At 41.3% G+C, this 72089-nt stretch overlaps 3 protein-coding genes across 27 annotated transcripts in view; 1 reads left to right on the forward strand and 2 right to left on the reverse strand.

Annotated features, from left to right (window-relative positions):
- The first annotated feature begins 30643 nt into the window (after positions 1 to 30643).
- Positions 30644 to 34320, forward strand: LOC127641329 (ladderlectin-like). Its single transcript, XM_052124287.1, has 6 exons — positions 30644 to 30797; positions 30941 to 31008; positions 31837 to 31922; positions 32053 to 32175; positions 32316 to 32430; positions 34162 to 34320. The coding sequence occupies exons 2-6, from the start codon at positions 30948 to 30950 to the stop codon at positions 34227 to 34229; spliced, it is 453 nt and encodes a 150-aa protein (XP_051980247.1). The 5' UTR covers positions 30644 to 30797; positions 30941 to 30947; the 3' UTR covers positions 34230 to 34320.
- A 7988-nt stretch (positions 34321 to 42308) lies between these two features.
- On the reverse strand, positions 42309 to 53820 carry LOC127641335 (U6 snRNA-associated Sm-like protein LSm3). The gene is made up of 4 exons (XM_052124297.1): positions 53752 to 53820; positions 50361 to 50471; positions 50036 to 50131; positions 42309 to 42745 (listed from the first exon to the last, which is right to left on the reverse strand). The coding sequence occupies exons 1-4, from the start codon at positions 53770 to 53772 to the stop codon at positions 42665 to 42667; spliced, it is 309 nt and encodes a 102-aa protein (XP_051980257.1). The 5' UTR covers positions 53773 to 53820; the 3' UTR covers positions 42309 to 42664.
- Positions 53821 to 66709: 12889 nt separating this feature from the next.
- The window catches only part of LOC127641325 (uncharacterized), a 118354-nt gene continuing 112974 nt past the window's right edge, over positions 66710 to 72089 (reverse strand). For 6 of the 25 annotated variants that reach the window (XM_052124260.1, XM_052124262.1, XM_052124270.1 and 3 more), the window contains one exon: positions 68768 to 70489. In XM_052124260.1, the coding sequence (XP_051980220.1) occupies positions 70379 to 70489 (111 nt within the window). In that variant the 3' untranslated portion in view covers positions 68768 to 70378. The other 19 variants (XM_052124276.1, XM_052124277.1, XM_052124278.1 and 16 more) reach the window with 13 other exon arrangements.

A 72089-nucleotide genomic window follows, 5' to 3' on the forward strand; every position in this document is an offset into this window, starting at 1 on the left:
CAAAAATATTGTTTGGTAATGGTAGACATGTGGTCGAAATGGGTCGAGGCCTTCCCAACCTCGAAACAAGACACGGCAGCAGTAGCCAAAGCTCTGCTAACCGAGATTGTTCCGAGAATTCCAAGAAAAATCAGTTCTGACAACGGAACACACTTTATCAATGAGACAATCAAACAGGTGGGTCAGTTCTTAGGAATTGATATGAGAACACATTGTGCATACCACGCTGCCAGCGGGGGCGCTATTGAGCATGAAAACCAGACAGTAAAGAACAAATTGGCAAAATGCTGTGAGGAAACTGGACTTTCGTGGGTAAAAGCACTCCCCACCGTGTTGATGTATATGAGAATGAGAAAAAGAGTCAAAACAAATTTGAGCCCATTTGAAATTCTCTTTGGTAGACCACCATTTATGGGTATACAAGGGGAAAAAAGGAGGCTTCCATCGACAGATGTGTGTGAAAATGAAATGTTGAATTATTGCAAAGAAATGTCGTGTCTGTTATCCAACATTTCGGTGCATGTCAAAGCTGCACAGGGGAAGGTTGCTGAGACATTCCTGCATAAGATCAGGCCTGGTGATTACGTGGTGATCCGTGACATCAGGAGAAAGAACTGGAGGGCGAAACGGTGGCTAGGACCGTTCCAAGTCTTGTTGATCACGCATACGGCGGTGAAGGTCGGAGAACGAGCCACGTGGGTGCATGCCAATCACTGCAGGAGAGTTCCACCCATATCGGAAGAGCAACAGGAGGAGGAGCCCCAAGGACGACGACAAGCTCAACAATAAGCCTGAAAAGCCAGTGCAGGTGCAAAGTCACTCAGGGGGAGTGGTGAGACCAGTGTGCAGACAGCAGCGACAAGCGGAGTGAAAATACGAGCTGCAGAGAGGAAGCTGGGAAAAGAAGACAGTTCCGATTGCACGATCAGTGTCAGGCTATACACTGTATATCAACAAAGACTGACAAGACTCTGAGCGTTTCAAAAAGGTATTCTCTGGCACAACACAGTTGCAGTATTGTACAAGATGGATCATTCAAAGCCATGGCATCTATCCAGACTGTCAGAAATGTGTGAACTTTGTAAGACTACATCCATTTTAACCTTGATATCAGTGACTATTTGTTTGATAAATGGATCAAGTGTGACTTTTAAGTGCAACCCATTCCAAAAGAACTGTCTCGGGTGCAATGGACATACTGAAGAACACGCACATTTCTATTTCTGCGAAAGCCCATGTAAGTGGACCGACGTAAAAGCATACGCTTATCACCACAAGACGGAATACGATGAAAGATTTCAGGTGCAAGCTGAAGATGAAATGAGTAACAACAGATACGGGATGAGAGTAAAATTGCATGTATTATGAAGTGCATTTCCAGCTCAGTACAGAGACTGATCAGGGCGGGGACAGTTAGAAGAATAATGTCAGTTCCAAGCAGTGAAACTGACCAGGTACCCAGCAACTGATGAAGAGCAGTGTGATGATTATGACAGCGATGACATATACACAGAGATGTGATAAACTCTCTCCTTGCCTTTCTGAAGAACATGAAAGGGATTTTCTAAACTTTGTTTGATTGTTTACATTTTGATAATATTGATTTACTGTTTTTATTTACTGTTTCTTTTTATTTATTTATTTTTATTTTTATTAAAAAATTTTTAGGTTGTTGAATCAACCGTGGGGTGATGAATTGATATGTTTTTTCCTACGAATGTGATCTATAAAAATGTATTTGCTTGCTAAGTAATTAAGGGCCTATCCTTACGAAAACAGACTAAGTTTTTCCTTCTAAATTTTTCAATAAAGTCCAAGTAAAATGATCAGCTATACGAAAATCAGACATGAAGGGTATAACTGTGATGTAAAGACTTGAATTAATTCTATTCTTAAGATTTAACAGTACAATGGGTTTGACTAAAATTAGGAAAACAAGGCCGAATTTTTATATATATAGTTTATCAAGTGAAATGATAAAGAGGAGGAAACTGTTACGGAAAAATTCAGTATTATTATATTTATTTGTTCCCAAACTGTTAATTTCATTTAATCATGTGTTTCTGTGAGGGCGTCCAGCAGCTGAAGCAGGACAGGAAAGAACAAACGTAATAAAACCAGATGGGCCAGGAAGATAGACTCCTAGAGCCCGAGAAGTGACCTTTTCAGGAGAATACAGGGGGTCGTTTAGTAATAAAATGAAGTACCATGCCCCCTCCTGAGAGAAGCAGGAGGTAATTTAGGTCGTAAATGAAGGCCTTTTTGGCTTCTCAGGGACAAAGAAACAGTTTGACCTACCCTGGGGGGGTAGAAACCATCCCAAACCAGTTTAAAGATATGGGATATCTAGAAACTGGGTGGGAGGGGTTACAATGTCGGAGAATTGTATAAAATATCCATGTTTTGTTGAGTCTAACAGGCATTCTGTTTCGAAACTGGGTAGTTGCGGTTTGTGAAAAGAATCCTCAGAAGAATAAACCTTTTCTCTTTATTACAATTAGCCTTCTGAAAGCTTTCTTACACTTTTGATGCTGTTTTTATTAACCTCTGAAAATTGCTATTACAAACCCATATGACGCTGGCCGTGATGATGGGTGTGGAATAAGATAGGCCTATTTTAAAATTCTTTTGTAGATGTAGCTTGCTGTGTCATCGTGGAATGAGGCAGCGGTGGTTATGCGATTGTATTTCCTATTTCTGAATTCAAACATATATTTTACCCCATATAGGGTAAAGAACCATTTCATTGGAGGGTAGAGGGGAAGGTTGTTTGCTGGACCATATGATGAAGTGCTGTACGCATGGCAAGGAAGGATTTGAAGCTTGGGTCTCGGTGTCATTTCTTTCTTCCCTCCGCTGAGCCGCATCGAGACTGGGATTGTAGATCGAGAACATTTGTTAAATACATTCAGTTATGAAATATCTAGCAATGGGATTACTTACGAAGAGAGCGTCTGGAGCGTAGGAAACTATATTGAAGAAAGTATCATTCTGGCCATTCCCCTGTGAACCATGGTCCTAGACGGCAACCCCTGAATCCTATGGAGGGAGCCATGTCCGAGAAATAGGGGGATGTCGTCCGGAAATTCTCGCCAGTCATCATCGATTGGTGGGTAGGAGAGGCTGTCTATGGAATGAGCTAGTGTGAGCAGGCGGAAAAAACGGCGGAGTGGCCTTGAGGAATGATATGCATGGCAAAATTTAGGTGGCCTGATGGGGCTGGAGATTGCGTTAGGAGACCCAAACTGACCAGGGGATGACGTAAAAATAGACCTGATCCTGTCCTGTTTCTTTAGGGGGGAAGCTTCCATGGTTAGAGAATGTGTGTGATGTCTAGAATTCTAGAGACGTGGCTCGTTGTTTTAGATTTTTTTTTCCTCGCTCGCTCTCTCTCTCTCTCTCTCTCTCTCCTCCCTCTTATTCCTCGAGCTGGAGCAAAATACGGTGAGAAGAATAATGTCTCAGCTTCATGAGAGTTAAGTTGTTGGCTGTAAAAGGAACATGAGTCTTCATGTACTCCCAGCATAGAGTTCTGAAGATGCAGTGGACAGTTTATTTTTTGAAGGGGGTGTGCCCCAAAACATACGAGAATGTGTGCATGTTTGCACAAATCATCTTGCACGAGACTGCTTTGTGAATGTGTGTTGATATGAATCGGGATCTTTAAGAATATGGTTCTCGAGCATGGATCAGTTCCGTCTGTTCATGTCCCACCTTTACGACCTGAAGATGCAGAATCGCACTTTATATTTTGTGAATATTTGAAAATCTCCTTCCGAATGTGCTTGATAGCTGATTCGACGGCTGATGTGCCAAGTTACCATTGTCTCTGACATATTTCGGAGACCAGATACACGTACGCATAAACATGTATGGCTGAATTCCGGCATTTACGCTGTCGATCATATTGGTTCTGATTAGTTGTTGCTGTAGTGGTCTGACCACGATGACTGAATGATTTGTGAAGACATGCCAACGAATTTCTGCTCTTTTATGATGCCTGAATGAAATAAAATGGAAGTATGCCATGAGATGGGAATTACTCGTTGTATGACCTGATCATAGCGAAATGCCTTACGCTGGTGTTAGATAATCTGGTGAATAGGGGAAGCGGTGCGGAGCCTACCGCTAGGTGTCAGAGGCACGCCGCAACAGTGGTGCTAGCGATGAGGACATGGAAGTACGTCTGGAGTAAGAAAATGCTGCGTTTTATGGATCGCGTAAATGCGCCCTTGGAGGCGCTCTGGGAACCTCATCGAATGTTGTACTGAATGAAGTAAATTCTTTCACAAGGCTTGGTGAAGGCTATATTAACCCGTTGATACGTATTTGTTTGCACTCGGGAGTGAGGTCACTCTGCTTACGTTTAATATATTTGCATTCTGATATATGCATGCATGGATATGCGATTAATGATAACAGATTATACGTCTTTTAGAAGGTCTAAGTGTTCGACGTTGATATCCGATCTCTGTTGCATGATAGCAGTCCTCCAGAAACAGCAATTTGTTTATTTGTTTATTATAAAACGGGACTTCATACCTTATTATGAATTAGCGATCGCCAGATGAATCCAGTTCAGCCTTCTTGGGTCAATTGTCCATGACAGAGTTCATTCTATAACGTCCAGTAGCACTTTTGTACGCAAATATAAATCTTGATAAGTTCTCCATGTTTACATGAGATCTCGCCTGGAAGAATTACACTTTGTCGTTCTTCGACGGACTATGCAATCTGAGCAGCGTTCCTGTTGTAAAACTGTATATTATCTTATATATGAAGTCTTCTAAACAGAATGAGCCTATTTTTATTTTTTTTTGAGATTGTAGTTTTTTGCTTTAAAATAACAGCATATATTAATTCTGAAACTTGAGAAGTGAAGCCCAAAGTGTCTTCTTTCAAAAGATACTACAACTATGTCCATACTCCAGGGGAGCCAGTAGATACAGCCATTTAAGTTGGGTATGTAATTTGCATGGTTTGTGCTCGGGAAGGGGGGGCACACATTGACGGGTGAAACTGTGATGTCATGCTCCCTCGGAATACTCACATCGTGGGCTCGGTCTTCCTAGTGAGTAGGGCATAGGAAAGATGAATTGGATTGGAACTCGCTACGTGATTTGGGCAAAGACGGCCGCAAAATGGGGGAATCTTACTGAATGAAGTAATGAGAGCCCGTATGATAAGCGTTGACTGTACATGATGAAATGCCTGAATAATTATCTTAATTCCCCGATGGGGAACGCTCGGGCATGCAGACTGTGAATGACAAGTGAATGAACCTTGACCGAGTTGCCCTCATGAGATTGCGCGATTGCCTGCCATACTATGAGAGTGAATGCGCTGTTGACATGAAATACTGGCTTTTGATATTGATGCGAATGCGTTATGATGAACATGCAGCGTTGCAACTTTGTGATGAACAGGTAGCATGGCAACGGAAGGTCTAGACCCATGACTAGATCTGAATGCATTTGATGGATATGAAAATGACTTAGCTTATTTCTGATGGAAGCCGGCTGCTGCCTGAGCCGATGATTTTGCAGGAATCGCGGGGTGCTTCCGCACCTGGGTCATGCAATGCGATTGAGAGAGATCTCCTGAGTGAATTAGATATGTTTGCTGGTTGTTTACTCCCCATGGGTTTGATGTTGGCAGAAGCTGAGATAAAGTGACGACATCATTGGAAAGGGAAGGCGGGCTTCCGGAGAAGTGCTGTGCACTGGTTATATGTGGCCTGGAGAAGTTGAAGCGTGTCTAGTTGCCTGTGTTTTAGCGCACTGAGACAGCAATGTGATAGATTGTGAGCAGATTTATAAAGCAATGGCTTACATGCGATTGGCTAGGAATTACACCGCTAATGAAGTGATGGTGTACAGCTGCTAGTCTTCCCGCTAGAACTACGCTGCACTTTGTTGCACTTCCATAGGTGTGGCACCGGGATGCCGTGTGACCCAGAAAAAGAGGATATTGCTCTTTTATTGAGAATGTGGGTACCGCAGCCCAAAGGGGGTGCAACAAAGAAAAAAAACTGAACTGTAGATTGTCCTCCTGACCCTCCACCAGGGGATGGAGTGGTCTGCTTACCAGCTCCGGAGCAAACATCTCCATCTCTGGGTCGTCTGTCTCAGGAACGTTTGGGAGCCTTCTGGGTCCTGGAGGATGGTCGTGAGACGGGGGCATGAGCTTCCTGCGGGGCGCTTTTCTGGGAGCCACAGGAGAACACTCTCACTGGACAGATGGAGCACGGCCCATGCATTATGTGAGAAATGGCCTCCGTCTGCTTCTTCACCGCTGAGAACTGCTGGGCAAAGTCCTCGACGGTGTCGCCGAAGAGACCGAACTGGGAGACGGGGGCGTTGAGGAAGCGTGCTTTGTCCACATCCCGCATCTCGACCAGGTTCAGCCAGAGATGTCGTCCTGAACCACGAGGGTGGCCATCTCCTGCCCGAGAGTCCGCACTGTGACCTTTGTGGCCCTGAGGGCGAGGTGGGACGCTGAGCACAGTTCCTGCAACACGTTGGGGTCAGGACTACTCAAATCCTGTGGGAAGAAGGAGCGATGCAAGGGGGTGGCTGGAGTGGTGTTCCTTTTTAGGAAGGAAATCCGTGACTGCAACGTTGCCATGGCAAGTTTCCCGCAGTGAGAACACAAACCATCCACAAATGCTGCCTTTGTGTGATCGCGGCCCAGACACACAAGACACTGTGTGACTGCCAGGAGCAGAGAGAACTCGACCGCATCCAGGAACTACACAGGGGGGGAAGGGCATCTTTATAAAGACGCATCCTAAAAAGTACTTTTAACGCAGTTGTGTATTGCTCTTTTAGAGAAATAAATTATTTTAAGAAAATATTCTATTTTAGAAAAGCGCTGTCGAAGCGCTCAGGGCCAAAGCTGCACTGCCGTGCAGGGAAGGAGAAAGCCGCTGATCCAACAGCATATGCTCTTTTAGAGATGAATTGAACAGTCTTGTGAATACAGCTCGCTGATCACACAACCGGTCAGCTCCGAAGAAAAATTCTGAATGGACAGACGCATTTCCCTCCATTTATACCCGTATGTCCGGGGGCGGGACATGCAAATTCTGTCTGCCAATATCTCATGATGAGAATGGCTCTCAAGAGAGACCACTAGTGTTGCTTCTTCGACATAATGTCGAAGTAAGGGAAAGACGTGGAATAAGTGGTATCGCCCATCCCTAACCTAGACCTCGTATCAGGTACCAGGTACTATTCACAGTGGAAAACCCCAAAAAAGTGAGTTGAGTCGAGTTGTACCGTGCAGTGGAAAAGCCCCATAAGTTTGGACACACACTCTTTCACACTTTGGGATGTGGTAGAATGGGAAATTCTGTGACCAGGCATGTGCAGCTGAAAAATCTGTAGAAATTGTGTGATGCAATCATGTCAACATGGACTAGAATCTCAAAGGAATGTTTCCAGCATCTTGTGAAATACATGCCATGAAGAATTAAGGCTGTTTTTAGAGCAAAGGGAAGCCCTAACCGGTATTATATTGTGTTTCAAAGAAAGTGCTCAGTGCGTGTGCACTTGTTTTACTACACTGTGTAATCTTACTATTAACTCATGCTACATTAATTTGACGAATTAAAGATGTACAGTATATAATTTTAGACTTGATGAGAACATTTATTTACCACATTTCTTTCTCATGATGTGATTTTGGAGACGGTTTCATGCAGCTATCAACAACTGCATCCAACTGCAGAGCCATAAGTATAAACTGTATATCTGATACCATGTGTCAACATAAGATTTAAGACCTGTTTTTTTGACTGCACCTGTTTTTAGGACCCTCCATGCCAGTTTAACCCCTTAAACTCTGGTGCATTTTTGGGCTGCACAAATAATGTTTCTTTCTCTATCACATACCATCACAGTATACATATCTTAAATGTAGGTGTGGTGGTGGTGTAGTGGTCTAAGCACATAACTGGTAATCTGGTAATCAGAAGGATGCTGGTTCAAGCCCCACAGCCACCACCGTTGTGTCCTGGAGCAAGGCACTTAACTCCAGGTTGCTCCAGGGGGATTGTCCCTGTAATAAGTCCCTGTAATAAGGGCTCTGTAAGTCGCTTTGGATAAAAGCGTCTGCCAAATGCATAAATGTAAATGTAAATGTAGGTGGCGCTCTAACACATTTTAACCCTCACACATATGCTCATACATAGACATTCAGTCTAATCAGTTCAAGCACCACTCTTGATATTTCATTGAATACGGCACACTGCACAAGATTTTGTTTGTAGCCTGTTTAGGATTGCTTATTCTTATTCTCAAACGTTCATCGTATATTCATCATTCATTGTTATATCCATTGTCATTTTACCGCATTTCAGGTTTTTCTGCTTTTCTACTGTTTCATCTGCGTGTATTTTACCTGTTACTGCTGGCACCTAGCTAGAGTCTGTGTTTGTTGCCCGCTAGTTTTTTAGCATCGCTTATATATCTGTTTTCAGGCTTTAATCCTTAACATCAGCCATTGTTAAGCGCGCATCAGGATTTCCCTCGTATTATTCTTGTTACGTCCTAGGGCGTATCTTTCTTTTATTTCCTTGTTACATCTGTGGATGTAGAAGTTGCATGTATATTGACTATACATTGTTTGTATGTTTTCTGTTGTCTCCCTTGTTTACCCTGTCATCCCAACCAGGTTAATTTACATCGGCTGTGAGTGATTAAGTTCGAGTGCTGAGCAGCTCTGATTGGGGCACTACCAGAAGAAAATGGGAATAAAGCTGAGGTGGAAAGTCTGCTAGGAGAGACTCTTTCCTCCTGCCCCAGTATAGAAAGCCTTTGTGTTTTAAGGCTGTTGTTAATTGGAAACTACAAGTTGTTCTTTATGTTAAACTTACCCCAATTTAAACATTGTACTATAAGTTCCTTTGTTGGGTGTGCGATCTTCTCCACCCGTTGGTATCTACAGAAGCGGTAGAGAGGTGGGTGCCATTTTCTTTGTTGTTAAACCTGTTTTCTTTTGTTTATGGCTAGGTAGGGAGTGAGGCAAGATTTATGTTGCTATTTTCTATTTCTTTGTATGTAAGGGTAAGTAGTTTGTGCCTCCCTTTCCGCTAGACTAATTATGTTTGTTATTTTGGACTGGTCCCGTCTTGAAGACTTTATACTTCCCTTTTGTTTTGTATTTAATAGAGGACAATAAACTTGTAAACTGTTTTCGTAACCTGTTGTGGTTATTGTTGGCTGGGACAGGAGTGAAGACCTCCAAACACGTTTCTTTTTTCTCCTATCTTTATGTTCCTTATAACTTGTTAGTTTTCTTCACAACCCCTAGACGGGGAGGAAACGTAACAATTGGGGGCTCGTCCATTCGTCTATTGAGACGTAACAATTGGGGGCTCGTCCGTTCGTCTATTGAGACGTAACAATTGGGGGCTCGTCCGTTCGTCTATTGAGATTTAACAATTGGGGGCTCGTCCATTCGTCTATTGGGACATGACAATTGGAATCTCATCTTTTTGTTCACATTCATTAAGTCTTTTTAAATTTTTTGTATTGGCTGTTTTTGAACTTTGAGTTGGGGAAGAGATCCCATATTAGTGAATATGGAATTTGACCTGATTATGTTCACTTTATCGCCCACTTTAGAAGATTTTGACCGATGTAGAAAGAAGGATTTGATTATAATTGCAGATTTCTTTAATATATCAGTTCCCAAAGAAGCCAAGAAACAGGTGTTAAAAGATAATTTATACCGTAAGTTAGTAGAGGCGAGTATCTTGCCTGAACGCTCTGGGGAGGGTGCAGGTAATGCAGAGTCTGGTGGTGATACCTCATCCGATAAAATCAATTCGGTAAGTAGTAGTACAAAGGTCCCTCGCGAAGATCTTAAAGATGCAATTCAATTGAAAGAATTGGATCTTGCTTTAAAACAACAAGAACACGAAACTTAGATTCTGCGCTTGAGAGCTTTGGAGATTGAGGCAGGTCGGGATATTAAACTGCGAGAATTAGAGTTTGAGGCTCAAGCCTTGCGCAATAAACCAGTTCCATTACTTCGATTAAGATCTTTCTCTGATAGTGGTGCATCGCAAGCTAAATTTGATGTCGTAAATATGTCAAATTAATACCTCCGTTTCGCGAGGGTATTTAAATGAGCAAAAATGATCTAAGCTTTTTGATGCAGCGGTTTTAGCTGATGAATTTCGTGCTCACCCACAGAACTGTGTTTCCGTCTGTTCGTTCTGTTCAAACTCCATCAGTGGGTGAGAAAGTAAGGAAAGAATCGCTGCGGGTTAGTGTTTCTAGACCTGGCCATAACTCTTAAGTTCATCCTGAAAAATGCTGCAAGCAAAAGAGTATGCTTTTACTGCTTTGACCCTGACCATTTGATCTCAGATTGCAAAGCATAGAAGCAAAAAAATGCCACTAGCAAATCTAAAATGTTTCATTTGCACAAACTCTCTCTGTTCCCGATGTGGATCATCCTTGTTTACCAGCTACCTTTAAGCCATTTGTTATGGAAGGCACAATAGCCCTTTCCAATAATACTGAGTTTAGACCGATAATGATGTTGAGAGATACGGGGGCAGCGCAGTCATTTATTTTGGAGAGCGTGCTACATTTTTCGGCTAAGTCATATACGGGCAGTGATGTGCTAATTCGTGGTGTGGAATTAGGCTGTATTTCAGTACATTTACGTCATGTGTATATAACCTCTGAACTCATTACAGGTGCTGTGAAAATGGGTCTACGTTCACAGCTGCCGGTTGAAGGTGTGAGCATGATATTAGGTAATGACCTAGTTGGTGGAAAGGTTTTTCCTCATCCCATTGTGTCTGCTAAACCTAACGCTTATGACCAAGCTGATGTGTCTAGACAGTTTTCTTCTGTTTTTCCATCTTGTGCCGTAATTCGTGCTCAAGCAAAGAACAAAAAAGCACTGACCTAACTGCGCACCTCTGTGGGTCTTCAGCTCGGGAAGAACACCAATATGCGAACAGGTGCCACTTTAAGGCATAAAGATGCCTGGTAGAAGGGGCTCTGGCTTGGTTTATTGTATCTACGACGGTCGATGGTAGACCGGCTAGCTCTTCCACGTCCCATCCAAGGGCCAGACGCGGAGGTTCCAGAGGTCTGGGTGCGGATGCCAGAGCATGCCCCATCCCTGAGAAAGAAGGTCCTTCCTCAGGGGAATTCGCCACAGAGGGGCTGTCGCGAGAAGCGTGAGATCCTAGAACCAAGTCCGAGTGGGCCAATAGGAGGCCACTAAGGTGACTTGCTCCTCGTCCTCCCTGACCTCCACAGCACCTGTGCAAGAAGGCTCACTGGGGGGAATGCGTACTTGTGCAGCCCCGTGGGCCAGCTGTGTGACAATGCGTCTGCCCCGAGGGGAGCCTCTGTTCGGGCATACCAGAGTGGGTAATGGGAGGTTTCTTAGGAGGCACACAGGTCTACCTGGGCCTTGCCGAACCGTTCCCAAATCAGCTGGACCGACTGGGGGTGAAGCCTCCACTCTCCACTGGTCAAGCGTTGTCGTGACAGCCCGTCCGCTATCACATTGAGGTTGCCGGGGATGTGAGTGACTTGACTTGAGTTGCTGTTGGCTCCAAAGGAGGAGACGACGGGCGAGTCGTGACATGAGGTGAGAGCGTACTCCGCCTTGGCGATTTATGTACGCCACCACTGCGGTGCTGTCTAACCTGACCAACACATGTTTGTCCCAAACTAGGGGGAGAAACTTCCTCATGGCAAAGAAAACAGTGCAGCGGGGCCCCTTTCCAACGGCCCGCGGCTGCGTGCCCGTTGCACACGGTGCCCCAACCCGATCTGGAGGTGTCGGTCGTGACCAGCACGCATCGGGACACCTGCTGCAAGGGTACTCCTGCCTGCAGAAAGCAGAGGTCTGTTCAGGGTTTGAGGGTCTGGCAGCAGGTGGTGGTGTTCATAACACTGTGCATGCCGCAGCGCCATGCTCGTCTTGGGACTCGAGTCTGAAGCCAGTGCTGAAGTGGTCTCATATGCATCAACCCAATGCTTTTGGGTCAACTCCATGCCGAGAATAGAGATGCTCTAAACCGGGGTGAGCTTGCTCTTTTCCCAGCTGACCTGAAGTCCCAAACGGCTCAGCACCTGGTCTCTGTGCGTGCATAGTAACTCTCGCGAGGGGGCCAGGATGAGCCAGCCGTCGAGGTAGTTGAGTATGTGGATGCCGGCTTCTCGGAGCGGGGCAAGGGTTGCCTCTGCGACTTTCGTGAAGACACGAGGGGACAGAGACAGGCCGAAGGGGAGGACTTTGTACTCATACGCCTGGCCTTCGAACGCGAACCGTCGCTGCAGAAACGAGACGTGAAAGTACGCGTCCTTCAGGTCTACCGCTGCGAATCAATCTAGATTCTAGACTCAAGTCAGAATCTGTTTCTGCGTGAGCATTTTGAACGGGAGTTTGAGCAGAACCCGGTTGAAAACTTGCAGGTCCAAGATCGGTCGTAAGCCGCTGCCTTTCTTGGGTACAATGAAGTAAGGGCTGTAGAGACCCTTCTTCATTTAGGTTGGAGGAACAGGCTCTATCGCATCTTTCAATAAAAGAGTGGCTATTTCCGTGCACAGGGAATTGGCATGTTCGCCGTTTACTGCAGAAAATCTGACTCCCGCGAAGGGGGGCGGGGCCTGACAAACTGAATTGTGTAACCGAGTTGAATGGTCCGGTGCAGCCAGCTGAAAGCCACTTCTCTAAACTCCGTGCTAGGGGCACCAAGGGGACGAGTATTTTGGATGTAACCGGCAGGGTTTCGCAGCGGGGCGGAGCAGGTAGTGTGGCGTCGGGAGGCAGGGTGCGTCCCGAGGCTTTGGTGCTGAGAACAAACTCAAAGCACTTACCTTGCTCCGCGCGCCCGGCAGGGGCGGGTTCGTGACTGAGGAGGAGATCCAGTGCAGGCGTCCTCTAGACTTGTCAGAACCGGCCGGCCGGCAGGGAACAGTCGTAGGCAGTGTCCGTATCCAGTGTGCCGGGACTGTTGAAATCTGGCGGCAGAGTGCCGTGAGAATGGCATTTGCGGGCCAGGTGACCCAGAGACAAAAGGAAATAGCTCTATTATTGAGAATTTGTGTACCGCAGCCCCCATTAGTGGGTGCGGACAATTAAATGAATTCAACAAAAAGATTCCCCTACCGGGGAACAGAGTGGTCTTACCAGCTCCGGAGCTAATGTCTCGGTCTCTTGGTCGGACATCTCAGGAGCGCCTGGGAGCCTTCAGGGTCCTCAAAGGGGTCCGTGAGACGAGGGGCGTCCAACTTCTGCGGGGAGCTCGACGCTGGGGCTGAGAGCTGGGCCCACTCTTTTTGTTGAGGCGGAGCTCATTGCCGCCCGTTTCCAACTTTCCCACCTCCGTGAATGAACATTGTTACAAGGACATTTCAAGTAGAAATGTCAATTCAGGGCATGTATGAAACATATTGCAGCAAAAATGGCAAGAAAATCCATTCTGACTGGTTGATGTGCTTTAGGCAACTCTTCTGAGACGGGTGCAGGTTTTTATCTGTACATCAGGTAACAAAGATTTGTTTAAAAATTACCAGGCTCCCACAATGAGCCGCTTGGAAAAACTAGTCTAAAACATTTAGATTAGATTTGCCAAAGCTTGCAAAGTGGCATGGAATCTTTGAAAGATTTTAAAGATGTTGGGATAGGAGTTGTGATATCAAGTTCACATTAAAAAAATACCAAGCATAAAAAAAAATGTATGGATATTTTTTGTTTTGCCAGCCAGCTGGTTTGAGTATTTCTGTAACTGCTGATCTCCTGGGATTTTCACACACAACAGTCTCTAGAATTTACTCCGAATGGTGCCAAAAACAAAAAAGATCCAGTGAGCGGCAGTTCTGTGGATGGAAACGCCTTGTTGATGAGAGAGGTCAACAGAGAATGGCCAGACTGGTTCGAAATGAAAAATCTACGGTAATTTAGAAAAATGCTCTGTACAATTGGGGAAAGAAGAATATCTTCAATGCTATTCTGAGATGCGGGTTGGTGCTGTTTTGCCAGCATGAGGGGGACCTAAACGATATTAGGCAGATGGTTTTAATGTTGTGGCTGATTGGTGTACATTACTAACAAATCATTAGTCAACAAATCACCAATGCCTACCTCACAGTGTCTTTGTCAGGCAAAAAGTGTTTGTGAATGTTCATTAGTGCCAGGGCTGGCCCGGGATTTTACATAGCAACTGGCCCAAAAGTTGTTGAGATATACTTTTCTGCATATCGCTGTGCCATTTTATGAAACGGACCGTTCGGCCCGTTTCGCGGCTGACCCACCGGCCAGCTCGGTTCTCCCAATGGCCAGTCTGCCCCAAAGTGCATCTGCCCACCGGGAAAATACCCGGTATGCCAGATTACCAGTCCAGCCCTGATTAGTGCCAAGCCTGTGAGACATGTCTACGTCTTGCAGTTCCTAAAGTATGTAGGGTTTCTGTGCACAAATTAAGTTCAGAAATTGTTCTCTGCTTGCTTTTATTATTATTTTTTAAAACACTAGTTGGGTTTCCATCCAACTATTTTATAAAAAAAATTAAATTGTGAATAATAAATTCTGAATGGAAATGCTTGATATGCGAATAAACTCTAAAATTCACTATAAATGTAATGCACTAGACAGAGGTGGATTTTCTAGAGTTTCACACTAGTTAAACTATGCATTAAGGTGATGAAAATAGTTTATTTGCTAAACGACTACATGTTTTGACCATTGGTGCGCATGTTATGAGTGTGGGAGAGCTTGATGTGACTGGCCTAACAACAGGTCCAACCTAGTCACACAATTCTTTGAACAAAGCCCTTGACATTGGGAAACGTTTAACCCAAAGTGGGTCCTCACAATATACCAGAACAGTTTTGAGTGCGGGTGCTCCCAGATATGCGCAGGCTGGTGGAGCGTGGGCATAGCAGCTCATTTCAGCCCTCTTTATATCAGATATGACACTTATTACGTGGCGTCTCCTGTCAGAATTTTATAAAACACAGTATAATTGTTCCAATCCTGCAAATAAAGTAATTCAGCTGCTCCATCGTGACAAGGCGGGCTCCCTCAAGATAACATGATGGTTAGATCAATATACTGGATGGAAACGGGCAAGGATTTATATTTTCCTTATTCGAATTTTGTCTAATTTTTACAAAATGCAAACTGTTCCAATGAAAACCCTTGAAGTGAGAGGCTGTAACAAAACATCTTTATTTAATAAAACAGACAATAACAGTTCATACGCACAAATACATCCGTGATATATCCTCGTCCAATAAAGGCAGCCATGTCTATCAACATTAGGATGCGCTTGTCATTTAAAGTCACATAAACAGCAACTTCAACAGTTTTTTTAAGCACACAAAACATTTGTTTAATAAAATAAACAGCCAAATTGTCACAAAACATTACAATAACAAGTTGAAACTCATATACAAACATGTCAACATATCTATAAACAAGATGTCTGTTTACATTAGGTGACACTATGCGTTTGTCACACAAACACGCACACACAAAAACACAAACAACAAACACACACACTTAAACACTCACACACACTAATTAATGTCCCTTATATCTTCCCATAACAGGGTGGATTAAATGAATACATAAAAAATACTAATACGCAAAGTCACTAATATTTTTGTGTATCTTTCAGAAAAACTGTCAAACCATTGATGGAAATCTGGCATCTGTGCAGAGCAAACTGGACAATGATTTTCTACTGAGTCTAGTGCCTGTATCCTCACGTGCTTGGATTGGCGGTCATGATGGTGAAGTAGTAAGTCATTCTAATTTTAAAATGAAGATGAAACAGAAGTCACATTGTGAAGGGACATAAATGCATGCACATAACAATAATGCAATGACTGGATGGAGAAAAGCAGTTTTCCTGTTTTCACTCATTAGGATGGTCAATGGATGTGGACTGATGGGTCTGTATTTGACTTCACCTACTGGTGCCCTAAAGAACCGAACAATTCCAACAATGTTCCTGAGAACTGCTTGGAGATCAACTGGACCAGTAAGAAAGCAATCTGGTTTCTTGAATCTTTCAATATTTATTTATAGTCCTGGTGTGGTAGTTTCACATTCAATTGTAATATAAATAAAAACGTTTTGTACTGTGACATATAAATTGGCATGCCCTATTTTAAAAAGTGTATTTAATGTCCATTCAGGTCAACGCCGTTGGAACGATGAGCAGTGTTCAACTTTAATGGGCTTTCTTTGTGCTCAAAGACTTTAAGATCATTTGTTACTTCATACATTTCAATATTATGACTCTATCTGCAAAAATAAGAATAATAAGAATAATTCTGTAACTTTACTGTATATCTTTTAGTATATTAATACTTTTTCCAAAAAATAAAAAATCTCTGAAAGACTCTTAAATCATTAAAAGCATTGAAAAACAAATCTTGTGCCGTGTGGAGTTTAACTCAAAGTTACATAAAACATGTAAATATACTGTATATATATATGTATTTCTTCAACTTCAGGCAATTTCATGTCCCAAGTGTTGATTTTTATATGAAGGTCTTGTTAAAACTGAATCATAAACTTTTTACCAGGCCGTCATCCTTAATAACTAAAATAAACATAAACATAAACCATTTCAATATATATATATTATACATATTATTATTATTTTATTATTTTATTTTTTTCAAAAGTTATGACTTTTGGTCAATTCCACCACACCAAACAAATTTTGCCCTAAATTTATTTTCAAAAGTTAGTGTATTTGTTTCAGTTTACAAAAGTGCCAGTGAAGAGCATGCTTGAGATGTAAAATGAGAAAATAAAGAAAATATCACTAGTGAATATTTTTATTGGCTGTCATTTACAATCAAGCTGCAATTTTATCAAAATATCCTCTTGAGACTCAGTCATTCATTGCTGTCTTTTGTAGAGGAAATGTTGTTTTTTATATATATATTTCTCTAAGATCCTCCTTGCCATCATTGTACATCTTAGGGTATCTTAAAGCAGACACAACGGGCTTTACAGAGACACCAAATGTTTTGTGATTTGGCCACAAGGACTTCCTCTCCTTGGTCTTTAAAAATGTTTGACTTCACAATTTAGCACATTTAATGTATGGTGACATGTGTCTTGTTTTTTGTTTGTTTGTTTGTTTGTTTGTTTGTTTGTTTTTTTCGGACCAGAAAACCAAAATTGGCTAAAAATCTCCAGAATTTGGCTTTGTCTGCATATTAATGTACTCTCTACATTTCACTGAGTTCACTGGTTTATATAGTCCTGGAGGGCATTAACGGGATAGTTTCCCCAAAAATACAATTCTCTCATCATTTACTCACCCTCATGCCGTCCAGATGTGTTTGACTTTCTTTCATCTGTTCAACATAAACAACGATTTTTAGATGAATATTTCAGCTCTGTAAGTCTTAACAATGCAAGTGAATGGATCCCAAAATTTCAATGCTCCAAAAGCACATAAAGGCAGCATAACAGTAATCCATATGACTTCTTAAATCCATGTCTTCAGAAGTGATATGATAGATGGTAGCGGGAAACAGATAAATATTGAAGTCCTTTTTTACAATAAATCTCAACTTTCACTTTCACATTCTTCTTCTTTTGTTTTTGGAGATTCACATTCTTCATGCATATCATCACCTACTGTAAAGGAAGGAGAATTTATCATAAAAAAGGACTTCAATATTGATCTGTTTCTCACCCACACCTATCATATCTCTTCTGAAGACATGGATTTAACCACTGGAGTCGTATGGACCACCTAACAATGTGTAGGCTTCTGACCCATAACTTTTCAATCTACTGAGGTGATGCCACAGTACTGTTGAGTAAATTGTGATTATTATTTTATAAATTGTTTTACATGTATAGAGATTCTCTCTAAAACCAAAGCAACCAAAGCAAAAAACAATTAGCTTCTGACACGATTGGATATTTGCTCACCATATTTTGCACTGTACATTTACTTTGCTGCTAAATGTGAAAATACAAATGCATTTAAATACAACTTATGCTATTAAACTTTGTGAAAATACTGTGTGTCACACTGCACCCATGTTAGTTTGAAATGCTCTTCCCAGATGCAGAACCATTGAACTGGTTTGTCCCGTAATTATATCAATTGTCTTTTGCTGCTCTCAGTGGTTCCTTTTTAACTCCTGATATCAAATAATTTAAATTAAAATGATTAAGTAGGTATAACATATACTGTACACGATTCTTAGGCTACAATGTCTAATATCGTATTATAAAGCCTTTGTATTTTATTAATTTGTGTTATTATAAAGTATTACCCATTTTACTAGGAGGGTCATTCCTACAATTCAGTGACATTTCTGCTTTAAAACTCAATTTTTTTTTTAATTTGCAAGTATCCTTATGTTTCATCATTAACCCTTTCATATGTATCATTACATATTTGTGATGGTTAAAGCTGAATGTATCCCTGGGAAATAATTTAAAGAGTTTTACTTTTGTTAAAGGTGCAGTCTGTAAGATTCAGAAACCCTTGTTATTAATGACACCTGTGGCAGTTAAGTGAACTGCAGCCAGCTGCCTGTTGCGCTAGCTTGGACCAAAACAATGACGTAAAATACAAAGAGACTGAACGTGATTCACCGGCATCATGCTGATAGATGAGTTAGCATAATTAAAATCACACAGTTTTACTACAAACTACAAAATAATATTGAGACTATATATATTTATTTGACTCTCCAGTGCTGGAACAGGGCTAAAACAAAGTGTAGATAAAGGTCAGTGTCACGTTCCTGTGTTTGTCTGCCCCATGTTTTCCGTGTCACCCTTCACCGATCCCATTCCATGTCACGTTTTCCCTGTTGAGTCTCACTGTCCGTGTGTAAAACTACACTTCCCACAATTCCCAGATCTTCTCACTGCCATTATTGTGTCATTGTTTGCACCTGTTTTTCGTTTGTGATCCTCCTGTGTCTGTGTATATAAACCCTGTGTGTTTTCCACTCCTTGTCTATCGTTGTAAGTTGAATGCTGACGTTTCATGTCCGTGCATATGTTTACTCTTTGTCACTCGTGTTCGTCCGTCCGTCCGTCCGTCCGTCCGTCCGTCCGTCCGTCCGTCCGTCCGTTCGTTCGTGGTAACCCTGCCCTTCGTGGATGTTTTGTCAACCTGTGTTCACCTGTGTGTATTTTGTGTTTGAGTTTATTCTTTTCCCATCGTGGACTTTTCGTTTGTTCCTGAGTTTGTTTATTTCTGTTTTTGCTTATTAATAAACTGCGTGTGGATCCTAAACATCCGTCTGCCTTCTACTGCTTCCCACAGTCATAACAGAACAATAGACCACACCATGGATCCAGCAGTGTTAAGGGCGAACTACCAACTGCTCTGCTTGAAGCAAGGGGACCGACCGGTAGAAGACCACATCCACGACTTCCTTGTTCTGGCAAACGTTTCAGACTTCCCTGACTCCTCCCTGGTGGTCTTCTTCCGGGACAACCTGAGCGACGGGCTGAAGGAGCGGTTGCCACCGGAAACGCGCTACTGGACGCTCTGTGACTTCATGGAGGCGACGTTATTGGTCTGCGGCTCACCGTTCACCGTGGGCATCGCTGAAGAGGACCCTACCTCTCCTCCCTCAGTGGTGACTCTCCAGTCACCCGTGGCGCTTCCTGTCATGCCAGCCCCATCTGTCAGCGAGCTCACCCCCACGCCAGTCGCCTTCCACGAGCCAGCGCAGTCCACTTCGTCTGCCCGGAGGAGGAGGAGAAGACGGGCTTCCGCCTCCAGGCCCACGCCTGCCCCAGTCTGCGAGCCAGAGCCTGTCGCCTCGGTCGTCCCTGAGCCAGTGCCTGTCGCCTCGGTCGTCCCAGAGCCAGCGCCTGTAGCCTCGATCGTCTCAGAGCCAGCGCCTGTAGCCTCGACCGTCCCAGAGCCAGCGCCTGTAGCCTCGACCGTCCCAGAGCCAGCGCCTGTAGCCTCGACCATCCATGGGCCAGCGCCTGTAGCCTCGACCGTCCCTGAGCCAGTGCCTGTGGCCTCGACCGTCCCTGAGCCAGCGCCAGCGGCCATGACCGTCCAAGAGCCAGCGCCAGCAACTATGACCGTCCAAGGGCCAGCGCCAGCAGCCATGACCGTCCAAGAGCCAGCGCCAGCAGCCATGACCGTCCAAGAGCCAGCGCCAGCAGCCATGACCGTCCAAGGGCCAGCGCCAGCAGCCATGACTGTCCAAGGGCCAGCGCCAGCAGCCATGACCGTCCAAGGGCCAGCGCCAGTAGCCAGGACTGTCCAAGAGCCAGCGCCAGTGGTCGTGCCCGTCCTAGAGCCAGCTTCTCCAGAGCCTCCCAGGGCTCCTCCTCTCGAGCCTCCTAGGGCTCCTCCTCTCGAGCCTCCTAGAGCTCCTCCTCTCGAGCCTTCCAGGGCTCCACCTCTCAAGTCTCTCGAGTCTTCCAGGGCTCCTCCTCCCGAGCCTCCTAGGGCTCTGCCTCTCCAGTCTCTCGAGTCTTCCAGGGCTCCTCCTCCCGAGCCTCCCAGGGCTCTGCCTCTCAAGTCTCTCGAGCCTTCCAGGGCTCCGCCCCCCAAGCCTCTCGTGTCTTCCAGGGCTCCTCCTCCCGAGCCTTCCAGGGCTCCGCCTCTCGAGCCTCCTAGGGCTCCTCCTCTCGAGCCTTCCAGGGCTCCGCCTCTCAAGTCTCTTGAGCCTCCCAGGGCTCCGCCCCTCAAGTCTCTCGAGCCTTCCAGGGCTCCACCTCTCAAGCCTCTCGGGCCTTCCAGGGCTCCGCCTCTCAAGTCTCGTGAGCCTCCCAGGGCTCCGCCACTCAAGTCTCTCGAGCCTTCCAGGGCTCCGCCTCTCAAGCCTCTCGGGTCTTTCAGGGCTCCGCCTCTCAAGCTTCTCGAGCCTTCCAGAGCTCCGCCTCCTGGGCGTCCTACGGCTCTTCTCCCCGAGCCTCCTTTGGCTCCGCCTCCCGAGCCTCCTACGGCTCCACCTCCCGAGGCTACTACGGCTCCACCTCCCGAGCCTCTTACGGCTCCGCCTCCCGAGCCTCCTACGACTCTACTCCCAGAGACTCTAAAGCCTCCTATGGCGCCGCCTTCCTCGGCTCCACCTCCCGAGCCTCCTTCGGCTCTGCCTCCAGAGCCTTCCAGGCCTCCGCCTCTAAAGTATCCTACGGCACCACCTCCCTCGGCTCCGCCTCCAGAGCCTTCCAGGGCTTCGCCTCTAGAGCCTCCTACGGCGCCACCTTCCTCGGCTTCGCCTCCTGAGCCTCCCTCTGCTCTGCCTCTAGAGCATCCCCCGGCTCCGCCCCCTGAGCTTCCAGAGCTTTCCATGGTCCCGCCTCTCTTGGCTCCGCCTCCTGGGTCTCTCTCGGCTCCGCCTCCTGGGCCTCCCGAGCCATCCTCGGCTCCGCCTTCCTCAGCTCCGCCTCCGGAGCCTCCAGAGCCCCCCTCAGCTCCACCTCCTGAGCCTTCAGAGCCTCCCTCAGCTTCGTCTCCAGAGGCCCTCTCAGCTCCGCCTCATGAGCTTCCAGAGCCTCCCTCAGCTCCGCCTCCTGAGCCTCCAGAGCCTCCCTCAGCTTCGTCTCCAGAGCCCCTCTCAGCTCCGCTTCCGGGACCTGTCCCTGTCCAGAGGCCGCCTCCTGGATCTGGACCTGTCCCTGTCCGATGGCCTCCTCCCAGGCCCCCTGAACCTGCCCCTGCTCTACGGCCATCTCCCAGACCACCTAAACCTGTCCCTGCTCGGTCGACGCCTCCCAGACCACCTAAACCTGTCCCTGCCCGGTCGATACCTCCCTGGCCTCCTAAGCCTATCCCTACCCTGTGCACGCCCCCCAGGCCACCTGACCCGATTCCCTTCACACACCCCCAGAGACTGCTTGCTTGCCCTCTCGGCCTGCCTGGTCTGCCAGACTGCCCTCTCGGCCTCCCTGGTCTGCCTGTCTGCCCTTTGTGTCCCTGTGGACTGCCTAATTGCCCCTTGTGCCCACATGGACTGCCTAATTGTCCCTTGTGCCTCCTTGGTTTGTCTCTGTGTCCCTTGTGCCCCCTTTGGTCTGTCTGTTTTCCCCCTTTTCTAGCCCCTCTCTCCTTGACCATTTGTTTATTTTTTCTATTCTTTTGCTTCTTAGGACCGTCTGGAATCCGGTCCTTTTGAGGGGGGGCTATGTCACGTTCCTGTGTTTGTCTGCCCCATGTTTTCCGTGTCACCCTTCACCGATCCCATTCCATGTCACGTTTTCCCTGTTGAGTCTCACTGTCCGTGTGTAAAACTACACTTCCCACAATTCCCAGCTCTTCTCACTGCCATTATTGTGTCATTGTTTGCACCTGTTTGTTGTTTGTGATCCTCCTGTGTCTGTGTATATAAACCCTGTGTGTTTTCCACTCCTTGTCTATCGTTGTAAGTTGAATGCTGACGTTTCATATCCGTGCATATGTTTACTCTTTGTCACTCGTGTTCGTTCGTGGTAACCCTGTCCATCGTGGATGTTTTGTCAACCTGTGTTCACCTGTGTGCATTTTGTGTTTGAGTTTAGTCTTTTCCCATCGTGGATTTTTCGTTTGTTCCTGAGTTTGTTTATTTCTGTTTTTGCTTATTAATAAACTGCGTGTGGATCCTAAACATCCGTCTGCCTTCTCCTGCTTCCCTCAGTCATAACAGTCTGACTATGTGAGACTGTAGTTTGAAGTAGGCTAATCACTTTTCTTTGCATTATACATAGGCTATCGTATAAATGCAGTCAATGTTGCCGTTAGCTAGCTAGCCAGCTTTATGTTTTTAGCTGTTAGCTACATTTGGTGGATGATGACAGTAGATGTTTATAAAATTGACTATATTATAAATATGTTGCAACAATTCAATATTGATGTGATTAAATCACAACTGTCATTTTGATATATCGATGCACAATTGTTTTTATAATAATAGAATGTAATTATTTTCTGTATAACCAAGTTACGTTACACTAATGAATGGAGCTTTTTGCATTATCTTGAACATTGTCTAGCATTCATTTCATGTGTTATTGTAGTTTAGCTAAAATGACACAGATCAATCCTTATGGCACTATATTTCACATGTTTTGCAGTTATGTAAGCTTACTTGTCCAATAAGAACACCAATTCAGGGTCGGTTTTGATCCCCAAAACCAAACGAAGGTCCCTCCAGGAATCAAATGCACTGCCAATGTTCACTCTAGTTTTTGCTCGACCATGATCACGTTCCCACTGAGCCAGACGGGATTCAGTAGAAAATGTTTTACGTTTTGTTTTTGGTTACTCTATTGTTTTTTTAGGAGTCAGTGTTTTGTGCTGGGAGCCGGCCGTTTACTGGATTCCATCTGTAAGATAACGTTACCTAGTGTTGCAGTTTGTTGTCACTGTTGAATAGCGGAAGAGAAGCTATTACTGTCTGAGTCAAGGCTCTCGGGAGTGTGCATAAACGTTACATCCTTTGGAAGTCCGGGAAGGGCTCATTTTTAAAGATGTGTTACAAGCCGTTCACACACTGGCAAAAAAATTTAACATGAATATAACATGCCCCTTCTGTCACTCACTCAATGTTGTGTCGAATTAAGTGACACTAGGGGTCTTCCTTGGATGCCGATTCGTACCTCTGAATCTGAGAAAAGGCCAATGTCAAGTTGGCAGCCAGAATTCGCATGCCCCACCCCGGACATACGGGTATAAAGGGAAGCGGGGCAGCGAATGCTAGTCAGAATGTTTCTTCGGACCCGAATGGTTGTGCAGCAAGCAGCTGAGTTTAACTCCTGTTCCACTCACCTCTACCAGCGAGAAGCATTGCTGTTGGATCCACACGGTGCATTTCCAGCTGGCGTCTCTCTCTCTGCACGCTCTGCAGTTCACGCCCCTGGGCGCTTCGACAACGCTTTCTTTCTGTTTAAAAGAGTGTCTCCTCCTAAAAGAGTTGTATTTCCTCTAAAGAGTCTGAGTTTTCCACTCATAAAAGAGCAATACACAGTGGCGTTGAACGACCTTTTCAGGATGCATCTTTTACAAGATTCAGCGTCATGGCAAGGGGGACACAACGTCTCATTCCCTCCATCAGGGAATGGAGGTTATAACAGTAACCTAGACATTCCCCGTCTGACGCTCACTTCGACGTTGTGTTGCGTGTACGTGCGCTGCTGATGCAGGTACGGGCAGGCAGTTGCGTGCCAAAACAACAGGCTGCGTCAGACTGCACTTACCCTTCCCCAACGCCCCATAAAATCATCATAAACTTTTTAGGTTCACGGCATCCCGAAGGGGGGAACAAAGTGACATGCCAAGCATGGGAGCCAGCTGCACCTTATCTCTCTCTATATTTCTCACATAGAGTTAAAGTGGCTAGGGCTATCTTAACGCTATCACACGCATCGGGGAAGGCATACTTTTCCAACTCCTATTCTTTCAGGGGGAAAAGACCCCGTGGAGACCACCACCTGCCCAGGCTGGTGGAAGGTAAAGAGTGGCGAAATACATCACATGGGTTTTCAGGCCACATGTGGAAATGGCACGGTGGAAGATTCTACCTGCTGAGAGGGAGGAGTTGCTACAAACACGGCGACTGGGGGACAGCGGGGACTGCCCAAGGGAGACGTGGGTCCGCCTGTAGGGGAAAATACACACAGGGGAATTAATCCTCAAGGGCCCATCCTGTGGAGCACCTATTCCAGTACACAGTAATTTTAGTACACATAGTGGGTCTGGTCGGGGAATTCCTCCACTGAATTCATGGACCATAGGGCTAGGGAGGAAGAAAATCCAGGGAGTGTGAATCTAGTAGACTCTCCTGGTGGAAAAAAGTACCCGAGTGGAGGGGAAAGGAGATATGTGCAAGTGGTCAGACGTTCTGCATTCCCAAGTTCTGCGTGCTCGGACCTGAGAGAACATGGGGCGAGACAGACTCAACCCTGAAATTGTAAAATCTCGTAAAGCTATTGGTTGTTGCCCAACCCACTGCTCTGCATATGTCTGCTAGGGAGGTGCCTTTGGCCAGTGTCCACGAGGATGCAACACTTCTCGTCGAGTGTGCTCGGACCCACGAAAGCAGACAAAGAGCTGCTCAGAATGCCTAAAGTTCTGCGTGCGGTCCACATAAGTACGCAAGGTGCGCACTGGACACAGCAACGAAGGGGCTGGGTCTGCCTCCTCCAGGCGCAGCGCTTGCAGGTTCACTACCTGGTCCCTGAAGGGAGTCGTAGGAACCTTGGGCATGTAGCCCGGTCGCGGTCTTAGGATGACACGAGTGTCTGCCGGACTGAACTCCAGGCAAGTGTCACTGACAGAGACCCTCTTGATGGAAGCGAGCGCGATCAGGATGACCGTCTTCAGGGAGAGGGCCTTGAGCTCAACTGATTCTAGCGGCTCGAAGGGGGATCTCTGAAGGCCCAAAAGGACCACTGAGAGATCCCAGGTAAGGAACAGGCTTGGCCAGGGAGGGTTCAACCTCCGGACGCCTCTAAGGAAGCTGATAATCAAGTTGTGCTTACACACCACTTGCCATCTATTGCGTCTACTTACCGATTCATGAAAAAGCACCACTTCAGGGTTTAAAGTTGCTTGGTAGAGGGAGCTCTGGCTTGGTTGATCGTGTCTACGGCGGCAGGTGGTAGGTCACTTAGATCTTCCGTATCCCGTCCAAGGGCCAGATGTGGAGGTTCCAGAGGTCTGGGCATGGATGCCAGAGGGTGCCCCATCCCTAAGAATGAAGGTCCTTCCTTAGGGCAATTCGCCAGGGAGGGGCTGTCGCGAGGAGCACGACATCTGAGAACCAAGTCCAAGTGGGCCAGTAGGAGGCCCAGACAAATGAGGCACCGCCTGTGACCGTCAGGAGCTACACAGGGGTGGAAGGGCATCTTTATAAAGACGCGTCCTGAAAAGAATGTTCAACGCCGCTGTGTATTGCTCTTTTAGAGAAAATGTTCTCTTTTAGAAAAGAGCCAGGGGCAAAGCTGCACTGCCGTGCAGAGAAGGAGAAAGCCACTGATATGCGCCATAGATCCAAAAGCATACGCTCTTTTAGAGATGAAGTGAACAGTCTTGTGAATACAGCTCGCTGATCACACAACCGGTCGGCCTCGAAGAAAAATTCTGAATGGACTGACGCATTTCCCTCCCTTTATATCCATATGTCCGGGGGCGGGACATGCAAATTCTGTCTGCCAATTTCTCATTGGCCTTTTCTTAAGTTCAGAGGTGCGTGAGGCTCTCAAGAGAGACCCCTAGTGTCGCTTCTTCGACACAACATCGAAGTGAGGGACAGATGGGGAATGGAAGTGCAGCGTAGTTCTAGCGGGAAGACTATCAGCTGTACATCATCACATCATTAGCTGGGTAATTCCTAGCCAATCGCACGTAAGCCATTGCTTTATAAGTCCGCTCACAATCTATCACATTGCTATTTCGGTGTGCTAACACTGCAACTTCCACCACCCCACCACCACCAGTTGAGCCCTGTCCCGCACTGGGGTAGGCTCCTCGCCCCTGCCTCCTATCTCCGGCAGGACATGACAGTTCCGGGTACAACTCCCTCGGACTGCCGGATGGGGCCTACGCCAAAGAGAGAGACATTACTTCCTGTTTTACATCTATCAAATAAAGGCATCTTAAACTTCACTCAAGCCTGCGTGTCTTCGCGATAGAAATAAGTGGTATCGCCCATCCCTAACCTCGACCGAGGGTGTACTAAAAAAGTAGCAGATACCAGGTACTATCCACAGTGGAAAACCCCAAAAAAGTGAGCTGAGTCGAGTTGTACCATGCAGTGGAAAAGCCCCATAAGTTTGGACACACACTTTTTCACACCATTGGGATGTGGTAGAATGGGAAATTCTGTGACCATGAATGTGCAGCTGAAAAATCTGTAGAAATTGTGTGATGCAATCATGTCAACATGGATTAGAATCCAGTGGCGGCTGCTGGTCTTTCAAAGAGGGGAAGCTCATTTTTGGCCTACATTATAAACTTATTTACCCTATTTTTTGCACTAAATCAATCTTAGGTGTTGATCTGCCCTGCTGTTTAATTCTAATTTTTTCCTCGTAAGGAAGACTTTCAAATGGCTTCGCCAAAATCAGGTCGACAATATTAGCACCGTCTGCCATCGTGCGCAGTTTCACCCGTACGACGCTAGCCTAGCCTACTGTATGAATGAATTAATGAACGAACGAACGAACGAACGAACGCTCTAAAACAAAATATATTAAACTTGGTAAAACTGAAACAAGGAATGTGGTGTATAATTGTGTGAAATATATTATGCAAATTGACAAGCAATTTCGCCAAACAAATATAAAGAAATAGGTTGCAGCAGTTTGTCTTTCGACTACACTTGAGAAATCCGCGATGGGACTGAGCGCGAAATAGCTTCAGTGACTTCTTATAGTACAGATTCGCTGTCAATCAAAAGGAGATACAGTCGTTCGACAGATCCTCCAATCATCACGCGGAAGCCCGGAATCCGGGCCAGCCCACTCCTCATTCACCCCCAGAGACGCTGAGCGTCCGTGGGCGGGACATAATCGCAGCATTTATCCAATGACCGTCTATTTTCGGAGCACTGAAAAAAACTGTTCAGAGCAGCCACATTGAAGTCAATGGACGCTCGGCTTCAACAGGGAAATGCACTGACGCTACGGGAATGTATGAGAAGTAAATCGAGTCAGCCGACCTGCTATATGTAATGTAGCTGATTCTGAACGAACTCGTCTTCGAGATGAACGTGTTCTAATGCATTTTTAGTCAATAAATTGTTTACACAATAGTACATATTTGACCATTATTTTTTTGACATTATAGGGGAAGCTGAGCTTCCCTTGCAGTCTTAAAGAAATCCCCACTGCTAGAATCTCAAAGGAATGTTTCCAGCATCTTGTGGAATCCATGCCATGAAGAATTAAGGCTGTTTTTAGAGCAAAGGGAAGCCCTAACTGGTATTAGTAGTGTTTCAAAGAAAGTGCTCAGTGAGTGTGCACTTGTTTTACTACACTGTGTAATCTTACTATTAACTCATGCTACATTCATTTGATGAATTAAAGACGTACAGTATATAATTTGGAGAACATTTGAGAACATTTATTTACCACATTTCTTTCTCATGATGTTTCATGCAGCTATCAACAACAGAATCCAACTGCAGAGCCATAAGTATAAACTGCATATCTGATACCATGTGTCAACATAAGATTTAAGACCTATTTTTATGACTGCACCTGTTTTTTGGACCCTCCATGCCAGTTTAACCCCTTAAACTCTGGTGCATTTTTGGGCTGCCACCCACAATTTTGCACACTCAAATTTAAAAGCTCACAATTCACACATACTGTGGACTAACTGAAAAAAAATGGCTTAATTTTTCAGAGAACCGCACAAATAATTTGTCTTTCTCTATCACATACCATCACAGTATACAAATCTTAGCCCTCACAGATATGCTCATACATACTGTAGACATTCAGTCTAAACAGTTCAAGCACCACTCTTGATGTTTCATTGAATATCTCTGCCTCTGAGTGGATTAGAAACTCAATCTGGTGTCATTAGAAAGCTGAGATTATCCCCTTTGTGATGATATAAAATATTTTATCATCAATAGATGTTTGTATCTGATGACTTACAGAAATCATACTTCACTTTGTGACTATTTTCAAAATCTTTCAATCTGTGGTATTAGGGCAACAAAATTAACTGTACAATCAAGAGAGCATTAATTTGATAAATAACTTGACCATTTATATGCTATGAGATAGACTTTTATGAATGCTTGTAATGGACAATTGACCCAAGTGTGGCAAACTGGATTCATCTGGCGATCGCGATTTCATAACAAAGGTATGAAGTCCCATTTTGATATTGCATGTTTTCATTTGTACTCCTGGCATAAATAACTAAATTGCTGTTTCTGGAGCATTGCTATTGTGAAACAGAGTTTGGATATCAATGTTGAACCCTTAGACCTTTGAAAATATGCATAATTTGTTAACATTAATTACATTTATAGACGATAAATTATATTGTAAATGTAAGCAGAGTGACGTCGCTCCTGAGTGCGCTGAAATTGCGTATCAACAGGTTAACACACTGAAACAATAATTATAACAATTGTAAAAACCCAGAAGAGAATTTGCCATGGGTTCCATCAGGATCTTTTTTAATGCCGTTTTTAAACTTTTTAGTAAAATAAGGTCTATGATAAACATTACTGACGATACGTGGATGTTTTGTTGAGGTTTGAAAGTGTGTAATTTATGTTGTAGAACAAAACGTCCAAGTATCATCCCGTCACCCATTAGGAAATCCAGAGGGAGCCCATGGCAAATAAGACCTTTGTGCTCACCTACAAATTGATGTCATGGATGAACAGCTCTATTTCACTATTTAAGAACTTTATGCCATGACCTCGGGATATATTGTAAAACTTAATTTAGTTACGCGGATGTTGGCATTTGTGAAAATAGTCCACATAAGATCATGACAAAGTTGTTTATAGTTATTTTTGTAAGATCACTTCAAACTGAATTTCCAGTCATTAAAATGACTTAAAGGTGAGTTCCGCCTTTCAGAATTTCAAAGCTCTCACAGTAGATGTTGCAATCTTCATAGGGAATAGGGCATTGGTATGATCACTTATAAAATGCACAATTGTGTTCTTGTTGTTGCTTTTCTCTGTGTTCGACTTCGGTTTTTCAGAGCATGCACATAATGCCAAGGCCTATTGAGGTCCGACTGACATGTATACATGGTGGACGAAGCCAAGCTACAAACATATTATCTAGGTCTCTTAGTTCGATTTTACAAAAACCGGATTGGAACGATTTTGGTCAGACTAAAGCATTTAAATGACATTTTAAAAAGATGAATTTTTGATTTAATCCAACTGAAATCAAACATTTAAAATGCACGTAAATGCACTCATTCATCACTTGGAAGCTTTTGCGAAATAACAATGTGTAACAAAGTTACGGGAAGGGTGATCAAGGAGGACGCAGGAAACAGGGTTCGATACTGAAGGTAGGCTTTTTAATTGCCGTTTTCTCTTTAACAATAAACACAACATACAGCACACTGGGTTGTTTTTTGGGCTCTCTCTTCCCGACTGGAGGCTCGGAGTCTGCTTTTATGCCGCTCTCCTCAAGCTACTGCAAATTAGAGACAGGTGTTAGACATAATTTTAGCTCAGGTGTGAGCGCCCTTACCGCTTTTCTCTCCCGGACGGGCGCTTGACCACGCCCCCGCTGCCACACAATGTTTAAACTATTTTTGTTAAACCGTATGTTCATCATGTTTAAAGTAACTATGTGAGTGATGTGCTTTACAACCTAATAATACCAATTGTAGAAACACATTTGAACTTTGTTAAAAGTAAAAATGTAAGACAATTTGTGTTATATCTACAGCTAAATATGTAGAAAATATCACGTTAAAGACAAAGTTTTATACTATGCATAATTTTTTTTTCACCCCAGTTTTCCACTTATTTATACAGCATTTAAAATGCATCATTAAAACATTTGTTAATACACATTTTGGTGATCATAAACACTTCCTGTTCAATCGTTGGTGGAGGGGTCCAAAACAAGTACAGTCATAAATCTTATTTTGATATGGTATCCCATGTCCACTGCTGACCAAGGGTGTGGATTTGGATTGAACATTGGTGGGGTGCAGCGCGAAGCATTTACATGTTTCCATTCATCATGGTGTCCCCATGGAATCTACACCCCTGCTGCTGACGACAATTGTGGTATAAACATTGGGGTTCTCATGAAGCTTCACACAATCTTCACTGATATTCTGAAGGCAATTTGAAACCCTGGTAAGTTTTTGGTGCAGCAATATACTCAACCTTTCAACTACAAGTAACGTTGTGATTTGTCTTTAAAATTCACTGATAATATACAAAGAACAGCATATGAGTGCGGATATAATGTATTACTTTTGCTGCATATTAATTTCCAGGTTTACCATGGCAATGCTGAGAAATCTTCTACTTCTTTTTGGTATATTTTTCCTGCAGAATGCAGAAGGTAACATTAATATACAATTGCAAAATTCCCTTTTTATTCCAGTTGAAAGGTTAAAACATTGTGTTTTGCCAAAATCTGTTTAGTAACTTAACGCTTAAACTCCGGCGAGTCTGTGGGCAGGGTTTGAAGTATGTGATAAGTTTACACTTAAATTGTAAAAGTCCCAATCACTCATATGTGGTACCATTTGATAGCTTAGAATCTGAACTTTTTAAAGAATAGCATCACTTTTGCATTTTTGTTACAAAAAATAACAAAATAAAGCCTTTAAACGTTTACGCCGCAAATGAGTGCCACCTAGAGGTGATTATGTAGAAATCTAAGTATGAACAGAAACATTTTTCTCATGGAATTAAATGGCATGTCATATATCAAATGAAAGCTCTCGTTCTTAGAAATGTTACTGTATAGTTTATTTTGTTGCACTAACACCACAGTTTGAATAATTTTCAAAAGAATCACGAAGTGAACTACGATCTCTGTTTGACAACAAAGATAAATGTCTTGCGTATTTTATATGTCTGTGTGCTTGCTTGGTAAAATAATAAAATGTTATATATCAAAAATGTCTAGTCCATAATAAACAAATCATCTGCAAAATATGTTATTAACTATTGATAAGGATATGTTATATATAGTAAGATTACAAGATTGAGCAATTAGTTTAATAGTAAAATTAGACTAGAAGAATGTTGTTATAACTAACGAGGGTCCAACAATGTCTAAATCCATATATTCACAATGCACACACAATACATAGATAGAATACATAATAAAATGTTGTTGGCTGTGAATATTGTAAGACACTAAAGTTTGTGTGCTGTGCAGCTAAAAGGTGCCCCTTTGGATGGAAACCTTTTGGAGTACAATGCTACAAACACTTCCCTCAGGAGGTTAACTGGGCAACAGCGGAGGTAATGTTAGTTAAAAAATGACTTAATTTACTCATTAAGTCAGGAATACTTAGAATTTCCTGTTACTAATGCTCATTGCCACTAATGCTTTGAAAGATAACATTGACTATGAAACAATATCTCTCTTCAGAAAAACTGTCAAAGTGTTGGTGGGAATCTGGCATCTGTGCAGAGCAAACTGGACAATGATTTTCTACTGAGTCTAGTGCCTGGATCCTCACGTGCTTGGATTGGCGGTCATGATGGTGAAGTAGTAAGTCATCCTAATTTTAAAATGAGGACAAAAAAGCAGTGACATTGTAAAGTGACTATGCTTTAAACATGAGGCTTAGCAATAATGCAGAGAATATAGTACAGCAGTACAGTCTTTGAAATCACTTTTTTACTCATTAGGATGGTCAATGGATGTGGACTGATGGGTCTGTATTTGAATTCACCCACTGGGGCCCCAATGAACCAAACACTTATAATAATATTCCTGAGAACTGCTTGGAGATCAGCCGGGACAGTAAGAAAGCAATCTGGTTTCTTGAATCGATGCAATATTTATTTATGGTCCTGGTGTTTAGTTTCACATAAAATATTTATATACACCAATGAGCCAAAACATTATGAGAACCTGCCTAATATGGTGTTGTCTTCCGCGTGCTGCCAAAACAGCGCCGTCATGTAAATGGTCTATACATGGTATCTGGCACCAAGACATTAGCAGCAGATCCTGTAAGTTGCAAGGTGGAGCCTCCGTGGATCGGACGTGTTGGTCCAGCACATCCCACAGATTCTCAAACGGATTTAGATCTGGGGAATTTGGAGGCCAGGCCAACACCTTGAACTCTTAATCATGTTCCTCAAACCATTCCCAAATGTGTGCACTGTGGCAGGACACATGATCCTACTGAAAGAAGCCACTGCCATCAGGGAATACCATTACCATGAAGGGGTTAGAGGTGCCAACAACTTTACTGAAGTAAAAGTACAGTTACTTTAAAAATAAAACTCAAGTGGAAGTACTCTCCTAAGTTTACTCTCCTATATTTAAGTACATGATACAGATTTAATATGCATTACAGAATTATTAATAATAATAATATACTATTAACATTATTGTTAATTATGGAAATGGTCATCATTCACCACCATGTTGTTTTCAATACATAACTTATTATATTAAAACCAGTAATGTAACGACAGGAACGCTACCCATTGTAACAAAGTAAAAGTCCATTTTTTTCATCAGATATTTACTTGAGTAAGAGTGAAATGTACCCACAGGAAAACATACTCATAAAAATAAAGTTTTCCAAAAATGTACTCAAGCAAATGTAATGGAGTAAACTACCCACCTCTGGAAGGGGTGTACCTGGTCTACATCAATGTTTAGGAAGGTGGCACGTGTCACACTGACATCCACATGAATTGTTGGACCCAGGGTTTCCCAACAATACATTGCTCAGACCATCACACTCCCTCCAACGGCTTGTCTTCTTCCCACAGTGCATCCTAGTGCCATCACATTCCCTTCTTCCAATGTTCAAGGTCCAGTTCTGATGCTCGCTTGCCCATTGTAGGCTCTTTCAACAGTGGACAGGGTCATCATGGGCACTCTGACCGGTCTGTGGCTATGCTGCCCCATATGCAGCAGGGTGTGATGCATTGTGTGTTGACACATTCCTCCCGTAACAATCATTAACATTTTCTGTGACTTGTGCTACAGTGATCTTCTGTGGGTTTGTACAAGATAGGATAGCCTTGGTTGCCCTCGCACATTTGATGAGGATTGGGTGCCCAACAACCTGTCGCCGGTTTGTGGTTTGTCCCGCCTCAGACCACTGTCAGTAGGTACTCACTACTGCTGACCTGGAGAACCCCACAAGCCTTGCCGTTTTAGAGATGCTTTGACCCAGTCATCTGACCATAACAATTTGGCCCTTGTCAAAGTCGCTCAGGTCTTTACTCCTGCCCATTTCTCCTGCATTCCACACGTTGACCACGTGAACTGATTGTTCACTTACAATCTAATCTACCCAGACCTTAACATGTGGCCTTATTAGGAGATTATTAACGTTATTCGCTTCACCTGTGAGTGGTCATAATCTTTTGACTCATCAGTGTAAATTACTAATTTGGATGTCATAAAATGCTTCAAGTTTTATACTGTTCCATGATTGATATATGAGCATGTCCTATATTGATTCAGACAAAACTATTATAGTCAAAAGTGTATTTAATGTTCATTCAGGTGAACAACGTTGGAACGATGAGCTGTGTTCAGCTTCAATGAGCTTTATTTGTGCTCAAAGCCACTGAGAGTTTTTGTTACTTCATACATTTCAATGTTATGATTGTCAATATGAAATATTGAAAGACTCCTCCAATCAATAAAGGCACTGAAAACAAATCTCGTGCCTTGTGGTGTTAAACTCAAACTCATATAAAACATGATACATGTGGGTGTTTCTTTGACTTCAGGCAATTTTATGTCCCAAGGGTTGATATTTTATCAAGATGAACAGATTTCAACTTTTTTCTTTGTTATATGAAGATTTTAAAAAAAAAAGAAAATGTTATATTAATTGAAATATGTTTATTAGCCGTCAATTCCAATCAAGCTGCAATTTTGTCAAAATATCCTCCTAAAACCTAGCCAATCATTTTTGTCCATGTAGAAAAGTTTGCCAAAGGTATTCCAAAGATTTTGAATAATGTACAGATTTTTCTATTTTGGAAGGAAATTACATTTAGAGCTTTATTAATCCCCATGGGGCAATTCATTCAGACTGTCCTGGTGCTTCACATATACAGACAACACTGAATACACATACAACAAAAAAATCAAAAAACATAACATATATATATATAAAATATATAATAAAAATAGTTTTTAAATGTATAATAACTACAAATAAATAATTTAATAACAAAATAGTCAATTATGTTTGTTACATAAACTAATTGCCTTAGGCACAAAAGTAAATTTGTAACGGTTTGTGAGACACCTGACTGTCCTTAAACGCCGCCCAAGGGGCAACCACTCGAAATGAGGGTTCAAAGGGTGTGTGCTATCTCCCATTATTTTCTGTGCCATCCTCAACACTTGCTGTTCATAGTAAAATGTTAAACTACGTAAAGAAATACACATAATATTTGAGCACAAGTTTGTAAAATTGGCACTTTAATTCACCAAAGTGGCATTCAACTGATCACAAAGTGTAGTCAGGACATTACTGATGTAAAAAGCACCATCACTATTTGAAAAAAAGTCATTTTTGATCAAATCTAGACAGACCATATTTCAAGCAGCCATCACTCCATCCCCTTATCCTTGAGTAATCATGCTAAATTGCTAATTTGGTACTAGAAAATAACTTGTCATTATATCAACAGCTGAAAGCTATTACATTGAAGCTAAACATTGTATTTGTTTTTGAGTTGCCACAGTATGCAATAGACTGGCATGTCTTAAGGTCAATATTAGGTCAAAAACGGCAAAAAAGAATCAGCTTTCTCTAGAAACTCATCAGCCAATCATTGTTTTGAGGAATGAAGGCTGTACAATGCTTGAAATTGCCAAATTAAACTGAAGATTTCACACAAAGGTGTACACTACAGTCTTCAAAGACAAAGGACAACTGGCTGTAACAAGGACAGAAAGAGATGTGGAAGGTCAGATGTACAACTAAACAAGAGGATAAGTATATCAGAGTCTCTAGTTTGAGAAATAGACGCTTCACGTGTCCTCAGCTGACAGCTTCATTGAATTCTACCCGCTCAACACCAGTTTCATGTACAACAGTAAAGAGAAGACTCAGGGGTGCAGGACTTATGGGAAGAATTGCGAAGAAAAAGACACTTTTGAAATAGAAATACAAAAAGAAAAGATTCGAGTGGGCAAAGAAACAGACATTGAACAACAGATAATTGGAAAAGAGTGTTATGGATCTTAAACCCATTGAGCTTTTGTGGGATCAGCTAGACTGTAAGGTGCGTGAGAAGTGCCGACAAGACAGTCACATCTATGGCAAGTGCTACAGGAAGTGTGGGGTGAAATGTCACCTGAGTATCTGGACAAACTGACAGCTAGAATAACAAGGATCTGCAAAGCTGTCATTGCTGGTATCTTAAAATGGACACAATGGGCTTTTTAGAGATGCCATCTGAAAAGTTTTGTGATTTGACCATGACAACTTCCACTCCTTGGTCTTTAAAAATAATTTATCACATTTTATGTAGGGTGACCAAATATCGTTATTTTCCCAGACATGTTTTCCCAAACTCTTTTTCGGTCCTCAAAAAGCATTCGTACGGGATAAACAAACTGGCTAAAAATTTGACTTTGTCTTCATATTAATGTGCTCTATACAGTACATAAAACAATTCCACAAGTTCTCTGTTTCATATAGTCCTGGAGCACAAGGTAAACATATTTGGCATGCTGTTCATAATGGAAGGGCTTGAGCACAGGACTGTGCTTGAGCTCTGAGTTCCCCTCTGGACTATCTGACTAAAGATAAAATAAATAAATAAAATAAAGACAATTTGGTAATAATTGTTATATGTATTTTCACATATAAAGTTGTAAATGGAGAGGTGGAGGCATGCTGGAAGAATTGCCACTGGTGCAAGTGAAGCAGCCGCTTATAAAGAATATTCTTGAGATATGATTGGCATACCTAAATGAACAAGCTCCTCCTGTACTTTCATTTGGAACTTCTATTCTTTTGAATGCAACACACAATAATTTCAACTTGTTCTCTATATAAAGATAAACATGAAACACATTTACAGTAGATAACACATTTACAGTGAAATGAAATCCAATCTTTCAATGGAGAATCGATGGCAGTGGAAAGGGTAAACCAGTTAGTGCATCTTATTTACAGAATGAATCTTTTCTTTGTTCAAAGTTTGCTATGTAAAAATGAATGCTCTAGCTTTTAAGTAAATATTATTTATGATTGTTTGTTATCTTTACAATGCATCATGTTTCAAATATTTCTCAATAAAGTAGAAATCCTTGTCATGTTTATTCTATAACATGAGTAAATCTCACTTTTAAATAAAATAGTTACATTTTAATAAACTTTTCGAGCACCGTGTTGGAATAATTAATGAGCTTGCATGGTTTCACCATTTACAAGTTAATTTACACCATTTTACTGTTCATTTTGTTGTGACATTTGGTAACTTCTTGTTTACATGTATTATGTTACCTGTTCATGATAAAAAATAAAAAAAAATCTGCTGATTGTTACCACTGTGTTTTGTGCGCCAAGTGTTGAAGTCTGTGTGTGGAGCTCTGTATCTATATTTCTATGCTGTCTAATATGCAAACACATTTTTTTAGAAAGCATAAACCTTCCCTGTGGAAGACTTTCGTATGTCATGTAGTAGGTGAATAAATATGTGTTTAAAAGGAAAGTTCAAAATATTATAATTTTTTTTGCTGTGTATTTTTCAATGCTACTTTTACTTTTTACTCATGCTACTTAATTTTGACATTGGAGAGATGTACAGCTTATAATCTGAGACATATGAGAATATTTGTTTTCTATATTTCTTTCTTTTAAGTCCTCTCACTTTCAACTGCTATTATTTTCAGCACACTTAACATGTGTATATATTTGTATGAACATAAAAAGATTCAACTACTAAGACATAAAATGAACAAGTTTCACAGACATGTGACTAACAGAAATAGAATACTGTGTCCCTGAACAAAGAGGGGGGTCAAAATAAAAAAAGGGGGTCACCAGCTGCATTAAGTCCTGCAGTGCATCTCCTCCTCATGGACTGCACCAGATTTGCCTGTTCTTGCTGTGAGATGTTACCCCACTCTTCCACCAAGGCACTTGCAATTTCCCCAGAAATGTTTGGGACATGGCCCTACCCTCACCCTCCGATCCAACAGGTCCTAGACGTGCTCAATGGGATTGAGATCCGTGCTCTTCACTGGCCATGGCAGAACACTGACATTCATGTCTTGTAGGAAATCACACACAGAATGAGCAGTATGGCTGGTGGCATTGACATGCTGGAGGGTCAGATCAGGATGAAACTGCAGGAAGGGTATCACATGAGGGAGGATGGGCCCTCCACTGCCAAATCGATCCCGCTCCCGAGTACAGGACTCAGTGTAACGCTCAATCCTTCGACGATAAACGTGAGTCTGACCATCATCCCTGGTGAGACAAAACCGCGACTCATCAGAGAAGCGCACTTTTTGCCAGTCCTGTCTGGTCCAGCGAAGGTGGGTTCGTGGCCATAGGCGACATTGTTGCCGGTGATGTCTGATAAGGACCTTCCATACAACAGGCCTACAAGCCCTCAGTCCAACCTCTCTCAGCCTATTGCGGACAGTCTGAGCACTGATGGAGGGATTGTGCGTTCCTGGTGTAACTCAGGCAGTTGTTGTTGCCATCCTGTACCTGTCGTGCAGGTGTGATATTTGGATATACCAATCCTGTGCAGGTGTTGTTACACATGGTCTGCCACTGCGAGGACGATCAGCTATCCTTCCTGTCTTCCTGTAGTTCTGTCTTAGGTGTCTCACAGTACGGACATTACAATTTATTGCCCTGGCCACATCTGCAGTCCTCATGCCTCTGTACAGCATGCCTAAGGCACGTTCACGCAGATGAGCAGGGACCCTGGGCATCTTTCATTTGGTGTTTTACAGAGTCAGTAGAAAGGTATCTTTAATGATTAATTGGTTAGTTTTTTAACGTGTTATTTTTTTGTCAAATTAATTGAACTGAATTATATATATATATATATATATATATATATATATATATATATATATTTACAATTGTATTTATATATATTTAAAGATAACTATGTATAATTCTTTCATCATTATATATTGAATTATTGTTATATGAGGGGCTTTCTCAGCAAATATTTGTATATGTGATTTCAAATTTAATTAGGACACAATGTAATTAATTTGATTAAAAATGTTAATCGATTGATAGCCCTAATATATATTTTATCGCATGCCTACAAACCATAATAAGGTAGATTCCTGAGAAAAGCAAGCTTGTAGTAACACCTGTTTACTCCAGAGGGCAGTAAGTGAAATTTCAGCTGTATGAGCAACACACAGTTTATACAGTGAAGAAAACACTTCAGTAGACAACACAACACAGACATGTGTTTTGAACGCAAGAACATAACCCTTGAAGGAGCGCAAATGTAAACTAAGTGATCTCAAGATGTGTTCTCAAAATTGTGATGTCGATATATTCTGTACATTCTTTCATTTATTTTGGAGTTGTCCCTACTCAACTTGTCTGATTTCTGCAAGATTTTTAGAGATCATTTTATTCCCAGCTTTGTTTTGAAAATGTTTTATTCGTTTTTTTTTAGCTATGACATGTCTCTTCATAAGGAATATTATTTGATTAATGTTCTACTTTTGTTGGCAAAGTTTAGCATTCATAAATTTAAGTATGGTGGTTATAAACCATTAGTTTTAGAGGTTCAGGAACACCTAAAAACAATTTCCAAGTTGAGTAACAAGAAAGCTGTAAAGTGTATTGAAATATGTAAACAATTTGATATTTTTATTAAACTGTTTATTTATTTTCCTTTTTGTTGTTGTTTGTTTTAATATACCTCTTGCCTCTAGATGTAAAAGTTTTGTAAGCATTAATAAAATAAAAAAAAATGTCTGACGTAGATGTAAATTGACGGGTCCTTCAACAAGCCCTCATAATAAATCTCGAATTGATTGACAAATTCACTTGTGTAATGGATTGCTGTGAACTGTGTGCCAATGATTGACTTATGATCAATAATATGGTAGTAAACAATACATTGTATTCTAAAGCCGCTTTTTGTGTTGTCTTATCAATGATTAAGAATGTAATGCATTTGAATTATCTGAATATTTTTATTTATATATATATATATATATATATATATATATATAAAAATTTTAATATTTAAAGATAACTATGTATAATTATATATTGATATAAATATGTATAATCTTTATATATTTAATTATTGTTATATGAGGGGCTTTCTCAACAAATATTTGTATATGCGATTAATTAATTGGGACACCATGTAATTAATTCGATTAAAAATTGTAATCGATTGACAGCCCTAATATATATATATATATATATATATATATATATATATATATATATATATATATATATATATATATATATATATATATATATATATATATATATATATACAAACACACATACATACATTTCTTTTCAGAATTTTGCCAGATTTACCATAAGCATTTAATTATATAGAATTTGTATTATTTTATAATGTCTTAGCAAATCCTCCCCACTTTTCAATCACTCCACTACCCCTAAAAACATAAAAGAACTGAAATAAAATTAAATAAAAACACACACCTAACATGGCTTCCTCTCCATTTTTAACAATGAATTTCCTAGGGGAGGGCCTGGGTAGCTCAGCAAGTAAAGACTCTGACTACCACCCCTGGAGTCACAAGTTCGAATCCAGGGTGTGCTGAGTGGCTCCAGTCAGGCTTCCTAAGCAACCAAATTGGCCTGGTTGCTAGGAAGGGTACAGTCACACATGGTAACCTCCTCGTGGTCGCTATAATGTGGTGAGCTGTGATTGGATGCCGTGGAGAATGGCGTGAAGCCTCCACACGCTCAACAAGCCACGTGATAAAACACATGGATCGACGGTCTCAGACACAGAGGCATCTGAGATTCGTCCTCCGCCACCAGGATTGAGGTCACTGTGCCAACACGAGGACTTAAGAGCAAATTGGGAATTGGGCTTTCCAAATTGGGGAGAAAAAAAAAAAACACTGAATCTCCCTGACTTTCCCAGTCAATTTCTAGACAATTAAATATTTTAGAGCAGAGCATAACCTGAAGAATGTATAATACCTATAGAAATGTCCATTACTTTTAAATATGCTAATTCCTATAAACTTTCTTGAAGGTGCACAATGTTTTCCTCATTTAAAACGTTTCACATCTAATGTAATGAATAGTAATTTTGAAACGTGTATAAAATCATGAGCACTCATATGATATGAAGACTCCAGTCATATCAGTAACATTATAAAAGCTGTTTTATTCTACATGGAGAGGGTCCCTTCATAAGGGCTGCCATATTGGGATCACATGACCAGCTGAATACTACTCGCTTTATCTCAGTAACCGTCCTGTTATTGGACTTTTTCATTCATGGATAAAATTAATCATGGCGGACTGTGAATAGTGAATTTCTACAATGGCATCAGAAACTGAAAACTATTGTGTTTGAATGATGCTGCATCCACACCACTAGGTGTCAGTGCAAGACATAACAAAGATATTCTGAGTGCACCTTTTATGTCAAGTTATTCTCATTTTATCTGAACGTGATAACAGACATCTGTTTTTCAATTTCCGGTCTCCAGTGCATTTACTCGCATCAGCATATGTTATTAGTGGATATGATGTTTAGAGTAATACATTTAAAAGAGAGTGAGTTACAATGAGTTTTTTGACAGTGCCTTACCTGAGGGGGTAGATGACATTAAGCAATGGTCTGAGGTTGATTACATTGATATAATTTACTACTTAAAAGGTATATTACGGGTTCAATACAAGTTAAGCTAAATCGACAGCATTTGTGGCATAATGTTGATTACCACAAAAATTCATTTTGACACATCCCTCATTTTCTTTAGAGAAAGCAAAAATCAAAGAATGAAAGTGAATGGGGCCAATTGTTAGAGGGTTTAAGCCAGAAATGTGAAGCTTATAATTTTATAAAAACACTTCCATTAATTCTTCTGTTAAAACTCGTGTATTATTTGAGCTGTAAATTTGTTTAAAGCATATTTTTTCACAGTCATTTTAGGGTTTGTTGACATATATCATCAATCAAGTTAATAAATTGTAAAATAACTTTACACAAAAAAGTTTAGCAAGTGATTTTATCACACTAAAATCATGTTAACACACATATTGTTTGTGTCTTGTGGCTATACTTTTGAAACAGTGAGGATTTTAACGTTTACGGATTGGCCCCCTTCACTTCCATTGTAACTGCCTCTCTGTACACCATATTTTTTTTCTTCTCTTTTTAAAAGGAGGGGCAAGACAAAATAAATTTTTGTGTTAATCAAGATTTTGCCACAAATGCTGTTGATTGAGCTTAGCTTGTATTGAAACCGAAATAAAAAATAATTTTTATGACACTCAACAACTGCACAATTTGAGCCTGAATTTTTTTATCAAACTAACACTTAAATAGCTGTTGTTCTCCATCTGGATTGCTTGTTTTGGTAGTTTTTACATTGCTTCTTAATAAGACCTGAAACAGAAAACAATCATCGAGGTTGCTCAGAAAAACTGTGGATTGATGCACTTTTTGTGAATAATACTAACCATCACAACAGATATTTGGTAGAAAACTTTTTTTTTTTTTTTTGCACTACAGATCAAAACAAGGATTGTTCTTAGTATTATTATTATTACTACATTCGTGAAAATATCAGTATTTGGAAAAAGATCAAAGCAAGCAATTTAATAAGAACCAAAAAACACAGTGACACCTGAACGGATTATGCCTCCAGGGTTTCCAATACTTAAATTAAAAGGTTTCATTTCAAAATGAACAGATTTACTCCATGAACACTGTAGATCAAAAACAAAAATGTCATCGACTTAAAAGTCCATCCACTTGAAGAAAAGTCCAATGCAAAACGTTGAGGATAAGATGTGCACAGTCAAAGGAATTTATCCAACCCTTAACGGTGGGGCAACTAACACGACTCCATCCCCTCGAACAAACAGCATGGGAATGTTGCGCTTCGTTGACTGTGAAACAAACATAATACAGAGAAAATAGGCATGATAAGACTGTGTTTGCAGGTTTAAACCCTACAACGATTTACATTACAGATTAAAGACTGGGTTAAAGGTGCTGTAAATTAATTCTTCAAGGAAAGGTATACAAAACTTTACTACTCACTGAAAGATATTAATGAAATAAGTGTCCTATAATATCTCACTGGTCTTGGTGACAGCTCTAGACTTTGTAAACAGCAAACAAACATTGGTCCATGGACTGTGGGCAATAGCCGCGTTACCAATATTGGGCCAAATGAGGGCATGCTAGCATGTGCCAGGGTCAGATGCGTTGCCACAGTAACTTCCGGTGCTTCATTGTGCCTGCTCGGAGCTTTCTCAGGGACAGTGGTCTTTGGCCCGCCGATTACCCTTTGGCCAAATGAGGCCAACCAAGAATTGAGGCGGGTTCAATGTCAAATGCAAAGTTTTGCCGAACTTCACAGATTGTGTATCCAGCACACAACTGTACAGGTTTGGGAAAATAATATATAAAAATGCAGGCACAGTGCAAATCAGTTAAAATGGTCAATGGACAAAGCGGTGCCTGAAGAAATTACTTTCCATGGTTCAGTGAACTTTCATAGACTGTGTGCCGAAGCATCTTCCCACTGTTAGTGGAGAGCTGAGTATGTGAGCAGAACGGAGTGGTGTGACACTCCACTCAATAACCCGCTCCACGCACGTGCACTCCGCTAAACCGCTAATGGCCACTAAAGTACCGTTCACGGCCGCTAAAGTACCGTTCACGGTAAAAAAAAAAAAGTGTTTGCTCAAATCCTGCTCCGACATTAAATTTCTCTGTAGTATACTTGATCACAAGCACGTACCCAAGGGGTAGCTACAGTGGCCCGAGCAACTGCTCCTTTGCCCACATGGGCGGAGGTGCCCCTCTGGGTGAAATATAGGCTATAGAGTGACATTTATTAAATTATCCAATGATTAGTAATGTACACATATTACATAATTATTGTGTTTTAGTATATTATATCTCGCCATATATTTTGAACTGGTTTACAACAGCTGTTAGATAATCGGTTCCACTAGACCTTCGTTATCATTTGTAATCAGTCAAATATTTATCTGTTAGCACACATGCCATTGAACATCTTCAAATAATGCCTTAAAAATTTTCTAGACATGCACCGATTGCAATTTTCTTGGCCGATTTCGATTTCCGATTTTTTGCAAGTGTGACCTGCCGATACACGCTTTTCTTTCTAAGAACTATTATTGACCACATATACAAACAAAATCTACCCTTCTTCAATGCTACATTTTATTTTCATAATAAAATAAATGATTAAACATTACAATTTCCCCCAAATTGCACTAAGTTACAGGATCTTCTCTCACTTAAACAACTCTCAAAATAAAGTGCTCTGTGACTGGAAAAAGGTAGAAATAACAATTAACTGCAAATGAGTTGCTTTATATAACAGATGTCATTTTCCACTATTTTTATAAATGGACATTTTTCTCTTTATTACTCATCTAACAAAACAATTCCAAAGATCTGAAAAACTGAAGTGTCCAATACGCTCAACTTACATTAGATGTACAAATATCAGTTGTTAAACTGAGCACTGCTTCTGGGAACGGCTTGCATACCTGTCAACACTCCCGTTTTTCCCGGGAGTCTCCCATTTTGTTATTTCTCCCAAACCACGTTATATGAATATTCAAATCAATATATTATTTCAAGGTGGTCCAGTTGCCAGATCTTGAATGAAACGCATCCTACTCACACAATCGACACGTCATACAAATTACAAATCATGTATGACCTCAATCTGGCAACCTACAACCCCATATGCGCTGTTGATATCTGCGCAGGCAGTAGACGCGGGATGTTAAATCAAGCACCACTGGTAGAGGGGAGGAGAAGACTCTGCAGGTGCTCCGGTGATAAAAAACAAAATATAAAATGTACATTTAACAACAGCTGGATGGAAGAATTGAATTTCATATCCCGAAGCCATATCAACAATGCCCACGCCTTTTGCAGTGTGTGTCGCACTGATTTTAATATCGGACATGGTGGGAAAAATTACGTTACTCAGCACATTAAATCACAACGGCACAATTTCTACAGTATTTAGCCTGCCTCTGCCATCCAGCACCCCACTTCCCCTCTCCCGGATTTGTGTACCCAAATGTTGACAGATAACAGGCTGCGTGTGTTACATGACACGAGATTAAACAACTCGGGCAACGCGACGTCGGAAAGTACCTCCTACTCTGTATCGAGGAAATTTATCAGATTTCTGATCCCTCTGTCCTCAACTATAGAGAACAGCTGGTCATCCACGGCCATGAATTCCATAATTTTCCTCGTAATTGCTTTGGTCTTTTCGCTGCTCATTCCAAGGATAGGAGAGGCTGCTGACTTGTGGCTGGCTCTGAGCTCTGGCTAGCTTTAGCCGCTTTCACTTTTTAGCTTCTTTTTTAAAATGGGCATGTTCAGCTGGGTGATGGTGTTTTAAATGTCTAATTAGGTTTGTTGTTCCGAAAGTTATTGTGGTGGTTCCCCCACGGTTTAATTTAGCCTTACAATTATTACACATTTCGAACTTTATGTATTCTTCACTCACAGTGAAGATCTTCCACGCCAATGACATGTTTACATGCGGCTGTGACGTTATTGCCTGCGCCGCTGGCAACAAAACGGACCGGCTTGGAATCGGTAAGACGTGAGGCTGACTGGCCGGTTACCGGTCCGGGCCGAGCATGTGGAAAATCGGCTAATTCCGGTACCTGGCCGGTCAATCGGTGCATCTCTAATTTTTTCAGTTCTAAATGACCTTTATTTATCATCAAACTTGCCTCTACAATAGGGCTGCAACTAACATTTATTTTTATAAATCGACTAATCTAACGATTATAAGAAAGATTATTCAACTATTCGGGCAAGTATTGCAATGATTAATCATTAGTAGGGATGTCCCGAAATATCTGCTGACACAGAGTCCCGATCCGATCCTTGTATTTGTCTAGACTCTAGATAGAGCTGCAGAGTTTTTTGGTTTGTAAACAAAGTAACTAAAAGATTTCTTCAGCTTAATGCATTTAACTTAGTGCAGCTAGCATTTTTATAAAACTCAAATATAAAATCAACTTCTAAGAATGGTGTAAAAGCTTATTTTAACTTTAAAATTCAGGTACAAAAATACATTTCTGTATGGATGAATATAATCTTACACGCATTTACAAATGGTGTAAATAGCTTGGACTTAAATAGTCACAACAAAACATTTATTCTATAAAAACAAATTCAAACAGTTACACTTGAACAGGCCCAAGTTCAACAGTAAGGAAACGGTTATTAATAGTTCTGTTGTCAATATCAAAATGCCAGTGACATACTGGCAACCAGTAAAAACCATGAAAGCATCACAGAGATCCATTAAAAAATAAGAAAAATATATAACAAGCTCTAAAACTGCTCCAATGAGAAACCATTCATATCTATGGTCTATTTTTGAGTTTTGCTGTAACACAAATCGCTAATTAATAAGCAAATGCATGAAGATGCAGTGTAGTTATTGAAGGTTAAACAGTTATATTTATTATTAGTGGTATTGTGACCAACATCTGATTTAAATTGGGATGAGTGACTGATGAGATATTGAGAGCACCTGAATAGTGCACGTCTTTGACTGACACAGAGAGCGCTCATGTTAAAGAGAGTAAAGCTAAAAGCACTCATGATTGCTCAAACAGTCTCTATCACTCAACACAATGTCTGATTGTCACAACTCGTGTCATGTATCATGTATTTGCATGTTTATTTGTTGTTTAATTTGTTTTTAAACCAGTTAGCAGCCTCTATATCTTCTTCCTGTTCACTGTGCAACAAGTCCGAATAACTGTAACGACTCTAGAAAATGGGCAAATTAATATTCATACACGTGTAATTCTTACACATTTTTAAAAACAAACCTTTACTTTATAAGAGAGACATCTCTAATCATTAGCTCTTAACAGACTATTCAGCTTGTGAAATATATATATATATATATATATATATATATATATATATATATATATATATATATATATATATATATATATCAAAATTCTCCAATGGCAATTTTTTCCTCTGCAGTATAGCTGCTAAAGAAAATGTACATGAGGAGTTTTAGATATTTATATTAGAAAACAAACCAGAGCTTCTTTACAGAGCTGCGTATAGACGATATTCTTCACCATAAGATAAACACGTGACACTCATATTATAATTCACTATAACGCGAACAATCACTTTAAACAAAATCTAGCTGCAGCAAGCGTGCGCCAGTGATGAGCATCTCCGCGCGAAACAGTGTATCAGCTGGGAGAAGTTTGAAACTCTCTCGTGCAGTTTTTCACGCGACTTATAAGCACAGGCCGCACAGACAAATGCCATTTTTCTGAGTTTGTGCTTATTTATAGCCCGCTTCCTTATTATTTATTATAGGATGCATTAAATACAGTAAATTACAGCACAGTGTTTCCTTTTTAGATGCTCTGACAGGCATGTTTTGCTCAAGCGTAACACCAGGTATGGCTCTGCTTTATTTCACGCCAACACTGCTCACTTATTTTGCATTTTTGTATTATAACACTCTGCGATCTACATCACCTTAATCGGTTTGGAAAGTTTGGAGTGCATCTGGACTGTGAGCTGTTCTTTCTTCCTCTCCTCAATCAAGTGCGAGCTGCAGTGCTGCTCTCCCGTGTCATCATTTGTGTTTCAAAAGATCTCATGTTGTGTTAAATGAAATCAGACGACTATTCGGGAGTCATTTATGGCAGTAATGAAAACATGGACTGGTACCAGGAAATACAGGTAAAAGTGAAATTCACAATTGTTCTTCAGTTGTGTTGTCTCCATGGAATGATTATTTGGCTACTGTAGATTTGATACATCAGGCTTCCGATTTAATGCTATCAGACTTTGGGCCTGTATATTAAAATGAGAAATTTCTCATCCTAATTTTGTGTTCAGTATTAATGGGCATATTATGTTATTCAGAAAAGAGCAGTGATTTTTATTATTCTCTTTTCAGTATTGTTGCTTGATTAATATTCCCTTCAATTTTATAAGTACGAACAGTATGCAATCTAAAGGACTGTGGATAATAATAATATAATTATTATGTTAGCAGATACTTTGTGCCCTCATTTGTTTTTCCTTGATACATTTAAAGCAGTATAAAGTGAATCTGGACTTTATATGCATCAAACGATCATGTGTTGTGCATGCGCTGTTTATATGTACAGCAGGGTTTAACCATGAATTTAACAAATAAAAATATTCGTCCTGCATTAAGTGAGAATTTGTACAATACAGTATATATATATATATATATATATATATATATATATATTTTTATTAGATGAGATCTGAGAAGTTTAATGATCCCAAAACAAATAAAAATTAATAAAAAAAATGACACTGCCTTTAAGAAAAGTGTTTCAAACATGGCTTTTTTTTCTCTGAGCATGAAAGCAGCAAGCGATGTCGAAGATACTATCCGCAACCGCTAGAGTCAGTTTTTACATTTCACATCGTTATGGTGTGGATTTGAATTTGGGAAACTGACCAGAAGTTTTGTGCACTTTATCCTGAAGCAGAAACCGAAAGAAACAGATGGTCGTTTAAGTGAGATAATTCTGCTATGAAATTCTCTATGTGAGAATGAGAGATCTTTACCAATCAAATACCATCCATCCATCCATCTTCAACCACTTATCCGAAGTTGGGTCGCGGGGGCAGCTGCTCCAGCAGGCGGCCCCAAACTTCCCTATCCTGAGCCACATTAACCAGATCGGACTGGGGGACCCAAAGGCGTTCCCAGGCCAGTGTGGAGATGTAATCTCTCCACCTAATCCTGGGTCTTCCCCGAGGCCTCCTCCCAGCTGGACGTACCTGAAACACCTCCCTAGGAAGGCGGCCAGGTGGCATCCTTACGAGATGCCCAAACCACCTCAACTGACTCCTTTCAATGCAAAGGAGCAGCGCTCTACTCCGAGCTCCTCACGGATGACTGAGCTCCTCACCCTGGAAGAAGCCAGCCACCCTTCTGAGGAAGCCCATTTCGGCCGCTTGTACTCACAACTTAGTTCTTTCGGTAATGACCCAGCCTTCATGACCATAGGTGAGGGTAGGAACAAAAATTGACTGGTAGATCGAGAGCTTTGCCTTCCGGCTCAGCTCTCTTTTCGTGACAACGGTGCGATAGAGCGAGTGCAATACCGCCCCCGCTGTCCCGATTCTCCGGCCAACCTCCCGCTCCATTGTCCCCTCATTTGTGAACAAGACCCCGAGGTACTTGAACTCCATCACTTGGGGCAATACCTCCTTCCCTACCTGGAGTACGCTCTCCATCGGTTTCCTGTTGAGAACCATGGCCTCAGATTTAGAGGTGCTAATCTCTAATAATCTCTAATAATTTCCTCATTCTTAACTTTGATTTATACTTTGCATTTATGCAGGCTATAAGTTTTGCAACTTCACTAAAACAATGTATGACCACCCTTAGGCCTATTGCTTATTTCATAGATTCCCAAACCAGCATATACCAAAGTGCATTCTGGGTTGAGCGAGCAGCACTGAGCGGCTTGAGCGAGCGAAAAGGAATCTCCAAAAGGCGCTATCCGTTCAGGTGGAATTATCACCTCTCCGCGCACATGCACTGGTGGAGAGATCATTGTTATTTGAGCACGCTGTGGAGTAATTTGCCCGATGGTGGGAACACAGATCGATTTTGGTCTTGTGGCACAAGGTCCAAGGATATTGGCTAGTTGATAGCCCTGGCTCGCAATGGCCCATTCATGGCAAAGTGGCTAATGAAGTTTTCTGCCCATCAATAATTTTTCCCGTTCTCATTGTTTTGTAGTTGCAGCGAATTATTGAGGCTTAATTCCATTTTTATGCCATCTTGCTCATAACAGTTGAGTGCATTATTTTGCTGCTGTTGATTTTAACCATTTCTGCTTTGGAGTGCTGGGTTTTGGAAAGGGGTCGTGGCTAATCCAACGGCTCAACTTGTGGAAATTCTAGAAACGGCTAAAATCACTTACAGCACCTTTAATCAAAAATACTTTAACGTTTATATCTGCATAGTTTATTGGTTTCTGCATGTAAACGTTCTCATTGATTTTTTATTACTTAATATTCATATGGATGGCTACATTAATATTATCAAGATAATGTAACAGTTGACCAACATATGAATGTATCAAATGAAAAAAAACTGCAATATATAAAATTACCTTGTAAATCTCCTCATACGTCTCCTCATCAATTTCTACTGTCGTCACTGTCTCTTCAACATCTCCGAGGATCATGTTTAAGTGCTGGTCATAGGCCTGCATTCATAAAAATATGTTTCTTGTTCATTAAAATTATATATCTTTACACCCCTACACAATACCATATGGTTTATAAGATTTAGCCCCTTGTGACAACTAGCCCAGGAGTCCGCTACATCATATGGGCCAAAACAACATATTATGGATGCTGTTAAAATGTAATTAATGCAAAGACCGGGGGTATTTTCATCAATAAGCAGAAATAATCAAGCAGCTTCAATCTCACATGCAGTCTGCCACGCAGCTCTCTGTCATTCCTCATCTTCACATAGATTCTCTCATCCAAACTCAAACGGATGAGATCCAGAGGCTCTTCCACAGTGTTGGTGGCCTGTGGCTGTAAAAGATTCATTCATATTAGAAGCATAATACAAATTTGCATATATACACTGGGGGCCAAACGTTTGGAATAATGTTCAGATTTTGCACTTATGGAAAGAAATTGGTACTTTTATTCACCAGAGTGGCATTCAACTGATCACAATGTGTAGTCAGGACATTAATAACGTGAAAAATTACTATTATAATTTGAAGACATTTTCTAAACATTTTAAACTACTTCAAAGAGTTCTCATCAATAAATCCTCCACGTGCAGCAATGACAGCTTTGCAGATACTTGGCATTCTAGCTGTCAGTTTGTCCAGATACTCCGGTGACATTTCACCCCACACTTTCTGTAGCACTTACCATAGATGTGGCTGCCTCACGCACCTTACAGTTTAGCTGATCACACAAAAGCTCAATGGGGTTAAGATCCATAACGCTCTTTCCAATTATCTGTTGTCCAATGTCTGTGTTTCTTTGCCACTCTAACCTTTTCTTTTTGATCTTCTGTTTCAAAAGTGGCTTTTTCTTTGCAATTCTTCCCATAAGACCTGCACCCCTGAGTCTTCTCTTTACTGCTGTTGTACATGAAACTGGTGTTGAGCGGGTAGAATTCAATGAAGCTGTCAGCTGAGGACATGTGAGGTAGGGCTGGGCGATGTCCCCTAAATTGGCAGTTGAGGATGTTGACAGTAAAACATCGCGATGGACGATGATATCGTCGGTGGGGGTGGGTATATAATTTCATATCATTTTCAAAAATTATATGAAAAATTATAATTTCGTTATTTTACTAACCCAACTAATGACTCGTCGGTGCTTTATCAGTAGGTTGCACGACACGAAGCATTTTTTTTTTAGCTTTCACTTAAGAAGAGTTGTGCACTATTTATTTTAATATATCTCTTTACATAAATACTATTTTCCACTTAAAAACTATAATTTCGTTATTTTACTCACTGATGAGCAAAAGGTCGAGGCAGAAATGACCATGTACCTGCAGGAAATGGCCATTGATGGGGAAGAGGACCCGCTGACTTGGTGGAAAACGAACGACAAAAGGTTTCCGTTCATGGCAAGATTAGCACGGAAATATCTGCATATATGCTACCAGTACTCCATCAGAGCGGGTCTTCAGCACAGCGGGTAGTGTAGTTACTCCAATCCGCAGCTTATTAAAACCAGATAAAGTGAATATGTTTGTATTTCTGGCCAGAAACATCAAAATTTAAACATGGTCTATGGTGAAAGATATTAGACTTCTTTACGCATTTTTCGCCATCCGTTGCGGAGCTTCGATTTTGCATATTATTTTTTAAAGGGGTCATGACATGAGAAACCAAATTTGCCTTGATCTTTTGGTATATAAGAGGTCTTTGTATCATTAAAACGTCCTGCAAGTTTAATATTTTAAGACGTCCTCCCCATTCTAAACGAATCATTTATTTAATCAAGCTCAAAATACAGCTCGTTCTGGATTCATGGTTAGAAGTGACGTGACGGTTAGAAGTGACGTACCAGCGTTTGCATATGACCGCCTCCAGCACAAGATAACTACGCTTTAAGCGCAAGACAACTACGCTCATTTCAGTATCGCCGTCGCCTCACAAGTGTTCAGTCGATGGACAGCGAGCTCTGACAGAGGCTACTTGTGCACAGGAAAATTACGATGCCACACAGATGTGCTGTTCCTAGCTGTGGTCAAACAAAACCTCTGAATAAGCTGCCGAAAGATCCAGACGTCAGGGAAAAATGGATGCAGTTTATTTTTGCGGACGTCCCAGTCACGGCAGTGTTAACTTAAGCGTTTGTTCTGTACATTTTAAGGATGACTGTTTTGAGAACAAATCTCAATATGATGCTGGCTTTGCCAGAAAACTGTTGCTCAAAGATAAGTCCGTGCCGACTATTCTGGGAACAACGACGACGCAAACTGTAAGTAATCTATTTTAAACTTTAAACTACTTTTTAAAGCGCAATTTCATTCATTATGAATAATCACAGTGTTTTTACTTAGTTTACTTGCATATTGTTCTGGCTGGGAGCGTCAATAATTGATACATAGGCACTGGCGTTAGCCAATCATAACAGTGGGCGTTAACACTGAAGTCTTAAATGGAAAACGCCCCCAAAACAGACTGTTTGAATCAGAGGATGAGAAACAGGGTGGGAAAAGGTCATAAATCACTAGATTTTAAAAGTTTTTCTTAAAAAAAAATATATTAATACTATAATTGCACCTAAGGGAACATAATAATACAATAAAAAAACCCATGTCATGACCCCTTTAAACGTTGCTCTACATCGTGATGTTGGTCAGCCATCACGATGGACGATGATATCGTCCATCGGCACAACCCTAATGTGACGCATCTATTTCTCAAACTAGAGACTCTGATGTACTTATCCTCGTTTAGTTGCACATCTGGTCTTTCACATCTCTTCTGTCCTTGTTAGAGCCAGCTGTCCTTTGTCTTTAAGACTGTAGTGTACACCTTTGTATGAAATATGCAATTTCAAGCATTTTATATCCTTCATTCCTCAAAATAATGATTGACTGACAAGTTTCTAGAGAAAGCTGTTTCTTTCTTTTTTCCTATTTTTGACCTAATATTGATCTTGAGACATGTCAGTCTATTGCATATTGTGGCAACTCAAAAACGAACACAAAGACAATGTTAAGCTTTAATGTAATAGCTTTCAGCTGTGTTTGATTAAGTGATTTTCTTGTACCAAATTAGCATGATTATTCAAGGATAAGGTGTTGGGAGTGATGGCTTCTGTCTAGATTTGATCAAAAATGACTTTTTTCAAATAGAGATGGTGCAGTTTTTCAGTTTTTTCATTGTAATAACTTTCAGCTGTTGATATAATGACAAGTGATTTTCTAGTACCAAATTAGCAATTTATCATGATTACTCAAGGATAAGGAGATGGAGTGATGGCTGCTGGAAATATGGTCTGTCTAGATTTGATCAAAAAAGGATTTTTTTTTTTTTTTCAAATAATGATGGTGGTGTTTTTTTACATCAGTAATGTCCTCACTATACTTTGTGATCAGTTGAATGCCACTTTGGTGAATTAAAGTACCAATTTCCTTCCGAAACAGCTAAATCTGTACATTATTCCAAACTGTTGGCAGCCAGTGTGTATATGTTATATTATGCATAATCTACAAATATAAGGTCTTGTATAACGTACATGTAGTTAAAAGATATCGAAATCGTAATGCAAACGCATTGCCAACGATACAATTCGCAAATATAAACACACGTTAAAACAAAAAGCAAACCTGCTCAGCTTCGTCCGCCATGTTTCAAAGTTACCCGAAATGCACTACTTCGTGCACCAGCAAATCACTGGGCGGCAAATGTGAGTTTTTCCTGTGAACCATAAATGTTTATTCCTCCAGGGGGCGCTTGTTGGATAAAAAAAAAAAGCCGAATCCTCTCAAGATGTTTTTTTTTTTTGGCTTATTGAAGAAATTTCTACACTAACATATAAACATTTTACAAATAATTAAATCCAAAGAGTTGTACTTGATATATAAATTGGTATCTGTCTAGGATATCGCAATGAAATTCTTAAAAAAATAAAAATAAAAAATCCTTTACCATTAATCACAAACGAGTGTAACTGGTCTTTCCTCGCCAGCGCTGAGAACGTTAACATGTGTCATGTGACATTGCTGTTTATGCTTCGTCTTGCGGCGTTGAGACACTTTAATTGGCATTTTAATGGAAAATTCAGAGTGGAAAGTTAAACCCATCGTACATGACAAATTAGAGACCAAATATGTGCAGATAAACTCTGCTTGTTTTACAAAACTCTTTTCCCCCCATTTATTAAATGTTATTGTGACAATTGTTGCATTTTGCTGTTCTTGTCGTGCTCTATACATTAAATCTGTGATATAGCTTGCTCCTTCAATAATAATAATAATACATATTATATTATTAACCAACTTAAACCAGCCTAAGATGGTTGGCTGGTTATAGCTGGTTGCCCAGCCTGGTCATATATGGTCAGATTGGTTTTAGAGGGGTTTTGAACACTTTTTTTGGCTCGTCATGCTGGTCTCAGCTGCTCTGGTCAGGCTGGTCTAGCAGGTATTTGACCAGCTCAAAAGTGTTCATAACTCCTCTAAAACCAGCCAACCAGCCAAGGCTCATAGGTAGGCTACTAGCCTATGCCACAAAATCTGAAAGTGTCGAAATATACTCTCAGATATTTGCATCAATATCCATTTAAGCAGGAGATGTAGCCTACTATATCTATTGTTTTCTTGTTTAAATGTTTTGCTTGAAAAGTGTGATTGTGTTATCATTGAAATAAATGCCACTTGCTTTTTATTTTGTTGTATAATGTAGAGGAAATTCACAATTTACATTGAAATGACTATAAAATCCAAATACTTTTTTTCAGGCCAATGTACATTACCTATTGTGATGAGGAGAAGGGTGGGGCAACGCACGCCTCCCAGGTAGCAGATATAGTTGGCCCACATCTGGCTTGAACTTGGCACAGGTGGCATTCAGTCGGCACTGGTGTGCGGCATGTGAACCCAACATGGCCCAGGTGTGGCAGAGGTGGCACTGGCTTTAATGCGGCAAACAACATGTGGGCCAGATACTGACCAAAGTATTTGGCCCAAATCTCTGGGCCACATATGTGTGACCGGTCTTGTCCCACAGTCAAATGAGATAAGTAAATAAATGTAGTCAAATTTTTTTGCAAAAAACTAAAGATCTAACCAAGTGAATAAATTTTATATTTATGTATGTATGTATACACACACTAATTATGGATAAATTAACAGTTAAAGGAAATTTTATTTACAAACAAAAGTATGAAAATACTTATTTTAAACAAATGTTTGTTTCAATACAATATGTAACAATAACAATATTCAATACAAAACAATGAGAGGCACAAACAATGGCTTTCAAAAACAATGGCCCCTGAGGTCATTAGTCTCTCTGTGCCAGTGGCAGATGCACAATAATGAAGAATGTCTGATAAAGTAGCTGTTATAAACTTCAAATAACTCAAAAGTAATTTTGCAGAATGGCTGATGTGTGTGATGTCATTTCCTAACATGCATGTTAAATGAAAGGTCATGGTATCGTGACATAACAGGGTGCGCAATAAATCAATCCACTATCAGTGTTAAAATTATAACTTTACCACAAATGCATATATGTTAGTGAGAGAATGTAACACAAACTCTTAACTGCATGTGGGGGGGAAATAGAGATCCAATGATTTAGCATTTATTTTTTGTCATGTTTGAGGTGTGATTTTTAGGACATGAGAAAGTGACACAATACAATAGAAAAGTCCAAAGAAGTGTGTAACATTATAAAAAAGTCTTTATTCTTTTTAACAAGCCTATTAAAATTGTAATTGGGTGAAATAAACAATATAAATACCACACACGCTTGTAATGGGGACTTAAATTACATAAAGTTGTAGGAATGACCCATATTTACAGGCGTTCCTGCTCGAGATGCTGCTTTACATTGAAACAGCATGGACGGATGCAAATATGCATTCAGTGTGAACGTTCTTTACTAAACTTAAAAAGATTAATGTTTTAATACAACTACCAGGAAGAAGAGAGAAAGGGATTGAAAAGGCTTACCATGAAAATAGTGTATTTCTCATTGGATTAGTGTCATTGTTTTGGCAGTAAATAGTGTTGCTTAAAAAGTAATGTAAGAAAATCATGTTAAGTGTTTTAACTAAAACTGTTCTACTATTTTCATTTTGAATTAATACAGTAATGCAGTTTATTTTACCATTCTATCTCTCTTCCAGAACAAGCTCTGACATATGCAATAAAATGTAATGGCATGAATAGGTGCGTTTACTGGTGTTTTAAAATCCCAATGGTGGGAAAAAATTAACGTGCACTCGAATGCTATATGATTTTGACTAAATTAACTTTCTTCTGATAAAAAACACAATGGAAGACATCCACTTATTGTCACTGATCTTTCCCCCAGCACTTTCTGTCAAGTGTAGCATCCGTGTAAATCAAAATCCGATATCTCACGCGAAAGGTGTGTGCTTCAGGTCAGATTCTCTCGATTTATGAAACATTCTCAGCCGATTAGGTGTGTGACGCTATATTACGGGACAGACGGCATCGCTTATGGATTTCATACGGAATGCAATTTTTTCCCTTAATTACGGGACGATTCCTTGTTTTACAGGACGATGGCATATTTTGTTAATACATTTTACCTGATACTGCTTCAGCATGGGGGTGACTCTCTCTCTCCACTCCCTGTCATAAATTCCCTCAGTCGATGATGGCAGTGACAATGGTTGTCAGGGTGGGGAATGGTAGAATTCAAGTGATAATGCACCAGTTACAACAAAAAAGCTCCAGTTTCACAAAACAGCATCCAATAAATTTATAGGAAAACTAACACGACAGAAGATTATGGACATCTGAAGCAGTAAAACAAGTGGGTATACCAAGGATATAGGCAAATATTGATCCTTAGAAGTCGTTATATGCTAACAACCCTGGGAAAAAAGTATACCTACGTATGGCACTACACCACTGCTACTTAACAAATAAATAATTAAATAGACATAAAATATTGATTTGGTGGCACCTGGGTAGCTAAGCAAGCAAAGACGCTGACTGCCATCCCTTGAGTTGCAAGTTAGAATCCAGGGTGTACTGAGTGACTCCAGCCAGACTGCCTAAGAAATGCCTGTTTGTTAGGGTGGGTAGAGTCACATGGGTTACCTTTCTTATGGGTGCTATTTGGTGGTTCTTGCTCTCAGTGTGGTTCGTTGAGAAAATTACCATTGGACTGGATTATGCTGCTTATTATATGACTGCTTGCCAAATAAATAAATTAATGCAAAGAAGTGTATGAGATTTGAGAGATACGAGAAGCAGGAAAGTGATATATCCTTTTATTCTCAGATGTGCAGTCATCATTCAAAAAATATCAGACCGCTGGATATCACAATTGACCATTCAGAACACAAAAGAGTATTTCAATGAGGCCACTCATTCAGATTTATTTCTTCAGAGCCAAGCAGTTGTGTGAGCTGAATCCCACTGCCAGTCCATTCACCTCTAAACAAAGAAGCGTATGCTGTTGGATATATGTCGCATTGCAGCAGCTTTCTCTTCTTCTGCATGATCAGTGCAGAGTACGCCCCTGGTCATTAGACAGAGCTAAGAGTGAATATATTCCTGTCAAGAGAGTTTTTTTCTCTATTAGAGCAGAACACATTGACATGAACGTCTTTTTAAAGACGCGTCTTCTTGAAAGAGGCTAGCGCTGGAGGCGATTTGGGAATTTCAATGGCCGTGGACTGCTGGGTAAACCCCTGTGTCCCAGCACGCTTGTTTGCCCCCATCAAGCTCCCAGATGAGACCAGCTTGCCTCACGGCCAGCTTAACGTCTCTTTCGGAGCATGCAAGCAGGATGAGTCCTTGATCGCTGCATCGGAGAGCGCGCTGGCGATGTCGCACGCTGAGGACTAGACTGTGCTGCAACATTCGGGTCTGCCTGCCCAGTCTGAGGCCGACACTACCCTTGATGGTGGCTGGATAGGCTGCATCCGCTCTGCATGCCATGGCCCTCCTGAAAATACACCAGGCCAAGGCACTGAAAGAGCTGCACGTGGGTTGTCATGATCCCGATTTGTTGCAGGAACTACGCTTGGCGAACGACCTCGCCCTTAGTGCCACGAAGGTCATGGCACGAGCACTCAGGCAGGTGGTTGTGATGAGCTATGAGGATGGTCAAAAAGCTCATCCGTTGCTGACCCCCCTGACGCCGGGTATATGGAGGTAGGTAAGTGCTTCGAGGTTCCCCTCAGCGCAGCCACCTCGGGACGAAGCGAAGCTCCTCGACGTGGTGTTTTCTGCTCCCCCCTCCGCGAGACCCCACCCCCAGGTACATCATACTTGATTATCCCCCAAGTGCCCCTCGCCCAGAGCTTGGACGCATGACAAACTCTTCCAAACCGTTGCGATGGCTGGCCAGGACCATCTGATTCGGCTACATGATACAGTTCGCAAGGTGCCCTGCCCAGTTCGCCAGCGTCCACCTCACCTCGGCGCAGGGCGAGAACGCTGCCACCCTGCGGGTGGAGACCATGACCCTGCTTCACAATGGCATGATAGAGCCACTCATGGCCCACGGTTACTCTGAGGTCCCCCAGGTGGACAGAGCGGTTGCGATCCACCTGTGTCCTGAGAATTCCTCTGCCTGGCGGGATTGCCCGGTGCTCCCCTCCAAGGCATGTAGGATGACGTCATCACTGATATCCAAAGCCTATATCGCGGCTGGACAGGCCGCCCCCGCCCTGCATGCCATGGCCCTCCTTCAAGTTCACCTGGTCAAGGCACTCAAAGATCTGCACATGGGTAGTCCTGACCCCTATGTGTTGCAGGAACTGCGCTCAGCGACCGAGCTCGCCCTCAGGGCCACGAAGGTCATAGCACAGACACTCGGGCAGGTGATGGCCACCCTCGTGGTCCAGGAGCGTCATCTCTGACTGAACCTAGTCGAGATGCGGGACGTGGAAAAGGATGCTTTCTCAACGCCCCAGTCTCCCAGTTCAGTCTATCTGAGAACTTCTCCCAGCAGTTCTCAGCGGTGAAGAAGCAGATGGAGACCATATCCCACATCATGCCCGGCCGCTGCACCAGCGCGGGCCGCGTTCCGTCTGCTCGCCGAGGGCGTCCCCCTGCGGCTTCCAGATGACAGGCAGGTCCCCCCCAATCTGGGTCTAGCTCTCAGCCACAGCGTCGTGTGTCCCGCAGAAAGTGCATGCCCCCGTCTCCCGAACGTCCTTGAGGACTCGGAAGGCTCCCAAGGGTTCCTGAGATGGAGGACCCAGGGAACAAGACGTTTGCTCCGGAGCTGGTAGACAGACCACTCCGTCCCCCTGTGGAGGGCCAGGAGGAGAATCTTTATTTAAGAGTCTTTTCTTTGCCGCACATCCTTTGGGCTGCGGTACCCACATTTTCAATAATAGAGCAATTTCCTCTTTCCCTGGGAGAATTCCATTCTCACGGCAACCCAGTGCCACACTTCAGCAGTCCTGGCACCTCCATGATGATTTGGGAGTGGTTCGGCAAAGAACAGATAGACCTGTTTGCTTCCCAAGAGACCTCCCATTGCCCGCTCTGGTGCTCCCTAGCAGAGGCTCCCCTCATGACAAACGCACTGACACACAGCTGGCCCTGGGGGCTGCGCAAGTACGCATTTCCCCCAGTGAGCCTACTTGCAGGGTGCTGTGCAAGTCAGGGAGGACAAGGAACAAGTCACTCTGGTGGCCCCCTACTAGCCCACTCGGACTTGGTTCTCGGATATCACACTCCTCATGACAGCCCCTCCCTGGCAGATTCCCCTGAGGATCGTCCTCCTTTCTCAGGGACGGGGCACCCTCTGGCATCCCTGCCCAGACCTCTGGAACCTCCACATCTTGCACCTGGACGGGATGATCAAATTGACCTACCACCTGCTGTCGTAGACACGATCAACCATGCCAGAGTTCCCTCTACCAGGCAACTTTACGACCCTAAAATGGCACTTATTTGCAAATTGGTGTTCTTCCTGATCTGAAGACATGCAGAGTTGTGCGGTCGGGTCAGTGCTCTCCTTTCCACTGAGGCAAACACGTGCGCTCTTATCCCAGGATATCCCACTAACTCGGCTCCCTGGATGACTCCTCCCTAGCCCTCTGGTCCGCAAATTCACCGGAGGAATTCCCCCACCAGACCCACTATGGTTACTAAAATGACTCTTTACTAGAATGGCCCTTGTGTGGATATTTTCCATGGTACGGTTCCCTTACAGGCGGACCCGCGTCTCCCTTGGGCAGTCCCCGCTGCAGCCCAGTCGCCGTGTTTGTTGCAACTCCTCCCTCACAGCAGGTAGGATCTACCACTGCGCCATTCCCACATGTGGCCTACAAACCCATGTGATGTATTCCGCCACTCTTTACCTCCCCCCTGCCTGGGCAGGTGGTGGTCTCCACAGGGTCTTTTCCCCCTGAAAGAATAGGAGTGTGAAAAGAAAGCCTACCCCGATGCATGTGATAGTGTTAAATAAACATGGATATATTTACATTTACATTTACATTAAGTCATTTAGCATACACCAGATCCAAAAAGAGGAAAATAACAAGCAATTTGAAATATAAATCCAAATATCAGTACTGCTGGAACAGTGCTAAAGCAAAAGTGAGAAATATACAGTATGTTCCTTTAGGCTTGTTGTCTGACTGTGCAGAGACTATTAAGATTTTAAACCACAGAACAATCCAGAGGTTGCATTAACCAGAAATTCTGTAATTTCCTGATTTTTATCTTTACATTTTTTTAAAACAGCGCACCATAAGCCTGCATCTTTGCACCAATTTAATTTCAACATAGCCTACCATACGCCATCACATTGAATGCCATGCTCAACCCATTTGTTCTGTAGAGTCAGTTTTGCTTATTTACTGCGTAATCTTTTCACACAAAAGCCTGGGCTCTTCCTGTTAAATGCTGCACTTGAGAATGAATCCATTCATCCTACCATCGTACGCCTTGTGAGCCATGCCTGCGGATCCAGCCTCTCGCAGCTTTGAGCGAGCTCAGTAAATTCAGAATAAACATTCTCACAAGAATATGTGATCCTGCACCTGAGGATTCAGCCCATTCGTATCACAAATGCCATGCAGCACGTATCCTGACATTGCCTCACATACGTTCCTGACGTCTTGAGACATCCATTCCTCTACCCCATCCTATCCATGGGCCACTACAGCGGATTCCCACATGAGGTTGCCTCCGTTGGTGAACTTTGTCCCAAATCCCTCCTCAGCTGATGATAATTAAAGCAGAAAACATTCCAGGCTATAAAACTTTCTCGTTTTCCTTCAGAGATCCAGAGCTTTGGCCCTAGACGCAAACTTGACATCAACCCCAGTTCCCAAATTACAATCTGCCATTTCTAGATTTTTCTCTCCTCTCCATATCCTCTTCGCCTCACACCCCAACAAACCTAAAACTACTTACTATTGATCTACTAACACATTGCCTAAACACTCTTTGTCAGGGCTACATCTCAAATAAAACACTATATGCCATGTTCATCCTTGCCATCTATGTCTTCCTCCATTGCTCCGAACTCACCACCATGCCAAAATTCGACCCAAGGACATATCCCACTATTTTGGACCTCCACAACCTAGACAAAGAGACAATCAGATAAGTCCTGCTATATTTCAGTATCTCAGATAAATTATACTCAAGCCATTCCTTTCGCATCGGCACCTCAACCATAGCAGCCAACAAAGGCCTACCCAAAAACCAAACATGATTACGGGGCCACTGGCCATCCAAGGCATATCTCGGTATCATCTGCACCAACCGTCTTCATATCAGGAAGGCCCATCAAGCCCTGATTAACTAGTTACAAGTTCTCAACTGGGGTCAGGGGGATGCTTGCTTCGTTCTTGACTTCCCAACAGGCTGGCCACACCGTTCGGAAGCCCCCCATCCCAAAACACAGGACGGGCCTGCCTAAAGCACTGAAGGGCTCTCCCATTTAAACTGCTGCAAGGTTTCTCCTGCTCGAATGCCATGCGAGGGAAATCGTTTGAGCGAACTAGTTCAAAGCACAGCGAGGACTCCCGCGTTCTAATGCAGTGAGGGCCCCTCTTTGCCAGAAGGAGAGGCTGAGGTCCTCCCGAGCGCATAGGATCCACTCCTATACTCAAGGTGACCTGCCCTAGCGGCAAGGATTCACAACTCTGCTCGTGTGGGTCTGGCTCCCACAGCGCAATCCACATGGACTCTCCCATTCAAACTTCATCGGGGGTTCTACATTCAGAATGCTGAGTGAGCTATTCACGTTTATTTGTATCGTGGGCTCTCCCGGTCTGTGAAAGCCACCGTTCGATTACAGGTTGGTCTCGCCTTGCGGACCAAACTTAAGAACAACTGAATGAAATCCGCCATACCTGCATTCCAATCTACATCTTGATGCAATCCATTAAATTTTTTTCATGAGCTGAATGGGAGGCTAAACAATATGTTAATATGTGACGAGACTGCAGATTACTCAACAGACTTGCACAGTTCGTGCAAGCCATTCGTGCTTAACAAGCCGCAGTGCTTCACTATCGGTTAATCGAACGAGTAAACACACCTGCTTTGCTTCAGTCAGGCTGCATGGATGACAGCCAACAAAGCAAGTTTCTTATTGCTTTCAGAACACCACTATTAATCCTTGAGATTTCCAACCCAGCATAAATGTACACCCTCCTTAAACCCTAGTCACACTCAAAATTACATTTAATGATTATAAGAGAAAATATAAACCCATATCGTGTCCAGGGTTAAAAAATCTGAGTCTATTCAAAATTTAAATTAAACATGGAAAGTGGAATATCACAGTTCATTGCCTAAGTGACCGGCTGGCTGAGTTTTCTACTGGGCCATCAATTTCAGATGGCAACAATCTTGTATAATGTATAAGAAACTCAGTATGTCATAGTGACTGAAAGTAACTTTTCTAAACCAACCTCAGGTGACAAAATCTCATACCTGATATTCTGTAAAAGCAACAAAATATTAGATAGCATTTTAATATTAATGTTGACCTTTTGTTGCAATGCAATATATAAACATACAGCACTGGAAAAAATAAAGAGACCACTGTAAAATTATCAGTTTCTCTGGATTTACTATTTATAGGTATGTATTGGAGTAAAATTAACATTTTTGTTTTATTCTATACTGACAACATTTCTCCCAAATTCCAAATATTATCATTTAGAGCATTTATTTTCAGAAAATGACAGCCAGTCAAAATAACAAAAAAGACGTTTTCAGACCTCGAATAATGCAAAGAAAACAAGTTCATATTCATTTTTAAACAACACAACACAACACAAATCCATCTTCCTCTTGATCACATTCCAGAGGTTTAAATGGGGCTCAGGTCTGTAGATTGGGCTGGCCATGACAGGATCTTGTTCTGGTGGTCCTCCATCCACACCTTGATTAGCTTGCCTGTGTGGCATGGATCATTGTTCTGCTGGAAAAGCCAATCCTCAGAGTTGGAGAACATTGTCAGAGCAGAATGAAGCAAGTTTTCTTCCAGGATAACCTTACACATGGCTTGATTCATGCGTCCGTCAAAAAGACAAATCTAGATTCCAGCCTTGCTGAAGCAATCTTGAAATTGTTTTGAGCTTTCTCCGTTTCTTTGTCTTTCATGAACCAACACCTTCATTAGTCCTTGGAATGAGAATTCAGATTTAACATTAAGACCATAATGCTTCTATTTTAACAGATAGGGCTAAAGAAAATAACTTTTCTATGATCGAAATGATCAGAACACCATTCAGCAGACCAGATATGAGAATAATAATCTCCCTTTGTGTCTGATTCTGCTCAATATTCTTCACCTGTGTGATTCTGGCTCGCTGGAGTTGGTTCTATAGTAAAATATAATACATTTAGCACTGTGCAACCATTGAAAGAGTTTTATTAATGTTTTTCGAAAGTGTCTAAAAAGGAAGTATCAAATTATTCTATCAGTAATCATCAATATGACGATCTCTAATTGGCCACTTACCAATTATGTGTAGTCTGGTGCATTACTCAATTCTCCACCTGTCGTATGAATTTTCATACAGTAATAAACTCCTAACCCATTAAGAGTGATAATTTGAATATACAGATTATGTTTGTATTGCACTGAATATTTGTGTCTGAATGTTTTGTTTTGTTTTTTAAGTAAAAATGGTTTGAAGATAATGTGTGTGATAAAATAACTGGCTCTGGAAATTTCAGTAAAAAGCAAATAATCTCTCCATAATCAAAATCACAGTTTATGGTCACATTTTGTTCCAAATCTGCGAGTTGATCTGTTAAAGTCTCTGCAGCTTGACATCATATGAGTAGAACTGTGAGATGAAAATCAAAGAAACACACATAAAAAATAATTAGGATTATTTCCATTTCAAACATCATAATTGTATGTATTTATAGCATGTACACTGTCAGTCAAACATATGGATATATATACTGATTCTTCAGTGTTAGCCTACTATTTTCCACATGTTGGAATGATTGTAAAATTATCAAAACTATGAAATTATACAAATGGAACTACTGAAAATATGTTATGATAAAAAAAACTATCATTTATTTTACATTTTTCAAAGCAGCCATTCATTGTCTATATTACAGCTCTGCACATTCTGTTCATTCTCTCAACAAATTGAGATGCTTTTTAAACAGTATTGAAGAAGTTCCCATGTATGTTGTATGTACGCATGCACATTCTGGATGTTCCCTTTACAAAAACCTTCACTAGGATGCTGCGTGGAGAAAAGTGCTTTGGGAACAATTCTACATGTTTGTAACCAGCTGAAATATGTGTGTAACACGTCAATGAACATTGACCGGAATTTATAGCATCGGTTGGTGTAATCATTGGATGCACCTGTGACTGGGCTATAAATGGACGCGCCACCAGCGTATTGTCAGATCCTCTTCTTCAGAGTATTCTCTATGTGTGTCTCACAAGCCTGTCAGAAACTTTCTTTCCTCTGCTAGGATTTAAAATTTATCAGGCAGTGCGCAGTGAACCTTTTCTCCTTTCTCTTTTTCTGATATATACCTACTTTCGGTCAAAATGCTTCGCGCTCGCCTTGCTTACTTCCGAGAGCCGGCACCCTCACTTCATTTGTGGGGCTCTTGTATGGATCTGGTTGAGGAGCGAGAGACGGGTTCGTCCCTTTCGCTCGCTCTCTCCCCAGAGCCGGCTGGTCCTTCCCGTGATCTTGAAGCGTGCTCCGGCGCCTCTTCAGTTCATGAGGGGGACCTTGATTCTCTTGAGTCTGCGGACTTTGAGTTACCCACATCCGAGCACTCCAAACACGACTCAAAATCTCTGAGGAGTTACTCGATGTGGTTACTAGTGCGGTGGCCAGTCTACAGTTAGACTGGCCACGTGATCAAGAGACCCCCAAACGCTCCAAATTAGAGGACAGATTTCTGTCTGGTGGCCAGGGGAAGGGAACGCCTCATCAGTCCCTTCCCTTCTTTGATGATCTCCATAACGAGCTTTCTCATTCGTGGAGGAAGCCTTATACCTCTCGCATTTATATGCCCTCGACGTCGTTATATTCGACTATCGTGGGTGCTGAGGCGCGAGGGTATTCAATGATGCTGCCGGTCGAAGAGACACTTGCGGGTTATCTCTCACCGTGTTCGGCATCATCACTCAAGAAACCCGCTCTCCCCACTAAGCCATGCAGGACTACCTCCATGCTAGTGGGGAGAGCTTATCAAGCGGCAGTTCAAGCTGGTGCTGCGCTGCACACCATGGCCGTGTTACAGGCTTACCAGGCTGACCTACTGAAAGACCAAGTGAAATCGGATTTTTCCTAATCGGATTCAAACCACATCGGGAGGTGGTTTCAAATGCGATTGAAATCAGATTTTTTTCAGATGCATCTCAGTCTGGACACTCTGGCTGCTCAATTCGGATTTCAAATGGTCTTTTGCATCACTCTTAACGTGACACACAGTGATGATGTCAAAAATCGGTGACTGCAGCACGGAACATCACAATATACACCAGTCTCCTCCATCGAGTTTTTCTTGTGCGAGTTCTGCACCGTGACTGGACAGGACACTTATTTGGAGAGCAAGATGATGCACCTCTTTTTTGTTATGAATGTTTTGAAAGCATCGTCACGTGGGTGCGGCTACGTCAATACCAAAGCAACCCATGCAGATATGTTGGTTATGTCTTAATGCGCAAATCTGATTTGATCACTTGCAAATTAATACTGCATACGGTCTGCCTGAAAAGATCTGATTTGAGGAAAAGATCTGATTTGAGAAAAAAATCTGATTTGCCTATAGTCTGAACATAGCCGTACAGAACCGAATCTGCAGAATCTTCAACTGCTGCAACTTGATGCAGTCTAGATTTTTTCTCACCATTGAGATTAAACTTTGCCCAAGAGCTATTTGAGAGCTACAGAATCAAGACCATGCATCATGCACCATGACTGAGCAATCCAACTGAACCAAAAAGTGTTACCCACACTGGGTAGCACAAAGGGAACTGAAACCTTGCACTGCTTAATGAATTAGTGGAACTTTCTCACACTTTAGAAATGATTGGCTTCCCACATAGCTGATTACTGTATGAAACAAGCTGTGCGAGAATGAGGAAGGATTTCTGTAAGAGTCAGGGGCTGTTCAGACTAAACTCCTTTTAGTGTTTTTTAAAGTACACATGCACTAGACGGATATGTTTGACCGCTGTGCCGTGTCTCACTGTTTAAAGATGCCATGTCAAGAGAAAAGATCTTAAGACACCTGCATTCTGTTCCTTTTGATGTGCTGAAGAGCTCAGAGTCCCCAGTGGTCGGCCGGTGCTCAACTTCTTTTGGCTGTCTCAGACCACACGACCTGAGGCTTTGAAGGCCCCTGGCAGTCCGTAACCTGGGGAACTGACTAGGTAATGTAATATTTTATATATAGTAATCTTAATTATGACAGCTCTAATTTATAGTCTTGTTTGTCACACAATATGGACAAAAGGTCAACTTCACACATCATCGATTGGTGAAGGTGTAAAGCACCTGCCTAGATACATGCATGAACATGTTGTTTATCAAGTGAACAAAGCAATGGAGCACTTCATTTGCACAAAACCACACTTCATATGCGTTACCCACAATGAAGTAGAGTAGTGCAGAAACAGTTTGCTATATGTAAGGACAAAAATAAAAGATATGAATAAATAATAAATATGCAAGCCCAACATAAAGTCATTATCTCTTTAATACCTTTATTGAGATTGTTTTCATGTGAATTCCACTTCAGCTGTATTTGAAGGCAAGACAAACAAACATAAAGTAGCAAATAACTTGGAACAAATAACTGACATAAACTTAGCTTAATCACATAACTTCACATAAATGACACAATGTTGGGCAGTCATTTTGGTTCTTAGTCATTAGTTATATTTATCATCAGGACATCAGCTGATGTGTTCAATGATTAAAATGATTTGTTGCATGAAGTTTCATGAAACTCGTTTCTTGGGTTGGAAGCTTCTTCAACCCTCAGAAACCTCATTGCTCTATGGTTGAGGTTACCGCTTATAGGCAATAGGTGGAAAGGATTATTAATATTAAAAACAAAGTTATAAATAAGCAAGATCTCCTCTCTGAAAAATTATTTCTTATATACCAATATAATGGTATTAGAGAAGAAAATGATGTTAGCGTCCACAATGTTATATATTACTGTACGAAAGGCATATTTCTCCACAGTATACCCAAATGTTGTCATTGCTGGAGGAATCAAGTTGTCTTCATTAAACATTGATTGAAATTTCAAGTTTTGGGCTAATAGCTCAAACATGTAAATCCTTTTAACTTATTTTTCTTAAAAATCCATTGACTTATTGAGTCAATAACTTATATAGGGGATACCCACAATTCCTTGTGCTTGAATTATTTAGTTATGTTTCTTTGTTCAAAGGGAACATACTGTATGGGGGCATTGTTGTCACATGTCCAAGTTATACAGTTAACACTATCTACGTTCTGCTTGTGCACGTGCAAAAGAAGTACAGGTGTCTATGCATTTTTGTGGAGAATTTTCGATTTATTTATTATAAGCATTTAATTATTGTCCAAGTATAAATTTGAATCTTCATTATTAAAGCTGTGTTATTGTATGAAATCATTTTTAGTCCATTTAATAAAACGTAAGTTGAAATAAAATCAATTAAATAGAAAATCTCAGTTTTGTGTACTTGCGACTAATTCTATATGAACACCAAGTTAAGTGAACTTAATTAATGTAATTGTCTTGATAATGAATGTCTTAATTAACATAATGTCAATGCCATTACTGTCAGGAAAGATGAGACAAAAGATCCAAATGCAGATAACAGTTATCAGTTTATTTAACAGACACAGCTAGGCTGGTAAAGATTTGTGAGGGGAACCCAGCACCGACTGCTGCTGGAGATAAATGGTGTGTTCGTAGGCTTGTGTGTGCGCGTGTGTGTGTAGTGGTCGTGTGCGGCGCAGATCCAGTACAGTAGAGTATCGCTGAGGGGAACTCAGAAGCATCAAGAGAGGTGAGGCAACAGAATAGAAGGTAAGCACAATCCCGGCACAGACAGCACAGACTGGCAACCAATACAAAGTACAAAGATACAGGATATACTAGGGCAGAGAGAGAGAGAGGCAAGTAACAGAACTCAAACAACAATTGAGCGACAAACACGAAACATAGTGAGGTAGATAGGGAATTGGTGATCAGGTGCCACTCGCTCACAGCAAGCTGGAATAATCAGCGTTACCATAGAAACAATCAAGGATCCCATGGCAACGCCGATTATGCGAGCCAGCAACACCTGAATAAATAGAGAGAACATGTAAAAACAAACTGAAACAAACCAACGGACTCACCAAAACAATTACTATATTCAGTCAACTTATTATGGGTTTTTGTTATGAATCAGACGAGGGAAGACGAGGAGTGAGGATCTAAATGCATCTCTTTAATGAAGGAACAAAAGAGTGAACAAGGTAACTCCACAACAGTAACTGAACAACACAGGGAACAAACAAAACATCCACGAGGGGAAAACAAAGTATAAACATGAGAAACATCCACGGAAGGCACGGGCAGGAACACAATCACGGACAACCATAACATTCACATTTGACGACCGACAACAAATGAACAAACAACAGAGCTTAAATACAGAAGGATGATGATTGAATTACACACAGGTGAGAACAATGACACTGGCAGTGATGAGGGCAGGGGATTATGGGAAGTGTAGTTCGGGACAGGTGACAGGGGAGAAACACAGAGCAGACAACAGGGAATCGTGACAGTTTTAGTGCAAAAAATAAGACAAACCTTTATGATTATTGTGATATATAGCCCTTTATGACCACTTAACTAACTAGCCTGGTATCTCTTTAATGCATTTAGTTTTTGAATTATATTTTTATTGTAATGATCTGTAAACTTTAATGTAATGTGTGACAAACAATCTCAGAACTGAACATTACTATGAATTGATTACTGTTTGTTAATACTGTAAATACTTTTTAATGCACATAATATTTACACTATCTTTATTCACTTCATTCTTTATTTTATATATATATATTCACATTTTAGAATAACAGTAAAGTCATCAAAACTATGGAATAACATAAATGGAATTATGGGAATTATGTTGTGACTAAACAAAATCCAAAATAAATCAAAACTGTGTTATATTTTAGCATCTTCAAAGTAGTCACCTTTTGCCTATAATTTATGGACATGTACTCTTCACATTATCTTGAGGTTTCACCCTGCGATGCTTTTTAAACAGTATTGAAGAAGTTCCCATCTATGCTGGGCACTTATTGACTGCTTTTCTTTATTATTCGGTCCTTTTTTTTATTATTAAATTGTAGTTTTATAATGAAATAAATTAATATGGTGGCACAATTATATTTTTGTCTACATAACTAATTTCAAACATTTAAGCATACACCTTCAGATCAAAAGATATTTAAGATCATGAGAAACATTTCAGTCAAGTGTTTCAAAACTTTTGACCGATAGTGTGTATGAAAAAGTCAAATGTAAAAGATTCAGTTCGAGACAACATTGTCTGAAATAACATTTTAGAATAAAAGTAAAGTCATCACAACTATGAAATGATCAAGAGAAACTTAAATTCTGTGTGTCCAAACTTACTATTATATAGGATACTGTATATCCCTGCAATATGAAAACAAATGAACAAAGACTTCAAACCTATCTAAGAAGCATCTTTTAACATTGTTAAACAATTAAAATACAAACACTATAACATAATCTAAGTTTCTTCATACAGATTTTGTTGGCTGTAAAAAATAAGAGAATAGATGCTCTGGTCCTGACAAGTCCTGGTTCCACTGGGTTGCATTGACAAATCAATTTCAGCACACTGCGAGAGCAAGATATTTTCCATTAATGCCATATATGACAACATACTGTGTGCTACTCTATTGCTTTTTATAAAAGAAATGTCAGTTAATTTAAACAGTGGATTTTGTCTATGTTATTTTGTATTAGTGTACATGTATTATACTATTTTACTATGTTACTAACCGATATTCTACGACTGCAAGAATCACTTGGATGGGTATGATGGAAATTAAGCTAACATTTATGAAAAGACTATTCCTACCTGTAAATCCTTCCAGTGTTGAGCTGCCGTGGTACTCTGAGCTTTATTTGAAGTATTTTTATCTCTTCCTGTTGCATCAAGGCAGATCTTCACCAGTCCTGAAACAGAAGAATGACTTAAACATCACTGAATTCACTTTGCAACAGTTCAAACAAACAAAGAACACATGGAATATTATTACATTAGTGTACATTTTAAACAAGATAACCTTTATCTGGATTTAGTCAAAAGTACACACCGATTACAGCAATGATCAAGAAAGCATTCAGCAAGACAGATGTGATGGTAAGACTGTTCCACAGTGTCTGATGTTGTAGACAATCATCTGAATCTGTCTGATTCATGTAGACAAAATCTGTAAAATGCAATGTGTTTTTTTATTCTATAAATCTTAACTCATTGATTATTCAATTAACATGTTATTATATATCTTTTCATAGAATGAGGAAGTTGTCAAAATAAGAGTTTAAATGTAAATTTTTTAATTATTCACAGTATATTAAATATTGACAAATTGATCATATGGAAAAACATCCATATGAAAATTGAAAATTCATACAAAATAATAAAACATACCAGTGATGTAGATTTTGGTGCCACTGCTGAATTTAAATGGTGTAGCAGTTTTCACACAATAATAAACTCCTAATTCTTCAACGGTGACATTTTTGATAAACAAACTGCTGTTGGTTTTCAGTGAATATTTGTGTTTGAATCTGATGTTTTCATAATCAGCTCCTTCAAATGTGCTCCTGTAAGTGCGTAATAGCAACACTGGAGGATCCGGAAAGTTCTGTTTGTACCAGTAAATCTCCTCTATATCAAGATTACAGACTAAAGTCACATTATCTCCTGAAGATGCTTGTATTTGTGTCAGAGCCTCTGTGACTTCATTCCACATGAATAGATCTATGAAAAATAATATAGGAAAATAAATAAATAAAAACACACATTATTATAAAAATCTAAATAATTCACTGAATAATCCTAGACACTTTTTTTAAATCTTATTTAAATGCATTCAAAAACTCACAGATTTGAAGCTGCAAGATCTTCATTTTGTAACTCAGATTTCAGCACAACTTCTATGTTCTACCACAGCAAACATCTTTCTTTGAGCGGAAACACCACAAATATAAATGAAAGCCTCAAACACACAGAGAAGAGGGGGAGGTCTCAGCCTGCTCTAATAGAACTCTATTTTTCCACTCTTTATTTTTTGTGTTAAATCAATATCATTTGTTGATATAAATACACTACAAGATCAGTGATTGTCAAATATGCTAAATATTCTTTTAGTTTAATATTAGTTTAATCCTCTGGGCCAAGTTTTTCAAAATTGATCCAGATTTGGAAA

Source organism: Xyrauchen texanus, chromosome 50 (assembly GCF_025860055.1).
Source record: "Xyrauchen texanus isolate HMW12.3.18 chromosome 50, RBS_HiC_50CHRs, whole genome shotgun sequence".
Classification (NCBI taxonomy): Eukaryota; Metazoa; Chordata; class Actinopteri; order Cypriniformes; family Catostomidae; genus Xyrauchen; species Xyrauchen texanus.

Coding starts and splice junctions, on each gene's coding strand:
- LOC127641329 (XM_052124287.1), top strand. CDS start 30,948: ATGGCAATGCTGAGAAATCTTCTACTTCTTTTTGGTATATTTTTCCTG. Junction 31,923..32,052: donor TTAACTGGGCAACAGCGGAG/GTAATGTTAGTT, acceptor ATCTCTCTTCAG/AAAAACTGTCAAAGTGTTGG. Junction 32,176..32,315: donor GCGGTCATGATGGTGAAGTA/GTAAGTCATCCT, acceptor TTTACTCATTAG/GATGGTCAATGGATGTGGAC.
- LOC127641335 (XM_052124297.1), bottom strand. CDS start 53,772: ATGGCGGACGAAGCTGAGCAG. Junction 50,472..53,751: donor TGGCGGACGAAGCTGAGCAG/GTTTGCTTTTTG, acceptor AATCTTTTACAG/CCACAGGCCACCAACACTGT. Junction 50,132..50,360: donor AGCTGCGTGGCAGACTGCAT/GTGAGATTGAAG, acceptor TTATGAATGCAG/GCCTATGACCAGCACTTAAA.